Here is a 72,089-nt window from a genome sequence, read left to right on the forward strand (position 1 = left end):
AATACTCTATTCAATCTTACAAAATGAGAGCCAAGCACCTCCTTATATAGGATTGGAGGGCTAACATTTGAAGAACCAAATACAAATGAAATGTAATCTAAATGACATGCAAATGAAAAAGCACATGGAGGCACATGGAGCACATGGCACATGGGAGCACATGGCCTCCTAACCTTCACATGGCTACACTAGATTAGCGGTATGTTCTAGAAAACCGTGACTAATCTAGGTTAACCCTTTCTTAATCCTAATTTGCAGAAATTAAACAAAGGTTCATAAGGCTATGCTATTTACACCACAATTAAGACTAAGCTACACTTGATGGGCTCCTTGGGCATGTTTCCTTTTATTTGTAACACCCTTGCTCTTGGCCTAGACGCTCCTTTGTGGTTGCGCTTCATGCAAGGTTGTCCTAGATGCTCCTTTGTGGTTGCCTTCATGCAATGGTTGTCCTAGACGCTCCTTTTGGGTTGCCTTCATGCAATGGTTGTCCTAGACCCTCTTGTGGGTGCCCTTTATGACATGTGGTGCTGGGGCCTCTTCCATCATCCCCTCCCTCTTGAAAAAGGATTTGTCCTCAAATCCATTTCTTTTTCTTTAACTAGGGGGATGAAAGTGGCTGGATGGTGTCCATCATCTCCTCCCTCTTGAGAAGATCTATCCTCAAATCTACAGATTTGATCTCGGATAACAGCCTCTTGCTTCGTCAAGGCTTTTCCTCCTGGGTCAAACGTCTATCTATGGGAATCTTGAAACAAAGCAAAGGAGTTAGTGTGAGCAATTGGAGAAAACTTAATTGTATGAAGTTGCCATTTTTGTTTTTCTTTTGTTTTTGGTAACTTTTCACAATATTTCCCTTTTGATGGTTGTATGTGTCCTCTAATCCTCTTATGTTTTGTAAAATTTCCAATAGTAGTTACTTTTCCCTTAGGCATAATTCCTTTAGGAGGTGGTAACAACTTTAAAAGGGAAAGAGGACTATGTTCACATACAACTTCAAATGTAGAAATATGAGTAATCTTGTGGACTACTCCATTGTATGCATGCTCAATAGGAAAAGGATACTCATCCCAAGAATTGTGGTTGTCTCTCATGATTTCTCGAGGCATAGTAGAAAGAGCTAGGTTTTCAATTTTATTTTGACCATTCTTTTGAGGATGATAAGCATTTGAAAAGAACAAATTAGTTTTAAGTTTTTCCAAGAGAATCCTCAAATGATGGTTTTCAAATTTTGGAGCTCTATCCAACACTATGTTTGAAGATAAATCATGAAGATTTGTCACTTCTCTAAGGAAGAGTTTATCCATATCCATGAAAATGGAATCGAAACCTTTTGTTGTCCTAGGAAGCTCTAATATGAAATTTGTGTCTTCCCAATGATCATTTGCAAAAGGTGAAGGAGTATAGAGTTCATGAGACATTGCCTTAGGTGTAGTTTTAAAACAAGATATGTATCTAGGGTAATGTCTTTGAACATCTTTTCTCATGGGGGACAAAATTTTTCCTTTTAAAAGCTCTAGAGTTTTATCAACTCTAATTTGGCCCATGAGTTCTCCTTCATGAAGAATTTTTCTCTTATGTGTAAAGATAGTCTCGTTGTTACAACCAATGTTTATGAGAATTTGTACACTTTGCAATAGTTGTCTCAATAAGACATGACAAGTTTCTTTAGGCACTACCTGATGAGAATCAAATAAAGGAGGCTTTTATTAATGGAGGAAGAGGACATCCACCCTCACATTTTAAGTTCTTCCTTCTAGTCTTCTCAAAATTAAAAGAAGACATAAAATAAAGATGAGGCCCAAGCCCAAAGCCCAAGCCCAAGCCCAAGAAGGCCAAAGCCCAAAGAGCCCAAGTCCATCCCATGAGGGGCAAGGCCAAGCTTTGAAATACTCTTGTATAGTTTTAGGAGGTTTGGTTATTAAATAAAGGAGTGTGAAAATGTAAAATAAAGTCACATTGTCCATGTGACTTAGGAGAGTGGTGTAGGTGTAGTTTTTAGGAGGTGTCATAGTAGAAAAAGGTCACACCTCCCATGTGACTTGTTTTTGGTGGGAATTTCAAATGAGTTTATTTGAATTTTCCCACCTATTTTTCAGCACCTCTAGGCTATAAATAAAGGTGCTTAGCTTGTACAATTCAGATTTGAATTTTGATTAGAGAAACTATACTCAATTTTTGAGAGAGCATTGGAGAGCTTTGTGCCTTCTTCACTAGTCTTATCTTGATGGTTCCATGGTTACCTCAAGTGGCGGCTTGCACACTTATCTTGGAGTCTCCATCCTCCTAGTGGCGTGATCATCCAACCATTCTTCCATCTTCATGAGCTTTCTCTTCTCCTTCCTTCCTTCTCTTTTGATATTCATGTCTTAGCTTGTGTTCTTGTCTTTTGGTTCGGTTATTACACTTTTCAGCAAGTTGTTCTTCTTTGTTTTGTGTTTTGGTTCGGTGCTTTTTCATTTCCAACACTTCTTTTCAGTATTCTTGCCTTTTATTTCATTTTGATCGGTTCATTTCAGTTCTATGTCAATTCTATTCGGTGCAATTGCTTTTCCTCTCATTTTAATCGGTTCAATTTGACAATAATTGGAACTTCCACATGAGTTTGTGTTTTGGCACTAGTTTTGGTGAGTTCTTTTTCATAGAACCTTGATCCAATTCTATGATAAAGTGTCTATCTCATAACCAACTCAAGATGATTCCTAAGAATGTCAAGAATCATTCTAATTGGGCTAGTGGAATCACATCACTACCTCACATAAAATTTTTTTTTTTTAGATGCTTATAGATAACTTGACATTCACATATGAGAAATAATCCACTACATCTTTATCTATGCAAGCCTCTTTTAAGGATTCTTTTTTGACTATGCTTGTAAAGAAGGTTGTAAGATATTCCTTATTCTTTCTAGATTCACACAACCCCTCACTTGGCTTTTCTATTTCTATCATCACCTTTTCTCTCTTTTCTTTCTCTTCCTCTTTTGATCTTTTCTCTTGCATCTTTCTTTCCTTTCTTACTTTATGGGAAGCAAACAATTGTTCTACCCTCATTTCCCAATCTAGGCAAGCTTCTATATTTTCTTTTCCATGGAAGTGGGGTAGGTCTACCCTAACCTCTCTTGGGCTCTCTTGTTCCCTTTTATCTCTTCTATGTCTCCTAGGGGGTGTTTGATAATAATCATTTATCCTAAGGCTTCCCTCCCCAAAAGAATGATGATCTTTAGAGATAGATGCATGAGAATGTTTTTTTTTTTTTTTTTAGATTTCTCTTCCTTTGCTTTAGTCAATTCATTAATTTTGGCCTCATTATCCAATTGTCTATTTGAAATTAATTGAAGGTCCTTGGAAAATTTTTTTAAAAGAGATTTTAAGGACTTCATATCACTTCCAATAGATTTAGAGGAGTGGGAAGACATGACTAAAGCTTTGTGTATAGAAATGTTTTACTTTAGGAAAGATGAGGGAAGTTAATGAAGGTAGTTTTCCAGGTAAGAGAGGTGAGTCACAATGGACTACTTAAATACCAAGTATTTGCCTTAGCCAAAAACTATCCCTCAAGATCTTCACACAAACCTTTCTTTAGGTAAATCACTTAAAACACAATGAGGAGTGAGAAATCAAATTTTTAATGCAAGAAACTATGCAAGCTATCTAACAACCCAAGCAAAATTATCACAGCTTTAAACAAGTCAAAAGAAACAATTAAGCATAGCTAACTAAAGGCAATTGGCGTAAATAAAACAAATTAACAAATGCTAAGCTTGAAAGTTTAAGCTAGTCGGCCCTAGGTGAGGCTTCTTGGACACTTGGAGCCCTTGAAGACACACTCACCGTCTAATTGCGTGATTAACAAGAAATTAACAAGAGTTAAATTGCAAAGAAATTAAATGGCACTCCCTTTGTTGTTTTTTTTTTTCAAATGCACTCCCTTTGTTGTTTCTTCTTTGTTGGGCCTTCCAAGGTGTGCGGTGTATTTAGTATGTGTTTGTTGCTGCCCCTTGCCTTTGATCCTGTTGGAATTAGGTAATTAAATTCTTCAATCCAGCACCTATTAAGCAAAGCTAGACTTCCCTCAAGCCAATTCCCACTCAACAAGTAGCAATTGATATTTAATCCACCACAAAGCTTAGAGGTCAAAGAAAGAAAGCAAGAAACAAATTAATTTAAAAACACAGTACTACACAAATGGAATTAAATGTGACACAACTAGAAGGAGTTCAAATGAAATTAGACAAGCAAATAAAAAGGCACTCAAAAAAATGGATGGCACACAAAAGGAACCTAAGGAATAGCACTAGATTTTATTTAAAAACCAAAAACAGCACCACTGAAAAATGTTGTGGTCTAGAATGCGTTACTTTTAGAGATTTATGCTGAGCTGGCTCTTTTGTATTTGCTTCTGAAATTTGATACACAAACAAATCAAGATCTTAACAAACTTCTGGCGTTGGTTTCACTCCAAACGCATGTACCAATTAATTTTGATAATATTTTTAAAATCAGTGGTCAAGACCGTCAGATGTAGCGTCAGGATTGCACACTTTTTTTGTAAGATTTATCTTTTTTTTATATTTCTTTTTTTCAACTGATTCTTTTTTTGTTCTTTTGCTAACACCTCAATCTAGTGAAATCCAGAGGCTCAGAATTTTCTTATGTTGTATTTAATTTTCATAAGCAAAATCAGCCAAAACAGAATGGTGGAAAACAGAGGATTCTGAAATCTAAAATCAAAACAGAAAGATATACTTTAAAAACATAATGGAATTTGTGTAATGGAATTTGTGTGGATCTAGCACACAAATAAGAACTCAAACTAAAAATAAAAAAGCACCAAAGGATCAAAACTCAGCAGATTTCAGATCAAGCGTTCAAACCAAAAACAAGAAACAATTAAATCAAGAAGAGTACTACTAGGATTTGTTGACAAATATGGAAACACATGACTTAGACAAAACTTATGGATTCATAAAATGAAAAGACTCAAGAACATCATATGACCCAAATGAAATTTCAAGCAAGACTCAAATACCTAAAAATAAAAACAGAAACACAAAGATATCAAGAATCCTACACAAAATTGAAAATAGATGTTCAAGCACAATTTTGAACAAAACTCACCGATTGAAATGAATAAACAAGCATTCAAATCATATTAAAACACAAAAACAGCAAGACAACTTGCAATAAAGATGAACAACTTGGAGAAAGAAGAACTCAAAAAGAAAAATGCAAAGAGATACTCATCTTTGAAGAACCTTAGCTCTAGATACCAAAAGATGGCATTCCTTTGAGCTCTTCTTTGCGATTTGGTTATGAACTTGCGGAAGCTTGTGGAGGAGATGAAGCAAGGCCTTCCTAGGAAGTATGGGTGCCTTGAAAGTGCATGAGAGTGGGGAATTGGGGAGGTTAGGCCAGCCCCTTTGAAGGTGATGAAGTGAAGATTAAAACCCATATGCTAGGCAAAGAGTAGTGTATGGCACAAATTGGGTAGCATAACAATAATCTATTCAATCTTACAAAATGAGAGCCAAACACCTCCTTATATAGGATTGGAGGGCTGGAATTTGAAGAGCCAAATACAAATGAAATGTAATCTAAATGACATGCAAATGAAAGAGCACATGGAGGCACATCGAGGCACATCGAGCACATGGCACATGGGAGCACATGGCCTCCTAACCTTCACATGGCTACACTAGATTAGTGGTAGGTTCTAGAAAACCGTGACTAATCTAGGTTAACCCTTTCTTAATCCTAATTTGCAGAAATTAAACAAAGGTTCATAAGGCTATGCTATTTACACCACAATTAAGACTAAGCTACACTTGATGGGCTCCTTGGGCATGTTTCCCTTTTATTCGTAACGCCCTTGCTCTTGGCCTAGACGCTCCTTTGTGGTTGCCCTTCATGCAAGGTTGTCCTAGATGCTCCTTTGTGGTTGCCTTCATGCAATGGTTGTCCTAGACGCTCTTTTGTGGTCCTAGACGCTCCTTTTGGGTTGCCTTCATGCAATGGTTGTCCTAGACCCTCTTGTGGGTGCCCTTTATGAAAGGTGGTGCTGGGGCCTCTTCCATCACCCACACTCGAAGGAAACGCTCCCCACCACTTCCTTGCGAGGTGTCTAAATGTCGGACACCGGGGCTAGCTGTTCTTACCTGGGGAGGGGGCGTCCTGAAGGAATCCGTTAACCCCTGCCCAGGGACTAAATGCCCAGATTTTGAAGTTTACTATACGTACCTTCCTAACGTGTCGCCCATATCTGGAGAGTGCGCCCCTCCCCTCCCTTTGGGGTGTCTACACGTCCAAGCTGGCTCGTTCGCTTGGCGTCCACGCCCACACTTGGCGTCGCCCACACCTGGCGACGCCCGCACCTGGCGACGCCCATGCCTAGCGACACCTACACCTGGCGACGCCTTCCCTCTAGCGTTTCCTTACATTACAAGAAAAAAGAGTAGAGGGAGATGAGATAAAGTATTCTTTAACTACTTTTTTACTTGGGTGACCTCATTAAAAAAACCCCCGAAAGGGAAAAAGAGTGTCCCCTTTTAAACTGTGTACTACATAGTGTTTTTAACTGAAATAAACCTTTAAATTGGCCGCGTTCCAACTGCGTGGGATGGGGCCTCCTTCCAGAGTCTCAAGCTTGTACGAACTATTCCCCTTGGCTTCGGTTACTCTGAAGGGTCCGGTCCACTTGGGAGACAACTTATTCTCCAACTCATAGGAATGAGCCTTCCGCATAACCAGGACAGCAACTTGGAACTGCCGCGGCTTCACCTTGGAGCTGTACTGATACTCCACTCTTCTCTTTACGGCTTCAGCCTTTATCCTTGCCTCTTCTCTGGCCTCGTCCAACAGGTCTAGATTCACCCTTCTTTCCTTATTGGACTCCTCTGCCACAAAGCTTTGGAAACAAGGGGAACTCTCGTGAATCTCTTCCGGGATCATGGCGTTTGACCCATATACTAGGCTGAACGGCGCCTCCATGGTGGAGGATTGAGGCATGGTGTGGTAAGCCCACACAATCCTTGGTACCTCTTCTTCCCACGCCCCTTTAGCTTTCTCAAGTCTTCGCTTCAACCCCCTCAACAAAATTCTATTCGCGGACTCCACCTGTCTGTTCGTCTGGGGGTGTTCGACAGACGCGGACACCTGCTTGATGCCTACTTCTGCACACAACTTGCTCATTTGCAGGCTGGCAAACTGAGTGCCATTATTTGAGATGAGACGCCTCGGCACACCAAAACGACATACAATATTCTTCCATACAAAATGTTGTAGCTTATGTGCAGTGATCTGTGCCACTGGTTCTGCCTCTATCCACTTCGTGAAGTACTCGATGGCGACTATTAAGTACTTCATCTGCCTTATCGCCAAAGGGAAAGGCCCCAGAATGTCGATTCCCCATGTGTGAAAGGGCCACGGGCTATAAATCGACCTCAGCTTCTCTGGAGGCGCCTTGTGCCAATCAGCGTGCATCTGACACTGCTTGCATCACTGGGCGTATCTCACACAATCTTCCCTCACCGATGGCCAATAAAACCCTGCGCGAATCACCTTGGAAGCTAATGATCTTCCCCCTACATGGCTTCCACAAATCCTCTCGTGGAGCTCTGACATGATCCTCGTACACTCGTCACCACTCACACATGTCAGAATTGGGTGCGTGAACCCATGCCTGAATAGCACTCCATCAACAAGAGTGTACCTTGTGGAGTTCTTCTTTATCCTCTTTCCCTCTCCAGGCTCCGCTTGGAGAATCCCATCTGCAAAGTATCGCCTATAAGGCGTCATCCACGTGTCCCCTTCTTCCAAGGCCCACACCTGCACACACTTCTCTTCTTCGGGCGAGGCCGCATAAGCGTTGACACGGGGTGCCCTCGTCGTATCTTGAATTAACGACCGATGACTCCTCGACTTTCCTCTCGTCGTGCTGATATGAAGAACATCCACCCTATTATCTGCCACAAACTTTCGCGGCGTTTTGAGCGTTTCCTGGATGACTGTCCTCTGCCTTCCCCCCTTGCCTGAGCTGGCCAGCTTGGCGAGCAGGTCAGCTCTGGCATTTTGTTCTCTTGGGACATGCACCAGCTCAAACGTAGTGAAAGCTCCCTTCAACGCTTGGACATACTTCAGATATGCTGCCATCTGCGGTTCTTTTGCCTGATACTCCCTCGTCACCTGCCCCGTGACCAACTGTGAGTCACTTTTCGCCAAGAGGCTTTGCGCGCCCATCTCCTTGGCCAAAAGCATTCCAGCAATCAAAGCTTCATACTCAGCTTGGTTGTTGCTTGCCTTGAAGGCGAAACGTAGGGCTTGCTCGATCAACACCCCTTTAGGCCTCTCAAAGACTATCCCCACACCACTTCCCTGTTGATTGGAGGATCCATCTACTGAAAGCATCGACTGTGAACCCAAATCCACTTCCTAGGGGACGCCTCCCGGTGTGAGTTCTGCGACGAAGTCTGCATAGACTTTCCCTTTTATGGATCCTTTGGGCTCGTACTGAATATCGAACTCTGACAGCTCCACTGCCCAGCGAACCATCCTCCCAGCGACATCTGGCTTCTGCAGTACATTCTGAATGGGGAGGTCCGTCATCACCACCATTGTAAACCTATGAAAATAGTGACGGAGCCTCTGGGCTGAGAACACCACTGCCAGCGCCGCCTTTTCCAACGACTGGTATCTCGTCTCTGGGCCTTGCAAGGCCTTGCTCACGAAGTAAATGGGCCTCTACACTTGATCTTGCTCTTGGACCAACACAAAGCTGATGGCCCACTCCGTTACTACAAAGTACAAACGGAGGGGCTCGCCTCCCCGTGGCTTGCACAGCACGGGAGGCGTTGCCAAGTACTCTTTCAGCTTGAGGAAAGCTGTTTCGCATTCTTCCATCCACACGAAACGGCTGTTCCTCCTCAAGCACTGAAAGTATGGGTGGCCTTTATCTCCACCAGCTGATACAAACCTTGATAAAGCCGTCATGCGCCCCGTCAACTGCTGCACTTCCTTTACCGAGGCTGGGCTCCGTATGGCGATGATAGCTGCACACTTGTCGGGGTTCACCTCTATTCCCCTCTCAGTGAGCATGAAACCCAAGAACTTCCCCGCCTCGACCCCAAAAACACACTTCTCCGGGTTCAGCTTGAGGCGGTACTTGGCTATTGTGGCGAATAGCTCCTCCAGGTCAGCTGTGTGTCACCCTCTTTCCTGGGAGGTCACCACCATATCGTCGACATAGGCCTGCACATTTCTTCCCAGCATAGGTGCGAGGACCCTATCCATCAGTCTTTGGTAGGTGGCGCCTGCGTTCTTCAGCCCGAACGACATGACCTTGTAGCAGTAGCTACACGTCTCAGTCATGAACGCCGTTTTGCTTTCATCTCGTGGATGCATCTTTATCTAATTGTACCCCGAAAATGCGTCTAAGAAACTCAGCATCTTGCATCCTGAAGCGCTATCCACCAATGCGTTGATGCTAGGTAAGGGGTACGAATCTTTAGGGCACGCCTTATTCAAATCCGTAAAGTCGACGCACATTCTCCACTTTCCATTCGCCTTCTTCACTAAGACAACATTGGCCAGCCACTCAGGGTATTGGATCTCCCTGATGTGCCCAACACTTAGCAATTGCTTCGTCTCCTCCTGCACGACGAGGCGCCTCTCCTTGTTGAACTTCCTCCTCCTCTGTCGTACCGGGCGGACCTTGGGATCCATGGTGAGGTAGTGGCTTAGGAAGTCTGGGTCGATACCTGGCATGTCTGAGGCGGACCATGCGAATGCGTCTAGGTGGCGCGAGATCACCGCCGCCACTTCATCCTGCTCTTCTTGGCTCCGCAAGCGTCCCAACTTGAAAACCTTGCCACCAATCTGCCTCTCAACCACGTTGTCTACTGGTTGGGGTCGCCTGTCTCGCACACTCTCTGCACGAGACTCGCTTCTGCAGCCTTCTCTTATATGCGTCGCCCCATCGGGTGCTTCAGGCGAGGTCTCCTCTGATACTTCCTCCATGGGCGAGACACCCTCGGATGCTTCTTCCATGGGCGAGGCCTCCCCATGTGTTTCTTCTAAGCGCAGTCTTTCCTAGGCGTCCCCTCCGCGGGCGTCGCCTCTTCCAAGGGCTCTACCTCCATCGGTGTATCTGAAACGGGCGGGCGTTCCATCACCATGACCACGCCCCTCTTCGTTTTTAAGCTATTCTCATAGCATTTTCGGGCCTCCTCCTGATCGGACTTGATCACGATCACCCGACCACTAAGGTCTGGCAGCTTCATCTTCATGTGGCGCGTGGAGGCCACTGCTCTTAGCCTATTCAGTGCAGGCCTACCCAACAGAATGTTATAAGCTGAATTGGCATTCACTACCAAGTATCGAATGCTTTCGGTACGGAACGTCGTTCCATCGGTAAACGTCGTACTCAGCTCCAGGTAGCCACGTACCTCCACTTGGTCCCCTGCGAACCCATACAAGCATCCAGTGTAGGGCCTCAGCAGGTCAGGGGACAACTGCAGCTTGTTGAAGGTCGACCAGAACATGACATCTGCAGAACTGCCCTGGTCGACGAGGACTCGGTGCACCTTTCTTCCAGCTGTGACAACCGAAATGACCACGGGGTCATTGTCATGTGGGACGACATCTCGTAGGTCAGCCTTTGTGAACAAGGTCTGACTCCCATGGGTCATCCAAACCTTCCTCAGCAACTGAATTTACTGACCTCACATACCTCTTGCGCTGAGAGGTAGTGGGCCCTCCACCTGAGAAGCCATCAGAGATGGTGTGGACTTCCCCATGGATCGACATCTCGTGTGCCTGATCCTCCTCTTGTACCGCCAGAGCTGCGACCGTAGAAGACCCAGCCAAATAATCCTTCAAAAAGCCGTTCTTCACCAGCTCATCCAACTGATGACCCAGTGCCAAGCAGTTGTTGATGTGGTGCCCAAACGCCTCGTGGAACTCGCACCACGAGTCTTTGTGAGGTCTCAACACTTTATTTGTCTTCAGTGGTGGCCTCAGCCTGTTAGCTATGTTAAGCACAACAATAAGATCTTTAAGCTCCACCACGAAATTGTGCCTTAGCGGCCTATTTCCTTCCCTCGCCGGCCTATTTCCCTCTGCTCGACCCCTAGTCTGAGGCCTTCTCGCCTCGTATGGGCGCCTCCTCTCCTGATTCTTCCTTCCTGTCGTGGCCTCGTTGACCCTGGCGGGTTGTGCACGCGACGGTGCTCTTGGGCGTGTGGGTGCAACACTTGTGCGCTTCTCGCATACCTCGCCCTCAGTGGCGATGTGTTCCACAGTGCGACGCCTTATCTCAGCAAAAGTTCGGGGGCGGTTGCGGATGATTGACTCACAGAAAGGCCCAGGACACACCCCCTTCCTGAACGCGTAGACGATCATGGGTTCCTCTATGGTGCCAACCTTCACCACCTGGGCCCCAAAGCGATTGATGTATTCTTTCAAGGTCTCGCCTTGATACTGCTTCACGTCGAACAAATCATACGATACTGGTGGTGGAGCCCTGTTTGCTAGGTACTGCTCCCTGAACAGCTGTGAAAGCTGTGTGAAGGAGGTGATAAGGCCATCCAGAAGGCTGATGAACCAGTCCATGGCCATCCCAGTCAACGTGCTCATAAAGAGCTTGCATCTTACAGCGTCGGAGCCGCCTACCAGCATCATCTGCGTGTGGAACGCCGTGAGATGCGCCTCGGAATCTTCCATTCCCGCGAAAGTCACTTTAGGGCCTACAAACGTGTTGGGGATCACCGCCTCCAGGATCGACTCTGAGAACGGCGTAGAGAACTCCCTTGGTGGAGTGAAACATTCGTGCTCATCTGCATCACGCAGCCGTGAGTTGTTGCGCAGCTCGCGGCGCAACTCCTCATTCGTGCGGCATATCTCTTCATTTCTCGCCTGAGACGCCGCGAGATCCGCCTGCATGCGCTCCTGCTCAACCTTCGATGCCGCCATTTCTTCTTGCAAGCCTTGCATCATATCCATGACCTGCTGCATGGTCTTGTCTCCACTCTCAATGCGCGTCGAACTCGGCCTGGTGGTCCTCATTTTCTTGCAGTTCTTGGAAATCTTGAAGCTGTTATGGTGGTTCCTAACAACTTTTCCGGTAAAGACAAACGGAAATACGAACGAACGACAGAAACTTCCCAAAATCTAAGAACTAACAACTGAAACTGGTCAAGACTGAAGAGGAACGGTAAAAACATGGCAAACCACGAACAAACCACCAACAGAGGTGGTTCTTCAGCAAACTTCAAAGGAACTACGAACAAACGGTGGAAACTGAGCGAACTTCCACGATGAACGGCGAAAACTCGAATTGAACCGAAAGCGATCGGTGAAACTACGTACTCTTGACGATGAACGGTGGATCTTGGACAATTCTTGAAAAACTAACACGAAAACTGCGACTGAACCATTGAACACGTGCGGTGGGACTGAGGTTTTAAATCGGCCCCACGGTGGCTGCCAAATGTTCCTGCCGGTTGATCGAAAGATCTTCGTGCGTTGAACTTGACTCGCGAACAAGGACTCCTTCTCCAACTCAGATCTCCGCCTTACTCCGCCGTGAGTGCCTGAAATGAAGTGAACAAAGGGCGCCCTCGCGGCCGTTTGCACTCCGACGATCAAGTCAGCAAGCAAGAAACATCAAACACCTTCGTATCGGAGCACCGTAACTGAATGCTCTGAAGGTGTGTAACTGAATCGTAACTAACTTTTCTCTCTCTCCAACCACCCGTGCGTACAGTGAATAAGCAAGTGAATGATCAGAAAATGTGTAAACTCTGTGAAAACGTGCAACTGATAAAACGTACCTTACTAAGCTTCCAGAGAAGCTTATATACCTTGGTGTTTCAGTGCTTACTGCCACGTGGCCTTTCTGACTTAAACATCACTTACACGTGGAAGGCCTTACAAGGCTGTAACCCAACTTAGGGAAATCCCGCGTGTAAGTCTTCCTTCCCTGGAGTGCATCTGGCGCAAGGGGTGACTACTTGGGTGCCAACTCATGCGCCCCAGCCTCTAGTCATTCGCCCTGGGAGTGTATCTGCCCTCCTCTCGTATCACGCACATGGTTCACCCCTGGGCGTGGCCCTCTCCTGGGTCGTGTCTGTCCCAGGGATTCTCCAGAGGTGGCGTGGATACTTCACGAGTCAGGTTACTCCCTACTGGTACTGGGGATATGGCCTTGAAGCCACCTTTCTCTTTCCCTTATCACTATACTGGGGTACCGGAGCCCGAGGCCTCCTCGTTCGTACCGTGGCCTCTAAACGTGTCGTTCCCTCCACGGTCTTCCCTACTCGTGGGTATTGGGGGATGACAACATCGACACCTGATTCTAGCGACGCCCATACCTGGCGACGCCCATATCTGACGACGCCCATGCCTGGCGACACCCACACCTGGCGACGCCCAAAGTGGTCAACCTATTGACTTTCTCCCTTGGGGCCCTTGGTGGATCCCACCATGTGTTTGACTTTGACTTTGACTTTGGTCAACGCCTGGGGACGGGTCAGTACAGAGAGATTCAACACATAAGGTTTATACTGGTTCACTCTTAACCTGAGCTACATCCAGTCCCCAGAAACCCTTGAGTATTTCACTAGGCAATCAATCACAGATTACAGAAACACCAACACTAAAGAGGTGATCTTGAACCCTTCAAGAACACTCACCCTCTTTGAAACACAACCACTACAGGTCAGAACACCCTTTGACTGTAGACACCAGTATCTTACAATTTTACAAATATGAATTGAAAAACAACAAAGAATAGGAAGGATCACACCTTATACAAAATGAGTACAGTAGATCCAATTCCACTCTTAACCAATGCAAAGAGCCTTTAACAGTCTTGCAATCTTTGAAAAAAACATTACTTTTTTTTATTTTATCTTTCTCTCTTATTAGAGATTTAAAAACCATTTATATAGCCTCAAAAATAGCTGTTTTAGTCTTTCAATTAGGGACCAAAACAAATTTGAATCAATCAAAAATAGATTTAACCAATTCTATTAAGTTTTTAAAAAATTAACAGATTGAAAGTGAGAATCAATCGATTGAATTGACTTTGACTTTGAGGTCAGCCAATTTCAGTTTTTTTCAAATCGTTTCCAAAACCACCAAGTGTAAAACAACCGATTGGAACGACAAATCAACAGATTGTTTTTCACTTACTTTGGAAAACACTTTTGTTTAAAAGAACTTGATTGATTCAGTTTTGGATTAAGATAAAAGTGGATTGACAAATTCTAATCTACCCAGAATCCATGCCCACAAGCAGTAACCTAGTTTTCAAGCAACCTTCATGGATTTGGAAACATCAAAGCTTCAAGTTCAACACTACCAAGCACAACAAGATAGAACTGTTAGAAATGTAGGCCTTAAACAAGAGGGGGTGAATTGTTTATGAAAGATTTTCACAAATATTGAAGGTAGATTGAAAGACAATGAGGAATCAACCAATTAGAAATCAGTTCAGCCAGTTCAAAATTGATTTTAATGTGATTGCAGAAAATCAACCGAATATTTTTACGAAACAATCGATTGTTTATACCAGTAGTGTTAAAAATAAAGCAAAAAAAAGTTTTAAAAGAGAGAAAGGATAAAGAGATCGACACAGAGAGTTTATACTGGTTCACTCTTTACCAAGAAGCACATCCAATCCTCAACAACCACTGAGAATTCACTAAGCAATCAATAACCTTGATTACACACAACACACCAAAGTGGTGATCTTGAACCCTTCAAGAACACACACCACCTTTGGCAAAAACACCACAAATTTTATAACAACCTCTGAATTTGCACAACAACAATTCTTACAGAAATACAGTAGTCAAGAGAGAAAGGAATGAGTACACTTGGGTGCAATCACAGATTAAAGCAAAATCAATACAACACAATCCTATTCCACTCTTAGAAAACTAATTTGAATAATTTCTCTTGAATTAATTCAAGACCAAGAGTGTAAAACAACTTATTTAAACTCCAATCAGTTGGTCAAAGCATTTAATGCAAGAGCCAAAACAATTTTTGTTAGAATTATAGGGTTAAAACAAGAAGGGGGTGAATTGTTTTTGAAACATTTTCGCAAGTATTGAAGGTATAGAGAAAAGCTATGAAGAATTAATCAATGGAAAATTTTTCCAGCCAAATATAAAATTGTTTTTAAGCTTGATACAGAAAATCAACCTGTTGTTTTTACGAAACAATCGGTTGTTTTTATCAGCAGTTTTTATAAAAACAAAGTTAAAGCAATTTAAAGAGTGTGAGAATAGAGAGATTCACACAGAATTTTTATACTGGTTCACTCTTAACCAAGAGCTACATCCAGTCCTCAGAAACCAGTGAAAATTCACTATGTAATCAACCCTAGATTACAAGCTACACACACCAAGAGTGATGATCTTAAACCCCTCAAGAACACACACCACTCCTTGACTTCTTACACACACAGTCAGAATAACCCTATGACTTTACAATTACACAGATTACAAGTATTCAAACTGAAAAAAAATTACAAAAGAATATGGAATAGATTACACCTGATTATAGGAAATCACAGTTGCTCATAATCCACTTTTTAACCAAAGCACAACCCAAGGCAATCTTGCTTTCTTGAATCCAAACTTTCACAAAATGTTTATGAATCACTTTTCTCTCATTTGAAATAGGAAGGGTAATCCCAACTTTATAGCTCATCAAACTAGCCGTTTTAATCAGTTAAACATGAGCCAAAACAGTTTGTAAATAACAGAAAACAAATATAACAAATTTATGAAAAGTTGTTAAGAAATTCAAAAATCAATTGGTTGAAATGTCGATTTAACCGGTTGAACTGGTTTAACAGTTAAAAAACCCTTCACACAAGTTGAGGGAAAAACAACTGATTAAAACGAAAAATCAACAACTTGTTTTTCACTTAGCTTTGAAAAACATTTTTCTTTTTAAAACCAAATTGATTCAGTTGTGAATTTGATTAAGAGTGGATCTAGCAAATTCTAAACAACCTAGAACTAAACCCTAAACACAACAACAAAGTCTTCAAGTTGTCTTCATGGATTTGGAGGCATCAAAGCTTCATTTTAACATTATCTCCCTATTTGATGAAGACAAATGCCTGGGTTGCTTTGGGAAGTTCTGTTTAGAATTTGGCACAACCTGCAATCACAGAAAGATGCAGGTACAAGAGGTAATCTATTCCAAATATATCAAGTATCACAAAACCAATTTCCACTAGGTGATTTCTAAAGAGGAAGATCAACCAAATTAGTGTGAAAACCAGTTACACACACATACATGCAGCAACATAAAAACAACCTGCTAAAAAACAGGATTAACCGGTTAATCCTCGAGATACTCCTTTAAGATGTCTTCTTTGACCAAACTGGTGATTCATAAACATTTTGTAAAAAACAGGATTACTCGGTTATCCGAGGTATGCCCAAATGCCTTCTGAAACTCGCACTAAGCATTTCTTTTTTTATCGCAAAAATCGATCTGTCTTTTGGGGAAACTTCAGCTTGTTCGCTACCCCCGACATGCTTAAGAGCTCTTTGCATGATACTCAAAATCTTGGCCTGATCGTTGTCTCCTCCCTGACCCTTATCTCAGACTCCTTCTTTATAGCAACGTAGGGGATATACCTTAGATCCGTTCTCTTCCCAATGGAGGCTTCATTGCTCCTGTTGGAACGGTCTCGACTATTTTCATTGTGCCTGGGCTGTTTCGAGCGCAAGCCGCCCTTTTTCCTGAGCACGACCTCCTTAGTTTCAATAGGCGGTAGCTCGCTGGCATACCTCGGATAGTGTCTCCGCCGGGTTCCTGATTAGTGAGTCACTGAACGGGCTCGCTAAGATACCTTTTTCAAAAGCGGTGACCACCATCTTCTCATCCTGTGTTTGAAGTCTTACCGAGACTGCACAGAATCTATTCAAGTATGCCTTAAGCGACTCTCCTTCGCTCTGTCTAACATTGAACAGGTCACACAGTCATGGTGGATTGACCTTATTCGCCGAGAACTGCTCTTTAAAAATTCTAGAGAGCTAAGGGAAAGAGGTGATATGTGTTAGAATTAATGGCCTAAACAATAGGGGGTGAATTGTTTAACAAAAGATTTTTGCAAAAATTGGCTAAGAATGAAGTTTTATCAAAAATCATAGAAGGAGCAATCAGGGAAGCCAAACAATCAAAGCAATTAAATATGTTTGCAGAAAAACAATCAGTTGAAATTTCGTTTTAACCGGTTGTTTATAGCAGTAGAGACAAAAATCAAATCAAATAGTTTATAATGAGTGTGTGTGTGTGTGTGTGAGAGAGAGAGAGAGAGAGATTACACAATCAATTTATACTGTTTCACTCAACCCCTGAGCTACATCCAGTCCCATAACAACCACTGGGTATTCCACTAGCAATCAATCACATATTACAAACACTCAACACCACAAAGAGGTGATCTTGACCACACAAGAATACTCACCCTCTTTGCTTTTCACACAACCACAATCAGAACACCCTCTGACCTTATAGGTTCACAAACTTTACAAGTATAGAAAAGAAACAATTACAAGAATAAAAAAGGAACAAATTACACCTGGTATTTCAGGAATCACAAAGCTCCTAAGATCAGTTCTTGAACCAATGCACAACCTTTAGGCAATCTTGCAAAACTTTAAATCAAATCTTTTCTAAAAAATGTTTTCAATCTCACTTTCTGTGTATTTTTTAATACAAAGAGAAACCATATTTATACCTCTTAAATCTAGTCGTTTTAAGCAGTTAATCATGAGCCAAATCAGTTTTAATTTAATTGAAAACAAATGTAACAGGTTTTTGAAAAGTTGTTAAGAAATGTGACCATCAACCGGTTGAAATGTCGTTTTAACCGGTTGAATTGGTTTTGACAGTTAGTCAACCAAGTCAAAAATAGTTTTGAAAACCTTCAAACAAGCTGAGTGTAAAACAACCGATTATATCGTGAATTCAACCGGTTGTTTTTCTCTTTGCTTAGAAAAACATTTTTCTCTTTTAAAACAGATTGATTTAGCTTATGCATAAGATTAAGAATGAACTTTACACAAATTCTAAATACCCTAGAACTAAGCTTCAATCAAAGCAGCAAAGCATCAAGCTCTCATCATAGACTTGGTTTCATCAAAGCTTCCATGTTCTACAATATGACCATCTGGAATCCCACTAAACCATTGCAGGGCTATCCTTGTGAATGTACTCATGAACACCTTACATCGAATTGTGTCAGACCCCCCGGAAAGGATCATTTGAGTTTTGAACGCCTTTAAGTGATTTTCAGGATCCTCTACACTAGTGAACAAGGTGATCTTGGATGTTATGTAATGGGGTGGCACAAGCTCGTCCATGATTTTTTGAGAGAACAACTTGGGGTTGTCCCTTGATGACAAATCTAGGGAACGTTCTTGAGCAGGACGTCAACCCTGTTGGCGCAAGCTTCTCCGCAGCTCCTCGTTGGTCCTGCACAACTCCTCATTGACATGTGCATGCTCCTCCATTGTCGTTCGAGAGGCCACGATCTCGGCCATAAGGCGTGCCTGAAGATGTTCTTGGTCATCTCAGGCCTCCGCTCATAGCCGCTCTTGCTCTTCCTTGGCCTCTTCTCGAATTTGCTCCTGCTCTCTTTGATATTCTTCGTTTGCCTCTTTGAGAGCCCTTATGGCCTCCATGATTTGTTGCAAGGTCGGGGCCTCACTTCCTTTTGATCCCAACGATACTTGCCTCGTTTTTCTCATTATGCAGAATGCTCATTTGCGAATATGGGTGGGATCAAGTTTTATCGAGCCCCACAGTGAGTGCCAAATGTTCTCGCCGGCTGACTTCGGTCGGTCTTCGAGTTGAGCTCCGCTTTGACTAGTCTCCACTTGGTGCTCCACTTGGAAAAAGGGAGCTCTACTTGTTTGATCACACTCTGACGATCAAGTTAGGGAGATCATTCAAACTATAAAATTGCTTCAGACTAGAGTAATTAGAGAAGCGTACCTTTACTCGGGGTCTGAAACCCCTTTTATAGACATTCCTTCAACAATTTTCATCAATGAGAATATAATCTCAACATCCAGAATATAATATTCAACAACAATAATATCATTTAACAATAATTTGTTCACCGTGTACCTATTACTTTCGGGTACAAACATTCTTAACCACTTTTACTTGCATTTAATAATATACTTCAACCAATTCAGTTATTCCTGTATTTAATAATATACCTCAACCAATTCCATTATTTCTTCTATTATTTTATTTATCTTTTCCACCTAAACTTACCAGAAAACCTGGGTTGACCTCGTAACACACTTTTGGGCTCATTCCCGACCCAAGTCGAGCTATGCCTAACTCGCACAACTGAGTTGACCATGCCTAAACGCTTGGACCGAGGTCCCGAGCATCCCTGGCCAACACACTTTGAAAGGGAGAAAGTTTTATCTAAGACAAAAATTGAAAAAGGAAAAAATGATTTTTTTTTTAGAAAAATGGGAGAAACAAGGGAGGATTGCAATGAAAAGATACAACAACCCTTACCAGGGAAGGTTGATGCAATGTTGTTCTTGATTTTTGGAAAGGAGTAATAGAGGCAACAAAATCTTTGGAAAGGAGTAATAGAGGCAACAAAATCTTTGAGAAAGGAGTAATAGAGGCAACAAAATATTTGGAAAGGATGGAGGAATGCACAAAATGGATTTGGGAGAAAAGAAGAGGACTGAGCGGTTTTAGGTGCAAGGGCAAGGAAGAGGTTAGGCCAACTTCCTTAAGTTTCTACTATGCTTAAGAGCATATTTGATGTGATTCCAATAGCCACATAGAACAAGATTCTTGACACTTTGAGGAATCACCTTGAGCTGGAAAATGTAGAGGCACTTTCTTAGAAGTTGGATCATAGTTCTAAGATCAAGAACTCACCAAAACAAGTACCAAATCCCAAACTCATTTGGATGAACCAAATATTGTCAAATTGAATCAACAAAGGAGAAGGAAAAGAACAAACCGAACAGAATTGAACTTCAAAACAAAAGAACCGAACAGAATTTAAAAACTAAACAGAAAATAGGTGCTGGAAAATTAAAGGAACCGAAACAAAAACAACTCAAAACTCAAGGCAATAAGAACAAATTGAAGAAGAAGAAAGGAAGGAGAAGAGAATGCTCATGAAGATGGAGGAATGGTTGGATGATCACGCCACTAGAAGAATGGATGCTCCTAGATGAGTGTGGAAGCCGCCACTTGAGGAAACCATGGTCCTTCAAGATAAGACTAGAGAAGAAGCTCAAAGCTCTCCAAATGCTCACTCCAATTTTGAGTATAGTTTCTTTAGATAAAATTCAAATCTGAATTTTACAAAGAGAGCACCTCTATTTATAGCCTAAGGTGCTGAAATGTAAGCTACACAAATTCAAAAAAACTCCCTCCCAAAAAGCTTCTAGAATTTGCGCCTAAAACGAGGCATGAGGAAGGTGTGATCCTTTCTCTCACTTTGGCACCTCCTTATTTACTCCTACACCTATCTACTAATACACCCCCCCTAAGACTCTTAACTAAAGACTAAAAGATGCTTTAACAATAGAGGTTTCTAATGTTTCCCTCTAAGCACCTTTCTAAACAATATTTATTTAAAACTTGGCCTTGCCCTTCATGGGATGGTCTTTGGGCTTTTGTGGGCTTTGGCCTTCTTGGGCTTGGGCTTGGGCTTGGGCTTGGGCTTTATCTTTTGCAAAGATTAACAAGAAAAACTTTAAATGTGAAGGCGAATGATCTTGTTCTTCATTATAAAAAGCCACCTTTAGTTGATTCTCATCAATATTAGAAGAAGAGAATTGGAAAGAGTTTTATTGAAAATTTATAAAACAACTTCATTCATCCAAGTTTAAAGATTATATGAGGGAAGTCTCTTATTTATAGGCTAAAGGAGCTTTTAACCATGCCTTTTGGATGCCTTCACCTTAGTTAAGTGGAACATAACTATGGTGAAGGTTAAAGGCAACCAAAACTGTGTATCTCTTTTAGGTGCTCTAGAAACCTTTTCTTAAAGGTTAAGTGAAGGTTTCTAGCGTGCCTTGGAATTATTTTTAACATATTATAAAATTTGGCTCAGAAATACAAAGCCAAAAAAAAAGACTATTCTACTATTTACATATTTATACAAAATAAGACAAATATTTATTCTGTTTATTTCTATTTTTGATCTCGTGCTCTTAGTCGAGAGTATGGTGGCTTGGAAGTGAAAATGATCATCCATCAAAGGTGAAGGATCTTGGAAGTTTCACAATCCCTGTGACTCTAGGAGACCTTCAAGTACAAAATGCATTACTAGATTTAGGGGCCAGTATCAATCTAATGCCTTTCTCCTTCATAAAGAAACTAAGAAAGATGACCATAACGCCAACTAGCATGACACTAAGAAGGGCTAATGGGAGTATGCAAAAGCCATTTGGAATCATTGAAAATGTGCTAGTAACAGTTGACAAGTTTTCATTTCTTACGATCTTGGTGGTCATGAAAATGGAGGAATGTAAGGAAGTCCCAACAATTTTAGGAAGACCTTTCCTGAAGACAACAAGAATGATTATAGACGTGGACAAATAGGATTCGTAGATAAATTAGGACTTACATACGGGTTTTACCTATGGATTATTATCTATAGGTAAAATCGAGTTACCTACAAATTTTTCTTATGTAACAGTGAAGTAGTTTGACAACAATCTATAGGTAAAATTCATATGTAATTTTGACGGGTTAGAGCAGGAAAATGTTGCCTACGGATATTACCTACTTATCCGTATGTAATATCCACATGTAATAGTTTCCCATAGAATTCACAACAATTATCTACAGATTTTACCTATGGACATTACCTACGGATTTATCAATATGTAATTATATACGAATTTATCCATATGTAATTATATACGAATTTATCCATATGTAATTACTTACGAATTCTTTCTTCTTTTCTTGTAACTTTGCAAGACTTGTATATTTTCCTCAAACTTTCTCAAATAAGAAACAAACCCAACCTGGTAAAAAAAGTATACTAGCAAGCCTAAAACCATTTACCCAATCTATTTAAAACACTGAATTAGGCCAATTTCAAAACATTTTCCTCTAAGAAAACAAAAACTTAGTTCTTGGCCTTCTCATTTACATACCCTAAGTTTCTTATATAACTCAAGTCACCTATACCATTGGATCCCTCACCTAATCTACAACATAACTCGAGTAATTCCTAACCAAATTTAACAAGTTTCAACCAAGATTATACCAAACAAATCATCTAGCTTCTACCATGATAACTTTCTATTTTGTTGTATTTCTTTAGCCTAATTGCCTTCCCGTGGGATTATTTTGATCTTATTTACTATTTTTAGATTAGATTTGTACTTTCTGTGAAATTAAAGAGTTTCTACAAAAGTGACTTCATATAGCTTATATTTTGCTTGAACCGTCTAATGTAATATTTTGACCTTTTGCAGAGTTGATTTGAAGTTTGAGTAGACCTAAGAATCTTGGAAGAAGTTGTTGAAGAAGGAAGAGTTGAACACTAGGAGCTAAAATAATGAAAAAAAGTGTAGAAATAGGCTTTAGATGGTTAACCCTTTGCTGGAATCAGGAAGTAGACAATCAAAAGTAGTAGTAACTGGCTCTGGAGGGTCAACAATGCTTGAAAAGAGAAAGTTGCAAAAGTTAGTTAGGATGAAACTAGGAATTATGGGTCATTAACTCCAAAAGCTGAAACTCCTTGTAGAAACTCTATAAATAGAACTATTTACATTAGATATAGAGAGTTGGAAAATGAAGTAGGTTAGTTTAGTTTTCTGATGTTCATTTTTTGTTTTTGACGTTTCTAGTTTTAAAAAAAAGTTTTTTGTTTTCTTGTACACTTTTCTCTATTGCTTCTTCTTCTTTTGACATTATATGTTTTTGTAATCATTGTTTGAAGTTGAATTCAGTTTTGGAAATGGGTAATAGTAAAATGAAAATCATGTCATATGATGCTATATGTTAGTGTTTTCTTCTTCAAAATATTTTAGGGAATTCTATTTTTCATTTAAAGTAGTTTTTATAAGAACATACAAACTGATTGGTTGTTCTTTCTTCAATAACACAAAGGATTCCAAATTTGGATCTCTTGCGAATTGAAGATGAAGATTATTATATGGTTTTCACTACAAAAAAAACGCGAATTACATACAGATTATTACATACGGATTTCCGTATGTAAATATTGGCACCATAAAATAAAATTAGCAGTGAATGGGTTTTGAAGCCAGGTTCCTTCAGCAACCAATATTAACAATATTAACAATATTAACAATATTAACAATATTAACAATATTAACAATATTAACAATATTAATAACACTAACAATATTAACAACACTAACAATATTAATAACACTAACAATACTAAAAATATTAACATATGAATCACATTTAATTTATCTATAATCTACTTGAATCTAAACATAATTTATTATATTATCTATTAGTATGAATCACATTTAATATATGTCATACTCATAGTCATCATATTACCTATTACATTAAAATCAATTATCATATTAATTATTATTTTACGAACTTAATTAAGTTCATTATAGGTAGTTGATTTTACTTGTGTGTTATAGTAAAGAATATTGTCAACAAACAATATTATCTTTTAACATAGAATGATAACTTTTACATTAACTATTAATTAAATCTCTAATACAAATTACTAGTTAGCATATCATTATAGTTTAAACTATATTAATTATTCCATAAATCTATGTAAAAAGTTGTTACTAAATAACCTTTTCTACTAATATATAAATCATAATGACAAAGTGATTAAATAATTTATAATTTAAAATATTTTAAAAATTATACATTATATCAATTTTAATCTATGTAAGTAAATATTTGAAAATAAGACTTTTTTTATCGACAAAGAATAAAAAAAATTAAAGGAAACATTTTAAGGATATTTCAATCCTTATACAAGAATCTCAAATCAGAAAAGAAGTGTAAGATACAAGCACCTATATAGCCATCTAACAAAAACTTCACAACTACCTATAATAACCTATATTTGAAAATAAGATATCAAATAATTTTATATTTATATATATATATGAAAGTAAATTTAAATTTAACCATGAGTTTTAAAAAATTAATGATTAAATAAAAAAATATATTAATCAATATATATGTATTTATAGTATTAAAGTTATATTAATATTATATAATTTCTTCCTTTTTCTCTCTATCTATCTATATCCGGATAAAAGTAATATTACTCAAGTCAAATAAATTTACTATACACACACAATAAATATCTAAATGTATATTTATATCAAAATTAATATTAATAATATGAATATAATATTGATAATATGAATATAATATTAATAATATGAATATTAATACTAATAATATTAATTATAATATTAATAAATATTAATAATATGAATAATATTAATAAATATTAATAATATGAATATAATGTTAATAATAATATTAATAATAATATTAATAAATATTAATAATATTAATAATATAAATATATTATTAATAATATGAATATAATTTATTTTATTATTATTATTATTAATTATATTAATATGTATAAATTATATTAATATGTATAAATTATATTAATATGTATAAATTATATTAATATGTATAAATTATATTAATATGTATAAATTATATTAATATGTATAAATTATATTAATATGTATAAATTATATTAATATGTATAAATTATATTAATATGTATAAATTATATTAATATGTATAAATTATATTAATATGTATAAATTATATTAATATGTATAAATTATGTTAATATGTATAAGTATAATAAAAATGATAATATGATCAAAGAACTTGTCTGGTCTAGTAGTCAATGCTTCCCCTAAGTCACTGGAAAGATTTGGGTTTGAATCCTGGTTGCTGCTGCTGCTGTTTGCTTCCAATATTACTTGGGTTCTAGTTCTAGGCCTCTAGATTTTGACGGTAGGTAATTCCAATTTTTCTTATAGTGTTTTGTTCCCTATTTTTCGTTCTAAACCTCGAATTTTACTTTTTCGTTTTTAATTCGTTTTAATTTTTGTTCGTTTAAGTTTTTGCACTATATATTTCTTGTTAACAAGTTTTTCTCAATTCAATCACAGTTTAATTCATTGTCATTTATTTTCTATGATGTCTTGTTTTATGTTTCAACAATTTACATTTTTTTACCGTTTACTTTTCCTATACTTTAAGTTCCTGCAATTTACATTTATCGCAATTTACTTTATTGCAATTAAATTTCTCACAATTTAAGTTTGAAGTCATTTACTTTCTTCACAATTTTAGATTCTGCCATTTATATTCTTCGTCATTTCCATTTTCGTTTCTTTTTCCCTTTTCTTTCATTTCTTCATTACCCATTAGACAATCTAGTAAGTGATTACTTACTAAAATGTTTAATCGTTGTGTGAAGAATCTTTTGTTGTAATTCATTTAATTTTTTGTACATCAACCCTCAAATGGTCTAGCAAGCAATGCTACACTAAATGGTCTGACATGTGTTTTACTAAATTTGGTTTCATTTATTTTGTAAAAAATTAAGGTTTTGTTTGGATTAGAGGGTGTGGGAGAGTGGAAAGTTGAGGGTGTGGAGAAGTGGAAGTGTGAAGATTTGAAAAGAAAGTGTGAAGAAAGTTGAGGTTGTTTGGATTGGGATATGTTAGAGTGCATGTGTGAGGAAAGTTTATTGAAATACATGAGTGATATGATAGTTGTAAATTGTAAGATTACAAATTTATCCTTGTATATAAGAAAAGAATAAATAATTATTAATTTTGTGCATATTTTAGTTAATTAAAATAATTTAAAGTTTCATTTATAAAAAAAATATAAAATTCAAAGAAATAATTAAATATAATTTTAAATGTAAGTATAATTTTATTATTTTCCACTTTATTAATTTAAATTATTTTTGTTACTTAAGTTAATTTATTTAGATAATTTTAATATTATTTATGATTTTTTAAATTATGTTATATATATACAAAATTATTATTAAAAATGATTTTCATTATTATTATTAACAAAATTAGTATATTTTAAAAAGTAAATGGATATTTAGAACATATTAAGTAGTTAAATATATAATATAAAACCTATTTATTTTTAAATTAAAAAGGTGATATAAAATATAAAAGGGTACGGGAAGAAACAAAGTAATGTAATTGTTTTTTGAAAAGTTGAATCACATAGTGCAAAAAAGGAAGCCCAAGTTAAAATGAAAACCCAAATTTGAAGGAGAAGAGACCAAGAGAAGAGAAGTCGCAGCAGAGGAAGAAGAAAAAACATGGGGCGCGTGAGGACAAAGACGATGAAGAAAAGTAAGGGTACGATGGTATTTCATTATATCCTACGTGGCTTCCCTCTCTAACCACTCTCCTTTTTCTTCATATTTGAGAGGAACCGAAAACCACCCATGTTTCCACTCAATCTCACCCTCATCATTTCCCTCTCACAGAATCAAGCGGGGTGACACCCTCAAATTCGTCTGCGTTACAGTGTCACCCCCTAATCCAAACACATGCTAAAAGTGGAAGAACATAGGTTATTTAGTAGCATAAAATTGTAAAAAAGCATTTATAAATTAACTTTTCTTTAGTTTCAATAAATAGAAAAATATATGCTTTATTCTTTTTTATAACAATTGTCCACATATCTTTTATATAAATATTTTGTCAAAATTAATACTTTAAACGGAAAATAAACATACTATAAGATGTGAAAGAAATTATATAATCCCATCCACCAACTTTTTACAAATTGAAGGGAATATTCCCCAAACCCAACTAATTCTACCGTTCATGAAAATAATTTTATGGTTTTACAAATTGATCCCCAAAGGGCCAATAGGAAAAATAAAATAGGGTAACAATTAGTTTGAAAACCGGCGCAGGTTAACTGAAAGAGCATCATAGACTCACCCTTTACCCATTTCAAATGTTCTTCTCCAATTGGCATCTAAACTAATCCAACCCTCATTTTCTATTAGCTATTGTTGTTGCTGGGCACGGAATCGGAGATGAAAGTGAAGATCTTGCGTATCCTTTTCAAAATCCCACTTTAAGTCATTTCCCCATTTATCATTTTATTGATGTTTGCGTCTTTGTTTTGGTATTGTATGCTTTTCAATTTTTCTTTGCAGAAAACAAATTAAATAATAAAAATGAAGTTTTTCTTAACTACGGTCTCTGTTTGGGTACCTGCTGATTTTCTAAACAGAGTAAGTTCTCTTTTTTATCTTCAACATAACCTAACATGCAGATGAATTTGTTTTGCTTAGTTTATCTTTCAAATATTTCATGGCTGATGGTTTGGCCTATGTGCAGATTACAATGTTTGAATAGTTAAGGTTAGAGAAGAAGATGAAATAAGGAGGGAGTGAAAATAATTTTTAGGAGGACAAAATTTGTTGTACTGGTGTGAAATTGAGTTCCATTGCCTTTTCACTTGCTCCAAATTTCTATTAAACATGGAGAATTTAATTTAACCCTGTTTTTGTTTTGAATTGACAGTCTCCTTAATTATTTCTTCTAGTCTTTTGTAAATAAATAATCGCTTCCTAAATTTTTGGTTCCCTTTTGGTAAATGTAGATGGCACGGTGTTGCTTCTTGGACTTGGGATGCTCAGGATGAAACATGTGGGATCTGTAGAATGGCCTTTGATGGATGTTGTCCTGACTGTAAACTTCCAGGGGATGACTGTCCACTGAGTAAGCTACTGAGAATTTTATGTTGTGGACTGCGTTGTTGTTATGTTTGAACCGACTTGTCCTAGTTAAATTTCTGGATTAATAATTGTGCTTTGGGTGTCTAGGTTAGTTATATAGTCTTAAACAGAACTACACATTGTGTAATTGTTTGTGATTTTATTTGTTAAGAGTCTCACACTGAGTAGAATGAGCCTTGAGACTCTCCTACTTAATGGACTACATTTTTAGTCTGGAATCTCTTTTTGTATTTGAGTCGTAACGATTGTTGCTTTTACTGATTTATATTACGGGAAAAAGGCTACTTGTAAGCTAGATTGTGGTGCAAATCAAAGAGAAAAGAGCTACCATCTGCTCAGTGTCAAAGGTGTGAAACCAGTATAGACATCAGGCCTTAAAGGGGTAACAATGTTAAGAGTGTCACATTGAAGTAGGATAAGCTGTGAGCTCTCTTACATAATGGACTAATCTTTTGGGTTGGACTCTCCTCTTGTGCTTAAATTTTAATATATTTGTTCTGTTATTTGAATTTGTGTGGGCAGTGGTCCTATTGTGACTTCTGAAGGAGGCCTCAGAAAAATGTTTTAGCTGTAATATCACTGCTTGGGCCTTCTTTAACTAACCATCAACATCCTGTAAATAAATCGACGAAGCTTCCAAGTTTTGCTTATAAGTTTGTAGGATTATGAAAAAAGGGTTCTTATATTTGGTTTTTTCTTTTCTCCCTCCACACATAGTACATTGAATCACTGTGTCCAAATTTTGTTAATTTTCTAATTATCTAAAAAATTACATCGTTTGTAGTCCAAATTTATGATGAAGATGTATGTAAAATTCAAACTTCTGTCCGCCTATTTGAATGTGTTGAACTGCTGCAAAGATAGTTGTTGCTCACGTACGTGACATGAGATTCATGCGAAATATTTACTCTTAGCAATGTATGTTACATTCTTTCTAACATACTCTACTATTAGGTGAAATTCACGAGAATTTAGACTCACACAAATTCACTCAACAGTAGTGTTAGTGTTACTGTTATTTTTGGTTTATGCCGATGCAGTTTCACAGGATTGAGAACTTTTTAAGAAATCCGTAAGGTGACAATATTTTATTATGGGCTATAAATTCGTGCTTGACTCCCCTTGAAAAAATGTTGTATTAACGAATGAATAATGTCTTTTTCTCGGTATCAGGATTTGGTTATCAAATTGCAGTGTTATGTAATTCTTTTGACAGAAATGAGTAAAACTTATTCTTTCTTTTTCTTGCAGTTTGGGGTGTATGCAATCATGCGTTTCATTTGCACTGTATCCTGAAATGGGTGAATTCTCAGACATCACAAGCGCATTGCCCCATGTGCCGTCGTGAATGGCAGTTTAAAGGATAAGAGCATTGGTTTTTCCTCTCAGGGTTGGCTACTGAACATTGTAAATGTGGTCTTCTTAATTTGAAGACACTTCTTCCTCAATTTATTTTACCATGCATATAAATGTACTGGTTTGTGATTAGATATTGAAGAGTTTAGTGTTAAATTATGCCTCTTATTTGAAGGGTTATTGTTTAAATTTAGTTGTTTTTTTATAATGATTATGCCAAAATTAGGGGTGTCAGGCTTGACCTCTTATAATTTATTTTGTGAATTAGACTATTTTTCTCAGTACAGATGTATGAATAGGGTCCTTTAATAATTTAAGTTTATTTATTCATTATTTAAAGTTTACATTATCAGAATCCTCATGTTACTTATTCTAAATGTTTGACATTATATATATAGGAAAGTATATTTTGAAAGTTTGGTACATTAATATGTTGTTGAATAGACATTTCCCATTCCAGTGGTAACAATGAAATTAAAGTTTCATTAGCTGAGTACATTATTTTTGGTAGCATTGGAGGAACTTTTCATATTTTCCTATTATATTGTATGAGCGATTGTAATTATTGAAATTAAATTCCTAACTACATTTCTAATATGTAAAATATTTTGTTAGTTTTCTATTATTAACGATATTATTTTTCGTTTTTTCAACAAGGCTCCTGAGTTGTGACAGTAGTGGCCCGGAAACAAAGAAAATCTAATCACAAACAGAGTATGTTGCGATGAAACACTGATCTACAAAATTGTTAAAAGTAACATCATCTCGTTGGACATTATAAACATTATATATATATATATATATATATATATACTAGTACTTTACCCGTTCAATGTACGGGATTTATTAAAAAAAATGTTTAAAGTACAATATTAACAAAAAATAAATAAAATAACGAAACATAATACCATTCTTGCAATTAATACAAAAATTCTGTAATTATAAAAAATAAAAGTAGAAATTAGATGTATGAATAATAATTAGAATTAATAGATATAACTATCAAATTTTAAGTGTTGGTTATATGAAACTATAAAGTCAAAACATTTGAAATAACACAATCCATAACATTTAAACAATTTAAACAATAAAATTGTAAAAGCAAACTCAAAAACAAAAACATAAAACCATATTTGTAGAAATGTAAGTGTCAAAATATACACGTGTAGATGAAACAATATTACTTTTGAGCACATTGAATCAATAAATTTGAAATAAGACATATTAAAGGATACAGAGACCAGAGTGACAGAAGGATCATAATATTAATTGGGAGTCTTTTCTAATTATCAGTTGTTTCTCTTTATAGAGAAGAATAATTAGGTGTCTTTTGTAATTATCAGTTGCTTCTCTTTCTAGAAAAGAATAATTGAGTGTCTTTTCTAATTATCAATTATTTCTCTTTATAGAAGGGAATAACCTTTATTTTATCTTTGTGTGTTATGATTCTAGTATTTAATATTGATTATTTCCTTCTTTAGTTAAACCCTATAATGAGTGTACTACTTGTATATATTCAGACCATTTGTTTTGATTTGAATAATAAGAAAGAAGAGATATTCATTCTCATATCTTTTGTCTTCAGTTTACTCTTTTGTTCATCTCTGTTCCCTTTTGTTCATCTCTGTTCTATTTTGTAATATGGTATCAGAGCTCTGATGATCAGAGCTCTGCTTGCTACATTTATTCATGGATGAAGTTGATGATCCCTCACAAGATCTTAGTTCACCTTACCATGTTAGTTCATCAGATAATCCTTCCTTTCTTATTGTCCTTATTATTCTTGAGGGACCAAATTATCATTATTGGTCTCGTTCGTTTCAAATTAGCCTAATTTCAAAGAACAAAATAGGTTTCATTGATGGAACTATAGAAGCTCCCAATCGTACCAAATCATTGTTTCCAACATGGCAGAGAACCAATATGTTGGTTGTTTCGTGGATTCTCAAGGCTGTTTCTCAATCCATCGCGTAGAGCATCATCTGTATGGACAATGCCTTTGACATATGGAATGATTTAAAGGAAAGGTTCTCACAAGGAGACATGATTCGTATTTCTGATATCCAGGAGATGATTTCTTCTTTTAAATAAGGTGAGTTGACTGTTACAAACTATTTCACTCAGTTAAACATTCTTTGGGATGAACTTGATCTTTTCTGCCCACTATCCGCTTCTTCATGTGCCTCTAAATGCAATACTCTTGTGAATGTTTCTAAATATAAAACACAAGACCAGATTATGAAATTTCTAAGGGGGCTAAATGATAATTATTCGACTGTGAGAACTCAAATTTTATTGATGGACCCTTTGCCATCCTTGAATAAAGTTTGCTCTCTTGTTACACAACAAGAGAGGCAAATATTTGGTGATCAATCCAAGGCAGTGATTGCTACTAGCAAAGGAGGTTATAAAAACAATGCTACAACCTATGGCATAGGTGCTGGATATACTTCCAAAATTTGTAGTCATTGTGGAAGGACAGGGCATACCATTGATACATGTTATAAAAAGCATGGCTTTCCACCTCATTTCAAGTTCAAAAATCAGAATCATGATCAGAGTCATACTAATGCAGTTTTTCAGAATACAAATTTCAATAATAATGAGTAGAATCATGAAGGTTCAAAGTTAGAAGTGAAGTCTCAACAAATTGGTTTTACTCCTGAGCAGTATCAAACATTGTTAGCTCTTTTACAACAGACCAAATCCAGTGGCAATGCTTCTAATCAAGTCTCTATTATTCCCTCCAATCCCTCCAATCAAACAGGTAATAATTTTATTTCTTCTTTTAGTTCTTGGATTATTGATAGTGGTGTTACTGATCACATTTGTTCATCTTTAACTTATTTCACTTCATATCATCAAATTGATCCTATTTATGTCAAATTACCAAATGGAAATCAAGTCATTGCCAATTATTCTGGAAGTGTTTTTCTCAATCAAAATCATGTCATAGACAATGTTTTGTACATTCCTTGCTTCAATTTTAATCTTCTTTCCGTAGCAAAATTGATTGATAAACTATCTTGTGTTCTTACCTTTGACTCTAATGGTTGTCACATTCATGACAAAATAACAATGAAGATGATTGGAATCGCTAAGACGCAAGATAGACTTTATATATCAGGATCCCATCTTACTAGAAATTTCAAATTAAACCCCTTGAATGTACACACACCATCAATACTGTTAATGTCAGTGCTAGTGATCTAGAAACCCTTTGGCATTTTCGATTAGGTCATATTTCAAATAAATGTATTGATGTTATCAAGAATAAATTTCCTTTTGTTAAATATAAGAAATCTTTTGTTTGTGATGTTTGTCATTTTGCAAAGCAAAAAAGACTTTCTTTTCCTATTAGTACATCTAAATCAAAAAAAATGTTTTGATTTGATTCAAGTAGATGTTTGAGGACCATACTCAATACCATCAATTCATGGTCATAAATATTTTTTGACCATAGTTGATGACTATTCGAGGTACGCATGGATTTTTCTTTTGAAACAAAAATCTGAAGTTGTTAAGGTTTTGGAAAATTTTGTTATTTTTGTTCAAACACAGTTTGAGACAACAATAAAAATAATAAGAAGTGATAATGGAACTGAATTTTTCATGACTAATTTTTTTGTTAGTAAAGGAATAATACATCAAACATCATGTGTCAATACTCCACAACAAAATAGTATAGTTGAAAGGAAACATGGTCATTTATTAGATGTAGCAAGAGCTCTTATGATACAATCTCATTTACCCAAAATTTATTGGTCATATTCTGTGATACATGCTGCGCATATTATAAACATGCTTCCCACACCTGTTTTAAACTATTCTTCTCCTCATGAAATGCTTTTCAAAACTGATGCAAATTTTAATGGATTAAAGGTGTTTGGTTCTTTATGTTATGCTAGCACCTTGTCAACAAATAGAAGAAAATTTGATCCAAGAGCATCAAAATGTGTTTTTATTGATTTTCAACGGGGGACAAAAGGATATATTTTGTTGAATATTCAATCAAGAGAAATTTTTGTGTCTAGGGATGTTGTATTTTATGAACATGTTTTTCCATACCAAAGGGTTCAAGATACTAGCAATGAAACTAACAATCCTGACGTTAATGATCAAATTTTGTTTGCTGAAGATCAATTTGGCTTAAGTCAGCCATCACAAGCCATTCTTGCACCTTGTGATAATGTTGAAAATAGCAGTGATAATAATTGTGAGTCACAAATTGAGGTTTCAGAAGAAGATTGTGCCCATATAGACCAAAACCTCAATGAAAATCATGATATAGAACAAAGTTCTGAATCAGATCCATCTGTCCGAATGAGCACAAGAATAAAAAAATCACCTGAGTATTTAAAGGATTATCATTGTAATTTTAATGTTTCCAGTACATCTTCAAGCGTTAAATATCCTTTGAATTCTGTTTTGTCTTATAGCAATTTATCACCTTCTTACAAATATTTTGTTATGTCTCTTTCTTCACATGTTGAGCCAAACACTTATTCTGAAGCTGTGAAACATGACTGTTGGAGAAAAGCTATACAATGTGAGATATCTGCTTTAGAGTCAAATCAAACTTGGGAGACTGCTCTTCTGCCTCAGAACAAAGCTGCCATAGGTTGCAAATGGGTATTCAAAATAAAATATAAGGCTGATGGAACAATTGAAAGGTATAAAGCAAGGTTAGTGGCAAAGGGATATACACAAACAGAAGGCATTGACTACCTCGATACTTTCTCTCCAGTAGCAAAGATGACCACCATAAGGTTGTTTCTTTCTTTAGCTTCTATTTATAATTGGGAATTGAAACAATTAGACATAAACAATGCCTTTTTACATGGAGATTTGAAAGAAGATGTATACATGGTTGCTCCTCCTGGATTGACTTCTATTCCACCAGGAAAAGTTTGTAAACTAAAAAAGGCTTTATATGGCCTTAAACAAGCCAGCAGAGAATGGTTTGCCAAACTGTCATCATTTTTGCTTTCTATGGGATATTACTCAATCTATGAATGATCATTCCTTGTTCATTAATTCTTCTGAAGGATCTTTTACAGCATTATTGGTATATGTGGATGATATAATATTGGCAGAAAATGATAAAGAAGAGATTGTTCGAATCAAACAAGCCTTGAATCAGACATTCAAGATTAAAGATCTTGGGAATTTAAGATACTTTCTTGGTCTAGAAGTAGCAAGAAGTAAGACAGGAATAATGGTAAATCAAAGGAAATATGCATTGGAATTATTAACCGATGCAGGTCTTTTAGCCTGTAAACCTGCACCCACTCCTATTGATAATCAAGAGAAATTCTCTTTTACTGGAAGTATTCCTTTCACAGATATTCAAGCCTACAGAAGATTGATTGGAAGGCTTATGTATCTCACTAATACCCGACCTGACATAACATTTTTTGTGCAACAACTTTCTCAATTTCTTGCTAAGCCTACAATTGTTCACTATCATGCAGCGATTAGAATTCTCAGATATATCAAAGGGACTCCAAGTCTTGGTCTCTTTTTCTCTTCCACTACTTCTGTTCATCTCAAAGCCTTTTGTGATAGTGATTGGGGCATCTGAAGTGATTCAAGACAATCAGTGACTGGTTTTAGTGTGTATCTTGGGAATTCTCTCTTATCTTGGAAATCAAAGAAGCAAGGAACAATATCAAAGAGTTCTTGTGAAGCTGAATACAGGGCAATGGGCACTGTTACATGTGAAATTCAATGACTAACTTTTCTTCTTCACGATTTCAAAGTTCCTTTTGAGCAACCATCTCTTTTATACTGTGACAATGACTCAGCAAGATACATTGCAGCAAATCCAGTATTTCACGAGCGTACAAAACATATAGAAATAGATTGTCACGTGGTCAGAGAAAAATTAAAGAAGGGTCTCATCCATTTGCCTCCCATTTCCACCACAAAGCAACTGGCTGATATTTATACCAAAGCTTTAAGTCCTCAATCTTTTAAGAATATTTGTTCCAAGCTGGGTCTCATCAATATTTGCTCTCCAGCTTGTGGCGGGGTATTAAAGGATACGAATACCAGAGTTACAGAATGATCATAATATTAATTGGGAGTCTTTTCTAATTATCAGTTGTTTCTCTTTATAGAGAAGAATAATTAGGTGTCTTTTCTAATTATCAGTTGCTTCAGAGTCTTTTCTAATTATCAGTTGTTTCTCTTTATAGAGAAGAATAATTAGGTGTCTTTTCTAATTATCAGTTGCTTATCTTTATAGAAAAGAATAATTGGGTGTCTTTTCTAATTATAAGTTATTTCTCTTTATAGAAGGGAATAACCTTTATTTTATCTTTGTGTGTTATGATTCTAGTATTTAATATTGATTATTTCCTTCTTTAGTTAAACCCTATAATGAGTGTACTACTTGTATATATTCAGACCATTTGTTTTGATTTGAATAATAAGAAAGAAGAGATATTCATTCTCATATCCTTTGTCTTCAGTTTACTCTTTTGTTCATCTCTGTTCCCTTTTGTTCATCTCTATTCTATTTTGTAATAAGACAACATATGATTAATGACAACAAAGCAATGATCAACAAATTTATGGTCTAATAGATAACGATATTTACAAAAACTTGCAATAAGTTGCAAAATATAAGAACAAAAATCAATGTAAGTGATAAAACATAACAAAACCAACAAACTAGCAAATGAAATAGATAGGTGTTTTTCTTTAGCTGTCATAACTTGAGTGTTGAGCAATATGAGATTATAATGTCAACACATTTCAATTATCACCAGATGACTTAAATGTAAAATTGGGGAGAAAAAGAAATAAACCTACAAATCAAAGTAACCCCAAATAACATAATTTACATAGAGTATAATATATGAAATATAGGAGACTAATTTTGTACTTGTTATATTATAGTGTTATCACTTAGAAAAGAAAAATTAGTAAGCAAAGTATTGTTTATTCCAAAAGCAAAAACATGTTAATAGAGAGCAATATGCAATAGAAGATTTTTATAAGACATTATATTTATTTAATTCTTTGAAGTGCAAATGCACAACTATGATTACAAAACACTATACGAGCCTGCAAATTAAGATAAGAAATAGTTAGTAAAAAATAAAATAGAAAATTTGAATGCTCGTGTACACATTGGCCAAAAACATAACATAAATTAGAAAATGAAGTGAAGATTTGTACCTGTGATTATTTAAGTGTTATTTTCATGTAACAAGTCAACAAATTATGAGTTAAAAAATAGAAATGAGAATGATAACTATTTGTTGGTTCAAAAGCACATTTGTCATTAGAAAATAGTATGGAAGGACATTATTAGCTTATTTAATAAGAAACTAATGTTCATACATTGTATTTATAATGTAATTTTCTCGTATGACTAGATGTCATGTATGATTGAATGTCATGTAGGTTGTGTTTGAAAACAAAGATGTCATACCAAAGAGCATAGAATGAAAATATCATTCCATTCAAATAACTAAATAAATAATTATATCTATATATAATTAAAAAAAATTGATACACTGGTGCATAAAGGTTTAAAGAGGACGACTATTTTCACTGTAAAACGACAGCTTTCTAGTCGTCTTTGATGTATCTTATGTCCAACCAAGAAGAAGGCGGCTAAATAGCCACCTTCTTAAATTCATATTTATAAGGGCGACTATGGTAAATAGTTGCCTTCTTATATGTAGAACAAAGATTTATAATAAATATGCCCTCTTTGAATGCGTACAAATTATAATAAATAAAAAATAAACAAATTAATAACATTAAAAGAATTTAAAACACCACCAACCTTGTGCGTGGAGGAAACAGTGGCGGTAACGGTGCGACAACGACAACGGCAACAACGATGGAGCAAATAGGGCACAATGAAAACCAAACACCAGCGTGACAATGGAACAATGGTGACCTTGGAGCAATGGCAGAAAAGAAACAAATAAGAGAAACGAAAAAAAATACAAAAACCAATGGTGAAGAAGTAGAGAGTTTGAAACGAACTTGTTAGAAATGATGGCTTAAACAAGAGGGGGGGCGGGGGAGGGGGGGGGGGGGTGAATTGTTTTATCAAAGATTTTCGCAAATACTTGCTTTAAAATGAATTCTTAACAAACAACTCAGATAAGCACTTAAGAAAGGCAATCAAACAATCTATCAAAAACAGAGATCATAATTTCAACCGGTTAAAGTTACGATTTAATCAGTTGTTTATAACAGCGAAATATCAAACAATTAGAGAGTTTGAGGGAAATAGATATTTACACACAGGAGTTATACCGGTTCACTCAATCACTGAGCTACTTCCAGTCCTCAGTCAAACCACTGAGTATTCCACTATGTAACCAATCACAGATTACAAAAACCACGCCACAAAGAGGTGACTTTGAATCCCACAAAGCCTACTCACTCCATTTGCACACACCACACCTATAGACAAAACACCCTCTGTCTTTACAGGTTTTCAAATACAAATAGTATGTAATATGAACAAATACAAGACACTAAACATGATAGAAAACACCTGGATTTACAGAACCAGAGATCCTATGATCAACACTTGTTACCACACAAAAAAACTTGACATCAATCTTGCTTTTTAAAATCCTTTCTTAAAATCAAATCTTTTTCTCAAATCTGAATCAATACTCGTTGTATTTCTCGTGTCTTTTGATTTGAAAACAAAGCTATATTTACACCCTTTGGAAAGCTACCGTTTAAGGCATATTTGAACAATTGAATCAGTTTAAAACAAGTTTTCAAAATACTGTTATGAAAACACACATTTAACTAGTTGAAACCACGATTCAATCGGTTGAATGAGTCAAACATTTACACAACTAATTCAAAAAGCAGTTTAACAACTTCCAGTCAGCTAGGTGACAAACAACCGGTTATTTCGATAAATCAATCTGTTGTTTTCCCTTTGCTTGGAAAAACACTTAGTTTCTTAAAAAAAAAATTAATCAAGCTTTGTGTAGGCTTCAAGAACTGATCTTACAAAGATTCTAAACACCCTATTCTTAAACCCAAACCTAAAAAGCAGCACAACTCCAGGATTCATGTGGATTTGATACATCAAAGCTCTCATCTTCAACAATCTCCCCCTATTTGATGGAGACAAATCCTTGTGATGCTTTTAGGAATGTTCTTTGTTTAGAATCTGTTGAATCCTGCATTCATTGGACAACACACAGGGTAATCTAATCCAAAACAGATATATACCATACACCAGTTTTCACTAGGTGATTTCTAGAAGGAACATCAACCACAATCAAATGAGAAACCAACAATCATACAAGAAATGTATAAGAACAGTAGTCGATTATTTCGCAGAGATAACCGGTTAAAATTCTGTAAACCAGAGTTTTCAGCAATTTAAAACTTCAAATTTAAACCAGTTAAACAGTTCATCACAACAATGTTCAAAAGCAGTAAAAACACAATTAAGAACATTACAAATCCCAACAATATTTCTCCCCCTATTTGTCTCATCAAAAAGAAAAATGGTAGGATTAAAAACAACATAAGGAAAAGAAAAATTTAAAAGCAATTAAGCTAGAATGAAGGGCTATCCTCCCTTAGAAATTGCAGTTCCAAAATCTGTCTTTGGACTTCCTCAATTTGCTCATCCAGTGTTGAAAAGCGTGTATCCATGTTGTTGAACCTTGACTCACACATATCGTAAAGGTTCCTTTGATTGTCTGCAAAGGTGTCCATACGATTGATCATCAATCTTTCCAAAGATGACATGGTAGGCATTCTTTCACCCATATTGATATCATTGCGATCATCTTCTTGAGTTTCAGCAGCAGGTACATCTTGCATTGTTGCCTCCTCAGGTTCATCACCTTCATTTGTTCCACCAGGACCAACTTTATCACCATCCTTGCTCACCCATCTTCCACCAATCTTAGTAAATCCCATCTTACTAAGGGATCCACTGTTGATTTCACTTGAGGACTTGATTACCTTAGCTAGTTCTCCTTTCAAAATAATGAAGAAACTTAGAAATCAAAATGGCATAGGGATAATGAAAGTCACATAACCTCATGGCTTTTTGCTTGTGCTCTTTGATTGTGTGAATCCAATTGATCTTTACTTTGTTCATGATATAGTAGATCAAAAGGAGATCTTCTTTAGATAGGGTTGAATGGTTGCTTCCCCTAGGTGTGAGAATCCATGAAACTATGAAAGTCACAAGGCTTCCATCAAGCTTTAGTCCACCAACTGAAAAATGTTAGAATATATGGCCTTAAACGAGAAGGGGGGGGGGGGTGAATTGTTTAAGAGAGGTTTTTTAAATCTTTTTCAATTTTAACAAAATTCTTTGTATGAATCTAGAACAAAAATCAGGTTAGCCAAGAACAAGAGCAATAAGACAACGAAGCAGCAGAAAAACAATTGGTTGTTTCTGCGAAACAATCAATTGTTTATACCAGTAAAACTAAAAACTGAATTTAAATGAGTTTAAGGGTAAGAGAAAGATACACCAACATTTTATAATGGTTCACTCTTAAACCAAAAACTACATCCAGTCCCCAGAAAACCACTGGGTAATCCACTAAGTAATCAAACCCGATTACAACACACAATCCACCAAAACAGTGACCTTGAACCCTTCAAGAAACACACTCACTTTGGCAAATCACACATCAAGAGTATTGATCTTGACCACCTCAAGAGCACACAACACTCCTTGGCAACACAACACCAGAAATACAGAAGGTTGAGAAGAGATTACACTTGTTTACAAAACAATATGAAATCAATACAAATGCAATCCTATTCCACTCTCTTTAGAAAACCAAAAACTTTGATGTGAATGTTCAAATCTTGAATCAACTCTTTCACAACTGAAAAACTCAAATCTGTTTCTTCTCTTTTTATGTTTGAAAACATAAACAAACTATTTATATTTTCCAAAGATTGGTCAAAGCATTTAATGAAGGAGCGTATTCAGTTGGAAATCATTTAAAGCACATTCAACCACCAAAACAGAATTCTGTTAGGATTTTCAAAAAAACAATCGGTTGAAACCACAAAACAACCGATTGTTTGGTTTGACAGTTAAGTCAACCAAACTTAAACAGTTTTCAACCTTTTCAAAAACTCCTAAGAGTAAAACAACTGGTTGATTCGACAAAACAACTGGTTGTTTTTCACTTAGTTGAAAAAACACTTTATTTCAAAAAGGATTTAAAACACATTAGCTTTAGATTCAACAAAGGAGTGAATTACAAATAAAACTACCCAGATCCCTCCCAAAACATAGCAGCAACACAGCCTTGCATCAAGCACATAGGATTTGGTTTCTTCAAAGCACAATTTGAATTCTTGAAAGCACTTGATCACTCTTGATCAACAATTTCCCCCTATTTGATGAAGACAAATCCCTGGTTGTTTGTGTTGGTCTTTGTTTGAATCTGAAGCAGCACCTGCAAAGCAAAACTTATGCAAACCAGAGCATCTTTAACAACAACAGGTTAGAATAGTATATTAACTAGTTTTCTGCATAAACCTTAGAGCAGAAAAACCAGCCAAAAAAACAAGTTAAAAACAACAGCAGTAGCCATTTTGAAAGTTGAAATAAAAAATTAGTTTAGGGTTGCTAGGTTGAACTCTTTTCTCCTTTTATATAGAATATTATTTTATAGTAACTTTCACATAAATCTCTATACTTCATCAAGTTTAGACATCATATTCATGATTATGATTAGGAGTATAACAAACAATCTTCTCAATTGATTTGCATAAACAAGGTACAACATTATGTAATTTCATTGTACTTTAAGAATGACATTGGTTATTGAGGACAAATATTGCAGAAGACGTGTTTACAGTTGTGTCTTTGATTTAGTAATTTTCGGATTTTCAAGCAACTTTTTTTTTTAATCTTTTATCTAGGATTACATTACATTTCCAATTTTTAATATATAGGTTAATTAATTCATAATCATGATGTGCAGAATTTTAGACACTTCAGTAATAAAAAGATCTCAATGTTCCTTTGTTATATCATTAGATGTTTTAAATGATTCTTGCTTTTTGGTGATTAAATTTTTACTTTGTGGTATGTATCGATTTATAGTTAGATTATGTATTATTTGATTAAGGACAACTCAAATGATAAATTCAATTTCAAAATTTAATTGCGTATGCCAGAATATTATAAATGAGACATTAAAAAATTGTAAAGATTGATGAGTAATAATTATAATAATAATAATAATTAAAAAATATAATATAATAAAATAATTAAAATTTATAAAAAGATAATTGATGCAAAATATTTAAAAATAATATTTTATTTTTTAAATTTAAATAATGGACAAAATCTCTATGATTGGAAGGGAGTAAACAATAGACGCTCCTATATAGTAGACGTTCATTAGTAGATGCTTGCAAGTTGCAAGTAGTATAGACGTAGGGTTTATGCTTTAGACGTTAGAAATTGGGTTATACACAGCTCTAGTGTAGACACTCCTTATAGGTGGTGGTTGTAGGAGAAGGAGAAGAAGAATATAATTTTACTATATAATAAAATCATTTAATAATATTATTAATAAAAATAAACAATACAAGTTAAAAGAAATAATTTAGGATTTTTATTTATTTAGAATTTTAAATAACTTAAGAATTTTATTAGTTTAATATTTTTATTCAAACAGTACATTAAATTATTTTTTATTTATTGTATTTATTTATGATTTGGAATAATTTAGAAATTTTATTTACTCCAATTTTTATGTAAGTACGACATTAAATAATTTAAGATTTGTATTTACTTAATTTTTTTTTATAATTTAAAATTTTAATTTAAGCGACATTATATAAATTAGAATTTGTATTTATTTAGAATTTTTAATAATTTAAAAATTTTATTTATCTCAGATTTTTATTTAAGTAGAACATTAAATAATTTATAAATTTTATTTATATTTTTATTGAAATAATACCTTAAGTAATTTGGGATTTGAATTTAGATTTAATGACCATGTTGGTCCCAATATTTTTTTAGAAAAATACAATTTTGTTCATACCGTTTTAGAAAGTTTAGTATGATCTCAAAGTTTTTTTAAAAACTATAGTGCAATATCCCTTGTGTCAGATTGTCATCATTATAACATAACCACCTCAACCCTTACTGTCACTCCATATTGAATTACATGCGACCAAATTGAGTTTCTTTTAAAAAAGTAGATAATTTTTTTACCAAAATAGTCATTAAATCTTGTAATTATTTAGGATTTTGAATCATTTAGGAATTTTGATTTTTATTGAGAAATGACACTAAATAATTTAGTATATATATTTATTTAGAATTTTGAATAATATAAAAATTTTATTTATTTTATATTTTTATTGAAATAATACATTAAGTAATTTGTAATTTTTATTTAGGTTTAATGACCATTTTGGTCCAATGGTTTTTTGAAAAGTGCAATTTTGTTCTTACCATTTTAGAAAATTCAATATGATCTTAGACTTTTTTAAAAATTAAAGTGCAATATCCCCTTGTGTAAGATTTTCATCATTATAACATAACCACCTCAATGTTTGTTATCATTCCATATCGAATTATATTTGTTGTGACCAAATATAATTTAAGAATTTTATTTCTTTCACATTTATATTGAACATTAAATAATTTAATACATGTATTTATTTAAAATTTTAAATAATCTATAAATTTTATTTATTTCAGATTTAAGTAGAACAATAAATAATTTAAGATTTGTATTTATTTAAGATTTTGAAAATTTTAAGAGTTTTATTTATTTCATATTTTATTTATGTAGGACAAAAAATAATTTAAGATTTGTATTTATTTTAGAATTTGAATAATTTAGGAATTTAATTTATTTCAGATTTTATTTAAGTATATTATTAAATAATTTAAGATTTGTATTGGATTTTGAAAACTTTAAAATTTTATTCTTTTTAGATTTTTATTTAAGTAGAAAACAAAATTATTTATATTTATTTAGGATTTTGGAAAACTTAGAACTTTTATTTCTTTTAGATTTTTATTTGACTAGTACATAAAATAATTTTGGATTCGTGTTTATTTAAGATTTTTGAATAATATAGAAATTTTATTTATTTTCGATTTTTATTTAAGTAGGAGATTAAATAATTTAGAATTTGTATTATTAAGATTTTGAATAATTTAAGAATTTTATTTATTTCATATATTTTATTTAAATAGGAAATTAAATAATTTAGAATTCTGATTAATTTAGAATTTTTATTTAATTAAGACATTAAATAATTTAGGATTTATATTTATTTAAAAATTTAATTAAATTTAGGAATTTTATTTATTTCAGTTCTTTATTTAATATGGACATTACATTTTTATTTAATTTAGGACTAAATTGATTTTTTAAAGACGTTGGGATGAAATTACATTTTTCAAAACATTTTGAAATCAAAATTGTCATTAAATCTTGTATTTATTTAGGATTTTAAATAATTTAAAAAAATTATTTATTTCAGATATTATTTAAGTAGAATATTAACTAATTTAAGATTTGTATTTATTTAAGATTTTGAAAATTTTATGAATTTCATTTATTTCATATTTTTATTTAAGTAGGATTTTAAATAATTTAAAATTTGTATTTATTTAACAATTTGAAAATTTTAAGAATTTCATTTATTTCATATTTTCATTTAAGTGAGAAATTAAATAATTTAGGATTTATATTTATTTAGGATTTTGAATAATTTTTTTAAAAAAATATTTTTAATTTTTATTTATGTAGAACATTAAATAATTTAGGATTTGTATTTGTTTAGATTTTTTAAAATATTCTAATTTTTATTTATTTTAGATTTTTATTTAAATAGGAAATAAAATAATTTAGGGTTTTTATTTATTTATGATTTTTAAAAGCTTTAAAATGTTATTTATTTTATATTTTTATTTGAGTAACACATGAAATAATTTAGGATTTGTTTTTATTTAAGATTTTAAATAATTTAATTTTTTTATTTATTCTGAATGTCATTTAAGTAGGAAATGAAATAATTTAGAATTTATATTTATAAAGATTTTGAATAACTTAGGAATTTTATTTATTTTAGCTACAAAAGAAGGAAATAAAAAAATTATCATTCCTATATTTCTTTCCAAATCCCGTTCCTGCACATGTACAAATATCTGATCACGTACAAAGTACAACCACCACAGTTTATAAATAAACAAACACATGTAAGGGTAAGCTATCGAAATAAAGTTCTGACATACGGAAATAAAAGTAAAAGAACTAATTTGATTAGTGTAGTGGACAGAGTGCTCAGTGCTTAATGGTCGGAGTTTGGTGCGCGGTGTGGGTAAGTCAGCTCGACTGTTGGGCTTATAAAGTGGGTCATGAGTTTGGCCCAATTATGTTAGTGAGCCCGTTGGAGAATAATTGAAATAATATTTTTGTACGTTAATATAAGGTTATTAGTAAAATATATTTCTTAACCTAAGAGTGCATGTTAGTGCACATAGTGGTTAAGTCACGTAAATATATTTTAACCTAAATGTGTGTTTAGGGCACGTAGTGGTTACGTTGCATGCATAGTGAAAGATAACGTTGCATCATGAGTAAGGGTGTTCACGTAAAAATAATATTTTCCTGTAGTTAGCACCTGAAGATAAGTGGTGTCCCGTTAGCAGGTGATTTTTCTGTTGTTATTTTATGCTCTCATTAGAGATAAGATTATTTTCTGTTGTAGCACCCTGAGTGAAGGTGCCCATAAACAAAATGTCTTCTATTACGTATGCTTTCGGTTGAGATTAGATTTTCATGAGAGAAAACTATTACAAGAGATAAGCTATAAAAGGGGCTTGAGACCCTAGGTGATGGAAGAGGGCCAAGCACAACCTTCCATGAAAGGCAAGGACAAGAGCGTCTAGGACCAAGGCAAGAGCGTCTAGGACCAAGGCAAGAGTGTCTAGGAGAAGGGCAAGAGCGTCTAGGTCCAATCACAAGGTCCATGTCCAAGAGAGTGGAAGGAGACTTGGATCAAGCTACGGATGAAAGGGAGACATATTTATATATGTTCCAAGAAGGCCCATCAAGTGTAGCCTAGTTTTAATTGTGGTGCAAATAGCATAGCTTTGTGAACCTTTGTTTAAATTCTGCAAATTAGGATTAGGAAAGGGTTAACCTAGATTAGCTACGGTTTTCTAGAACCTACCACTAATCTACGACCGGCCATGTGAAGGTTAGGAGGCCATGTGCTCCCATGTGCCATGTGCCTCCATGTGCTTCTCATTTGCATGTCATTTAGGTTACATTTGCTTCTCATTTACATGGCCATTTACGGTCCTCCTTAGGCTATAAAAGGAGGAGCCTACCTCTTGTAAATTCAAGATTAATTTGAGTATTGTTATGCTGCCAAACTTGAGCCATACATACTCCCTTTGCCTAAATCTCTCTAGATTAGGTCATTGATCTTCAACCCATTCACCTACCAAAGAGGGTTGGCCGAACCTCCCTCATTTCCCTACTATTCCTGCACCTACAAGGCCACCACACCTCATAGGAGGGCCTTGCTCCACCACCAATCCGTCCAAGCTTCCGCCACCACCTAAAAATCACAAAAAGGAAGAGCTCAATGCCATCACTAGGTAAAGGGACGTTGTTTCTGAGACTGAAACTGAATACTTCTTGATTTTAGTAAGCTCTTACTGACTTGATCGTTGGAGTGTGATCAACAGGTAGGGCCCCCTCTGTTTCAACGGAGCCACATTCCAATGCAATAAGACGTAAAACATATTTCTAAAAAGATAGACCGAAGCTAGAACTTGTCACCAGAGTCAACCGACGAGAACAATTAGCAATTCATAATTAATTTAGTTTCATGTTTACTCAAACACATTCATACAAAATCCAACTATCAATCATAATAATTCAATTTCATTTGAATTCACAGTACTTTGATTTCATTTTGTACCTATCGGATTCGTATGACACCTTAGAGGCCTAACACCTGATCAGGACCGACCGACATGACTAAAATTATTACGTTTAAACAGAAGATTAAAAAGACTAATCAGTGGTCAAATACTAGGTAATATACTCTTAGTCGTGATCCAAAACCCTAATCCGGCCCAACAGAATAAATAGGCACAGATTCTAAGAATCAGGTACGTCATCATCCAATACTAATATCATCGAATTCCGAACACCGATATCTCACTTGAGCGTCAGAGTACCTTTTGTAGGTACCATCCGAGCTTGGAGTTCGCAGAGACGAGGAGTAGAGCAGTGAAAGGAGAGCATGAAGGCTATTTCAGGAAGAGAGAGGGAGAGTTAGACCGACCGATTGAAAAAGAAGTCAATAGTTCTCTTGGTTCCAATCCAGTTTGAGAATAATTGGCGCCCACCGCGGGGTCGAGAGAATTTGAAGGAGGAAGGAAGCAAATGGTATCGACTAGAAGCATGGTGAACGAGAGGATGTCGGAAGCTGAGCAGATGGCGTTGTTGATGTCTCTGCAGAGGGAGATGGTTAAGATGAAGAAGTAGAATAAAGAGGAGATTCTCTCTCTTCGAAAGGAAAATGAAGAGATGAAGAGAAAGCTGGCAGTGGGGGGTCCATCTAGCGGATCGAGCAATCTCGCGGGGAAGTCCCTTATGATTCCCATCGGCACTAAGACTGTTTAGGAACCAAAAATCCACTCATACGTAGGAAGTCGAGGGTGAGTCATACCTAAACAAGTCATTTCCCACGTCTGACACCCTAGATGTATCCCAAAGACACCCATTCACTGACTACGTGATGGGAGCTCAACTACCACTGATAAGTGCCAATGTATAGTTTTTATGATTGAGAAAATTGAACACTTTGGAACTTAATTGTTGCTTTATGTAAGAAAATTACCATAATCTGAGAATTATTGAATTCGATTATATATTTTGAACCAGAAAACAAATGAAGAAATTTAATCCCAATTCTTGTGTAAATTTTAAATGAATATGAAGCATTAAAAGAAAGAAAGCAAAGATTTAATTGGATCACAAGAAGGAGTAAAGAAGGAAAATATAAAAGGAAGCATCTAGCTCAAACTAGAAGATTTAGCTAAGGCTAAAATTATCTAGATTAAATTAAGGATGCAATACTAATCTAGCTCAGGCTAGAATTACTCGCCCAAGTTAAAACAACACTGAATGATCTAGCCTAAGCTAGATTGGCTCGCTTGAGCTAAACTTTATTAAATAAATTCTGGAACAAAGTTAAAACAGGGGCGATGGAAAAGAAGTGAGGATTTTAGAGAGAAGTTAGTGAGAGGAAGAGAAGAAGATTTTGTTATGAGGAGAAGAATCTGCTCAGATCAACCCTTCTTATGCAAATCAGATCAAGAATTAAGATTGGAAGAGCTATCATGAGTGGTTAAGTGCTTTATAACTTGGGATTGAATGTAATTTATTATGATAAAATGTATTCTTGGTGATATATATAATATTTTCTTTTCAACTTGTTCTTGGTATTTTCGTTTCATGCTTATTCCTTGATTCTATCTGATCAATGGAGTCTTGATTTTGATCCTTAAATTTGACTGGAAATTATTTTTTAAGGATTTGAAATAGACGAAAATACTTGATAACTAGTAATGCTAGCAATAGATTTCAAGTTATTAATTGCAGTATAATTTTGTTCATAAAGTTGGATGATTTGTTAGATATCTAAGGAATCAGTGTTTGAGAAATCATCTTATGAATTTCATGTGTGAGGAATCAAGGTGAATTACTTTAAATTAAGCATAAAGAATAAGTAGTTTTGAGTATTATATACTATATTATTCCAAAATATGGATGATTAAGATAGACGCAATTCAATCCCAAGTATTTTTTGTTGAAGCTGGAGGAAGCTTCTTCCCTACCAAGGCTTGATGTGTGTTTGATGAAGAAAATGGCTTGAGTGCTTTGAAGATTGTAATAGGTTTTTAGATTCATTTGTAATTAGGCTTGTAAGTGTGTATGATTGCCTTTTGCTGTGTAACCTATCCTAGATGCCTAACCAAGTCTAGATCAAGCACATGATGTGGTTAAATGGTTTTTGAAAAGTTTTTTAAAATGGTTTTAACAGTTTTAAAACAGTACACAAATAAATCTGTTTTATGGAGAAAGAATCTGTTTATTTCTTCTCTGTTAAAAGGCTTTTCTAAAATTTCTGTTAAGGCACCAAGGGAAAGCTCAGTTCGTTATTTCAGTTAAGCTGAGCTGGCCTGTGTGTGATACTTTAATCTGTTTTACTGTGAAAGAACAGGTTTATTCTTTGGTCTGCTGAAAGGTTTTTCACAAGTTAGTTAGGACACCAAAGGTACCACTCAGACAGTTATTTCTGTTAAGCTGAGTTGGCAGTTTTCACAAAATAAATCTGTTAAGTTCAAAAATGAATCTGTTGTTTTCTTAACTGCTTTTCAACTGTTTTTGAAAAGAGGTTAGAAACTGTTTTCTATATAAAGAAAAGTCTCTCTCACATGAATTAGTGCTGAGGAATTACGCTTTTGACAGAGATCAAACAATTTCCATGTGAGAAGAAGGATTGAAAGAGTTTTTGAAAGGTTTTCCAAAGAGATTTTCAAGTGTGCTTGTTCTAGGAAACCTTGAATCTTGGTGAAGGTGCTGGTGCAGTTCTGCAGCAAATTGAACTACTGGTTTTGAGTTCTTGCATCTTCTTTTCAGGTGTAATCTTTCCTTTATTCTGTTTTGTAAAGGTGTAAGTGTTAGTCACTCCTTGATAGGGTTTCTTGGAGTGCAAGGTGTGCTGAAATAGGGTTTTTCAGCATTGTGTGTGTTGTTCTTGTAGTGTTCAAGAACTGCTGGTTTTGTATGTGATTGGTACTGTTTTTAGTGAATTCCACCTTGGGGTAAGGTGAGACTGGATGTAGCTCTGTATGAGTGAACCAGTATAAAAACGTGTGTATCTTGTATTCTCATCCCTGCACTCTTTTCTGGTTTTTGCTTAATTCTGTCAAGAACTAAATCTGTTCTTTTTAAATTGAATCTGTTAATTCTGGGTTAAGTGAAAACTGTTCTTCCTGATTTGTTGAAGTTTTCTGATCATAAACAAGGTTGCTGCATATAATGGTTTAAGTGAATTGTGAACAAACTGATCATTCATTAAAACCTGAGAAAGGATCATACTTCTTGAAATCTTGTGTTGTGTAACTTTTGATTGATTTCTAAGCATAGCTGTATCTTTCATCCTCACAATATTAAGTTGATCTAGTTCTATTATAATTCTTTGTTGAACACAATTTTACATTGAACAAAATTCAAATTGTGCCAAGACTGCTCTGAAGAATCAATCTGTTTCATGTAAAAACATTATGTTCTTTTTGCCTCTGGAATACTGAAAAATTGTGTATTCTTGCGAAAATTTTATAAGCTCAATTCACCCCTCCCCTATTGAACTTAGACACTAATAGACCCAACAATTGGTATCAAGAGCTAGGGCTTGTATTTTGCTCAAGTGTGTGTATGATGTCTGAGTTTAAAATGCCTTTTGTTGAAGGTGCGTCTATTAATCGACCTCCTATGTTTGGTGGTGTTAACTATGCTTTCTGGAAAATCAGGATGAAGATCTTTATGGAATCTATTGACATGGGAATCTGGGATGCAGTGGTCAGTGGACCTTTTATACCTATGCAGGTTGTCAAAGATGAAACAATAAAGAAGCCTTGGTCTGAATGGAGTGAAACTGAGAAGAAGAAGACCCAATATGATTCTTTAGCCAAGAATATCATCACCTCTGCACTAAACATGGATGAGTTCTTTAGAGTCTCTCAATGTAACTCAGCAAAGGAGATGTGGGATGTACTAGAGGTGACTCATGAAGGAACTGATGATGTGAAACGGGCAAGGAAGCACTCACTAATTCAGGAGTATGAGCTGTTCAGAATGCAATCTGAAGAAAGTATTGCAGATGTGCAGAAACGATTTACACACATTGTAAATCACCTCACTGGCCTTGGTAAAGTCTTTGACAAGGAAGAGCTTAACATTAAGGTATTAAAATGTCTTGATAGGAGCTGGCAGCCTAAGGTAACAACAATCTCAGAATCCAGAGATTTATCCAAGATGTCCACTGCTGCACTTTTTGGAAAGCTGATAGAACATGAAATTGAGCTGAAAAGATTGAAAGAACAAGAAACAGTGGAAAAGAAGGCCAAAGGAATTGCTCTGAAAACTACCATAGAACTTGATACAAGTGAGGAAGAAGGTGATCCAGAACATGATGAGACTGTGAGTCTGCTCACCAGGAAATTTAGCAGATTTCTTAGAAAGAAAAACCGTGACAGAACTCAGCAGAGAAAGAGGTATTCCAAACAACCTATTGATTCAAATTCTTCCAATTACACGTGCTTTGGATGTGGCAAACCAGGTCATATAAAAGCTGACTGTCCAAACAATCAAAGTAAAGAAAAATCAGCAAGCAAGAGGAGTGACAAAGGGAAAGGTAGAGGAGCATATATCTCATGGGAAGAAAATGATGTATCCTCATCTAGTAATTCTTCAACTGAAAGTGAAGAAGCAAATCTTTGCTTCATGGTGAATGATGAGGGATCCAACTCTGACTTAGTAAGTAATTTCTCCACTGATTCTGAAAACTATGATCAACTGCTATTAGCCTTTAAGGAAACACATGATGAAGTAAACAGGTTGGCTATAATGTGCAACAGATTGAATAGAGTAAATAGGGTACTTGAACCAAAGGTTAAAACTCTTGAAGAAGAACTGCACAAAGCTAAAACTGAATTAATCAGTCTTGAATTGACATGTTTGCATGCATCAATTAAAACTTGTGAGAATTGCAAAAAGCTGGAAAAACAGGTTGAGTATTTGTTAAAAACACTTTCAAATTTCACTAAGGGAAGAGAAAATCTTGAAACCTTATTAGGTTCACAGAATGCTGTTTTCAATAAAAATGGTTTAGGATATAATTCTGGAATGAAAGGTAATGTAAAAAAGCTGTCCAGTTTCTTTGTTCCTTCCAAAACAGGTTTTTCCTCTTTTAGTAATTCAAAAACAATGCATACTGCAACATGTTTTTATTGTATGAAATCTGGTCATGTATCTAGAACATGTAAGGCTAGGAGATATCTTGTTCCTAAAGGATTGACCAAATGGCTTCCTAAGGAAAGGTGTTAATCATGCTGGACCCTAGACTAAAGGGGTACCATATGTGCTAAATCTGTTTTGTTGCAGAAAAACAGCAGGAGAAACCAGTGGTACCTAGACAGTGGCTGCTCAAAGCACATGACTGGTGATGTGACTCAGTTCATAAATCTGAAACTCAAAGCTGAAGGGCATGTCACATATAGAGATAACAATAGAGGAAAAATTCTTGGAAGAGGAGATGTTGGTACTAAAGACTCAACTACTATTGAGAATGTCCTATATGTTGAAGGGCTAAAACATAGTCTTCTAAGCATTAGCCAGCTGTGTGACAAGGGATACAAGGTCAATTTCGAAGCCAATACTTGTACAATTTCAAATGAAATTTCTGGTAAGGTGTTGTTCACTGGAAAAAGGGGAAACAACATTTATCTCCTAGACATTATAAAGAGTTGTTCTGAAAATGAGTGTTTGCTATCTAAAAATGATGAGTCATGGTTGTGGCATAGAAGACTAGCTCACATTCACACAAATCACTTGAATAAGCTAAAATCTAAGGAACTTGTTTCTGGTTTACCAAACATAAAGTTTCAAAATAACAGATTGTGTGATGCCTGTGTAAAGGGAAAACAGATTAGAACTTCTTTTAAATCAAAAGATATGGTTTCTTCAAATAAAGCTTTGGATGTTTTGCATATGGACTTGTTTGGACCATCTAGGACTGCTAGCTTAGCTGGAAATTACTATGCTTTGGTGATTGTTGATGACTTTTCAAGATATACATGGACTTTGTTTCTTGCTTCTAAAAATGATGCATATAAAGCCTTTAAGAAACTTGCTAAGGTTCTGCATAATGAGAATGAAAATAGGATAAAACAGATTCGTAGTGATCATGGGGGAGAATTTCAAAATGCAAAGTTTGATAAATATTGTGAAAAACATGGGATCATACATAGTTATTCTGCTCCTAGGACACCCCAACAAAATGGTGTTGTTGAAAGAAAGAATAGATCACTAGAAGAGTTAGCTAGGACTATGCTAAATGAATCTGGTTTACCTAAATATTTTTGGGCTGATGCTGTATATACTGCTTCTTATGTGCTTAACAGAACATTGATTAGACCAATTCTTAAGAAAACTCCCTATGAATTGTATAAAGGTAGGAAGCCTAGCATTAGTCATCTTAGGGTGTTTGGCTGCAAATGCTTTGTTTTAAATAATGGTAAAGATAATTTGGGAAAGTTTGATCCTAAATTAGATGAAGGAATACATATTGGTTATGCTATAAATGGTCATGCCTATAGAGTATATAACAAAAGATTGCTTGCTGTTGAAGAATCTATACATGTTGTGTTTGATTAAACAGATTTTTCTGTGCCCAAATCTGTTATGGATGAACCTGGTATGGATGATTTAAGAACAATTATACAACAGAATCAATCTAGTGAGCTTGATGCTACTAATCCAAATTCTGTCAAAGAATCTACTGTGAATGCAGGACTGCCTAAAGAATGGAAAACTTCAAGAGATCTCACTCTTGACAATGTAATTGGTAAAATTGAGAAAGGAGTCTCAACAAGGAATTCACTCAACAACTTCTGCAGAACAGTAGCTTTTGTGTCACAGATTGAGCCTAAAAGCCTGGAAGAAGCACTGCAAGACAGCAATTGGATAACAGCAATGCAGGAAGAGCTGAACCAGTTTGAATACAATGAAGTGTGGACTTTGGTTCCAAGGAAGCATGAGATGAACATCATAGGAACCAAGTGGGTGTACAGGAACAAGATGGATGAACATGGAGCTATCACTAGAAATAAAGCAAGACTGGTTGCTAAAGGGTATAACCAAGAAGAAGGTATTGATTTTGGTGAAACCTATGCACCAGTAGCACGTCTTGAAGCTGCCAGACTTCTTCTAGCATTTTCCAGCATACAAGGTTTCAAGCTGTTTCAAATGGATGTCAAGAGTGCATTTCTAAATGGCTACATCAATGAAGAGGTGTTTGTATCTCAGCCTCCAGGGTTTGAAGATCACAAAAATTCAGAACATGTGTTCATGCTTAAGAAAGCCTTATATGGATTAAAGAAAACACCTAGGCAATGGTATGAAAGGTTAAGTGAATTTCTGCTGTCTCAAGGTTATAGTCGTGGCAATTCAGATAAAACTCTCTTTCTAAAGAAGAAAAGTGAAGATATCATACTTGTGCAAGTCTATGTAGATGATATTATCTTTGGATCCACAAATGAAGAGATGAGTGAAGACTTTGTGAAAACCATGAAAAGTGAGTTTGAGATGTCAATGTTAGGGGAAATGAATTTCTTCCTTGGTCTACAAGTTAAGCAACTCAAGGATGGGATTTTCATAAGTCAAGAAAAATACTGCAAGGAACTGCTCAAGAAGTTTGATATGAATCAATGCAAAGCAATCAGCACTCCTATTTCAACAAGTTGTCAGCTGGATCAAAATTCTGCAGGAAAATCAGTGGATCAAACGAAATATAGGGGTTTAATTGGTTCCTTATTATATCTAACTGCCAGCAGGCCTGATATTATGTTTGTTGTATGTCTATGTGCTAGATATCAATCTGATCCAAAGGAATCACACTACAATGCAGCAAAGAGAATTCTGAAATATTTGCAAGGATCTAAGGATGTTGGACTGTGGTATCCTAACAAGGTATCTTTGAATTTGATTGGTTTTTCAGATTCTGATTTTGCAGGCTGCAAAGTTGATAGGAAGAGCACAAGTGGGACTTGTCACATGCTTGGATCAAGTCTAATCTCTTGGCATTGCAAGAAGCAAGCTTGTGTTGCTCTCTCCACAGCAGAAGCAGAATACATAGTTGCTGGAAGTTGTTGTGTTCAAACCTTATGGCTAAGGCAGCAGCTAAGTGATTTTGGTATTCTGTTAAATAACATACCTATAAATTGTGATAATACAAGTGCCATAAATCTGTCTAAGAATCCTGTCATGCACTCAAGGACTAAGCACATTGAAATTAGACATCACTTTCTAAGAGAACATATAGCTAATGGAACATGTGATATACAATTCATTGGTACTGAATTTCAACTAGCTGACCTATTCACTAAACCACTTGCTAAAGACAGGTTTCACTTTCTTTTAAATGAATTGGGTATTATTAGCTTGAATTGTCCTCTGCAGTGAAAATTCCAATCTGTTGTTTTATGTTTTAACATGTTTCGTTCCCTGTTTTAGAAATCACAACTGTGACTAGGAAAGAGAAAGATTTATTTTTCTCTCTCTCACTTTATTGTTGACTGCTTTTACGGTTATTGACCAGCAGATCCATGCAAAACAATGTGTGGGTATCCTAACTAATTGGATTCTGTGTAGATGCAACATATTTGATGTACCAAAATCAGGTTCCAAGATATTCCTACGTGAATCCACACCTGAACCTGCTGCACCATTGGAATAAAATCTGCAGCATATCTGTGGGATTTTGATTTTTCTTCAAAATTCATTATTTCCAAAATCTGATTACATTGCCCTGAATTAAAATTTGTGCTTTTCAATTTTGGTTTAATAATTCTATATAAACCTAGCACAATTTAGCTCGTCCCTCACACCATCTCACTTGCACTATAAGCTGTCCAGGTGCACATTGCTTCACCACAGGTTTTGTTTCTGCTTTTGAATGATAATCTGTAATGTCTTTCTTCTAGAATTGTATGGTAATATACTGATGCAGGGAAAAACAGATTAAGCATGGCATCCTCCTCACATAGAAAGAAGAAATCCAAGGAGCAATCTCAAAGCAGCCAAGGTATCCTGGAAAACTGGTTTGCTGGAGATTCAGAGGCAATGACAAGGTTCATACATGAGACTGGCAGGAAGCAAATCAATGTACCCAAGCTGCTTGAATTCTCATGGCTGAGAGAGGAGAATTTGATAGAAGCCAAAGACCTACTCAAGCATCAAAAGCTGAAAGGATTTCTGGAGATGAATGGAAATGTTTATCCAGATCTTGTGAAGGTGTTTTACTGCAACCTTGAACAAGATGGTAAAAATCTGGTTTCCCATGTAAAAGGAGTGAAGCTGAAGATCACTAGGGAAATCTGGAGCAGTGTGGGTGGAATCAAATATTCAGGACTGAAAGTGAGCAAAGGAAACACTGCTGGAATTCAAGGATTCAACAAATTGCAATTTTATAGAAGCTGTGTGAGGAATCCCACTGAACCAGTAGCTAGGTATCATGCAGGTAGCCTAACTCTAATTCCTAGACTCTTAGCTCATATAATTGCTTGGCAGCTTACCCCTAGAGGAAGTAATCATGCTGTACTTCATGAGGAAGACTTGATACTGCTGTATTGCATCATGAACCAGCTTAAGGTAAATTGGGTAAGTACTATGGTTGAACATATGCTGAAATCTGCAAGACTACCTGATTATCGTCTTCCCTATGCAATATTTGTGTCAAAACTAATTGATCACTTTAAAGTGGACACTACCAATGAAAGGAATGACTCCATTAAGGCTGCAAGTGAAATAGATAACTCCACACTCATGAAAATGGGATTCTATAAGGATGAGGATGGCTGGGTTTTTAGAAGAAATGCTGGACAAAGGGCTGAGCAAGAAGCTGCTCCTCAAGGAAATGAAGAAGAAGAAAATGCTGATGGTGTGCAACACATGGATGAATCACCAGTACATTCTGCTGAACATGAAGATGTTGCTGCCACTAGTCAGAATGCAATAGTTGCATATGAGGCACCTGAGTACAGGGGTGAACCTCTGTCTATGTTTGAAAGACAGGTGCTAAGCAGGCTGGACATACTCACAGATGAGCAGAAGACACACTATGAGATGACTTACGCTAGGTTTCAACACTTGGATGAACAACTTGAAGGTGTTCAAGTGCAGCTAGCTGAGCTCTATTACAACAACAAGTGATCCTATCTCTAAGTCTTTATCTTTTATATGTTGTTGAACAATTTGGGATTAATCTGTATTGTTTTTTTTCCTGCACTGGTTTTAGTTGTTTTATGGTTTGTAATGAATCTCTATGTTGGTTTTATTTGAACTGTTATGTATGGCTATTATTTTTCTGTGGTATTTTGTGCTCCCATTCTGTTTGATGAATCCAAAGGGGGAGAAGAATAGCCTGGTACAGAATAGCCTAAGAATAGCCTGGTACAGAATAGCCTGGTACAGAATAGCCTGGTACAGGTTCTGCAGATGATACTCACAGTGGCTGCTGATATGATTCAGATGTTAAAATCTGCAGGTATATCATTTCTAAATCTGTTTGTTCTGTTTTAACACCTGTTTTCTGTGTATATAGTTCTGTACAGTTTTGGTCATGATCTTTCTTCAAAGCTGTGCAAAGCAAAGGGAATTTGTCTCCATCAAACAGGGGGAGATTGTTGAAGCTGGAGGAAGCTTCTTCCCTACCAAGGCTTGATGTGTGTTTGATGAAGAAAATGGCTTGAGTGCTTTGAAGATTGTAATAGGTTTTTAGATTCATTTGTAATTAGGCTTGTAAGTGTGTATGATTGCCTTTTGCTGTGTAACCTATCCTAGATGCCTAACCAAGTCTAGATCAAGCACATGATGTGGTTAAATGGTTTTTGAAAAGTTTTTTAAAATGGTTTTAACAGTTTTAAAACAGTACACAAATAAATCTGTTTTATGGAGAAAGAATTTGTTTATTTCTTCTCTGTTAAAAGGCTTTTCTAAAATTTCTGTTAAGGCACCAAGGGAAAGCTCAGTTCGTTATTTCAGTTAAGCTGAGCTGGCCTGTGTGTGATACTTTAATCTGTTTTACTGTGAAAGAACAGGTTTATTCTTTGGTCTGCTGAAAGGTTTTTCACAAGTTAGTTAGGGCACCAAAGGTTCACTCAGACAGTTATTTCTGTTAAACTGAGTTGGCAGTTTTCACAAAATAAATCTGTTAAGTTCAAAAATGAATCTGTTGTTTTCTTAACTGCTTTTCAACTGTTTTTGAAAAAAGGTTAGAAACTGTTTTCTATATAAAGAAAAGTCTCTCTCACATGAATTAGTGCTGAGGAATTACGCTTTTGACAAAGATCAAACAATTTCCATGTGAGAAGAAGGATTGAAAGAGTTTTTGAAAGGTTTTCCAAAGAGATTTTCAAGTGTGCTTGTTCTAGGAAACCTTGAATCTTGGTGAAGGTGCTGCTGCAGTTCTGCAGCAAATTGAACTACTGGTTTTGAGTTCTTGCATCTTCTTTTCAGGTGTAATCTTTCCTTTATTCTGTTTTGTAAAGGTGTAAGTGTTAGTCACTCCTTGATAGGGTTTCTTGGAGTGCAAGGTGTGCTGAAATAGGGTTTTTCAGCATTGTGTGTGTTGTTCTTGTAGTGTTCAAGAACTGCTGGTTTTGTAAGTGATTGGTACTGTTTTTAGTGAATTCCACCTTGGGGTAAGGTGAGACTGGATGTAGCTCTGTATGAGTGAACCAGTATAAAAACGTGTGTATCTTGTATTCTCATCCCTGCACTCTTTTCTGGTTTTTGCTTAATTCTGTCAAGAACTAAATCTGTTCTTTTTAAATTGAATATGTTAATTCTGGGTTAAGTGAAAACTGTTCTTCCTGATTTGTTGAAGTTTTCTGATCATAAACAAGGTTGCTGCATATAATGGTTTAAGTGAATTGTGAACAAACTGATCATTGATTAAAACCTGAGAAAGGATCATACTTCTTGAAATCTTGTGTTGTGTAACTTTTGATTGATTTCTAAGCATAGCTGTATCTTTCATCCTCACAATATTAAGTTGATCTGGTTCTATTATAATTCTTTGTTGAACACAATTTTACATTGAACAAAATTCAAATTGTGCCAAGACTGCTCTGAAGAATCAATCTGTTTCATGTAAAAACAATCTGTTCTTTTTGCCTCTGGAATACTGAAAAATTGTGTATTCTTGCGAAAATTTTATAAGCTCAATTCACCCCTCCCCTCTTGAACTTAGACACTAATAGACCCAACATTTTTATCTATATTTGATAAGTTAGTTTCATTACTTGTTGAATCACATCTTAAACTTTGAGTTATGTATGGTAAAAGTGTTAATTTGGTTATGAAAAAGTTCTCAAAGTTATTTTCTATACTTGATGAGTTTTATAACAGAACTTTTTTAATTAGAATTGTTCCCTGTGGGTTCGACATTCATACTTTAAATAGTACTATACTATAGTTATTTCGGTATACTTGTCGGGAAAAATCAACAACCACTCATGTGGAAGGGTTTGAACATAGACCACTGCGACGGGACGACTGATCCTGATGAGTACATGGACGTATACACTACTCACATGAGTTTGTATACCTCGAACAACGCAGTCCAGTGCTGAGTGTTCCCTACCTCGCTGAAGGGAGGAGCTTTGAGCTGGTTTACGAGACTCCCCCTGTATTCCATTGATTGCTTCGAGACCCTGGTGCCCAAGTTTGGGATACAATTCACCACAAGCTGACCACACCACCTATCTTCCATAGCCCTGGTTAGCATTCGACAGGAGAAAGGGGAATCGCTTAGGCTGTTCATGGAAAGTGATGGAAGAGGCCCCAACACCAATCCATTGAGAGGCCACCAAAATGTCACATTGAGGCAACCACTAGAGTTATGGGCAAAGTGGGGTCAAGAGGACACATTTTACATGTCTTAAACTCTAGTGTAGAATAGCTTTTAAAAGTAGCATAGTTTAATTTCTTTTTGTAATTGTGTTGAAACATGCAAAGAGGCACCTAAAAGGCTAAACCTAAGTTTAATTAGGATTTCCTAATTAAACTAAGGTCCAACCCACACCTAGACATCATGGAGCGTAAGTTCTAGGCCATTTCACACATGGAAGGATTTTAGAACCTACCTTCACATGAGCTGAAATTTAGGCGCCACTTACACATGTGCCAACCTTTTGAATTTCCCTCACTTTTCTCTTTGCAAGTCCGGCCTCCAAGTCCTATATAAGGAGTGCCTTGGCTACTGGTTTTACAAGATTAATACATGAGTGAATTGCTGCCAAAATTGTGCCAATTTCACTCTTTGCCCAAAACCTCCTAGGTTAGGCTCTTAATCTTCACAAACTTCCCTTTCCAAGTAGAGTTGGCCTCACCACTCTCAAATCCTACCTATCATGCACCTTCAAGGTCACCACCACTCTTAGGAGGACCTTGTTCCATCTTCAAACCGTGAAGCTTCCGTAACTCATCAACAAATCCATCATTTGGTATCATGAGCTATGATTCTACAAGAGCTAAGTGTCTTCTTACAATTATATGTTTGTGTTCTTCTTATTTCCGCGTTGTTCTTCACTTCTTCATGTTGTCTTGCTGTTTTTGGCTTTTTAATTTGATTTAGGTGCTGTTTGAAGCAATTCAATCGGTGCAAAATGTTCAAATTGTTCTTGAGCTTCTTATTTTCATATTTTGTGTAGGAATCTATATAAAATTGTGTTGCTGTTTTGATTTTAGGTTGTTTGAGTCTTGTTTGAAATTTTATTCGGTTCATATGATGTGTCTTGAGTCATTTTAATTTCTGAATCCTATTATGTTTTGTCTAAGTCATGTTTCTCCTAATTTGTCATCAAATCTTTGTAGTGCTGAATTTGTTGATAATTTTGGTTTCTTGATTTAATTTGAGTCCAGATTTATATTTCTGTGTTTGTTGATCCTTTGGTGCATTTTTCTTTTATTTTGAGTTCATATTTGTATGCTAGTTCCGTACAAATTCATATACATCTACTCCATTGTGTTTTTGAAGTTTCTTATTCTGTTTTAAAATTCCAGAATTAGGACTCCTCTGTTTTTCAAATTATGCACTGGCTGTTTTTTTGTTATGAATTTTAAATACGTTTAAGAAAAATTCTGAAAATCTGGATTAATACAGTTTGATGTGTTAGAAAATCAAGAAAAAAAGAATCAGATGAAAAGACAAAATAGAGAAAAAATGATAAATAAAATAAAAAAAGAGTGCATCCTGGTGCCAAAATATACGGTAGTTGGACAGTGATTTTGAAACAATTATCACAATTATTTGGTGCTTGTTTTTGGTGTGATTCCAGCGCCAAAAGTTTGCTAAGACATTGAATCGTTTGTGGTTAAATTTTCAGAAGCAAATTCAAAATAGCCAGCTCAGCATAAATATTTTAAGTCACGCTTTCTGAACCTGAATTTTCCAGTAGTGCTGTTTTGGTTTTTCAAATCAATTCTAGTGTCTTTCTTTAGGTTTCTTTTGTGTGTCATCCTTTATTGAGTGCCTATTTTTATTTGCTTGTCCAATTTCATTCAAAACTCTTTCTAAGTTGTGTCATATAATTCAAATCCATTTGCTGTGGTCCTCCTGTTTTTAAAATTTAGTTTGTTTCTTGCTTTCATTTCTTGACCTCTAAATTGTTGGTTGATAAAATTCAATTGGTGCTTGATAAGTGGAATTGACTTTGTGGTGAGTCTATCTCTACTTAGTAGGTACTGTTTTGGATATTTTAATTGTCTAATCATAAGAGGTTAAGGCAAGGAGCAGCAACAAACACAAATACAAATACAAACACATACACTTTGGAGAACACAACAAAGAAGAGCAATTACAAGCCAAAGAGTGCATAGTATAGAAATCTGAATTTTAATTTGTGTAATTCAATTTCTTTGTATTTCTTTGAGTTGTAATTACATTCAACCTTTTGTTTAATTAGTGGATTAATCACGTGTAGACGGTGAGTGTTTCTTCAAAGGCTCCAAGTGTCTAGAAGCCTCACCTTAGGATTCGCCTAGTTTAAAGCTTTGTAGATTAGCAATCTTTAGTTGTGCTTAGCTAGTTTGCTTTACGTTAATTACTTGTATAACATTGCTTATTTGTTTTGTTTGTTAATTGCTTTGCATTGTTTTCCTTTGCATAAAATTTGACTTTTCATTCCTCATTGCGATCTAAGTAATTTACTTAGAAAAAGAATTGTGGGAAGTTTTTGAGGGATAGGTTTTGGCAAGGAAAGACTTGGTACTTAAGAAGTCCTAGTGACTCACCTCTCTTTCCTGGAAAGCTACCTTCACTACTTTCCTCTTCTTGAAGTAAAATACTTTTAAACACAAATCTTTAGTCATGTCAACTCACTCTTCTAAATCTAATGAAAGTGATATAAAGTCCATCAAATCTCTTATAAAACAATTAGCCAAGGACTTTCAATCACTCTCATATAGACAATTAGAGCATGAGGCCCAAATCAAGGAGTTGAGAATGACTAAAGAAAAGGATGAAAATTCTCAAAAATAAAAAAAAACGTTCTCATGCATCTAGTTCTCAAAATCATGATTCTCTTGGGGAGGAAAGCCTTAGGATAAATGAGTATTATCAACCACCCCCTAGGAGAACTAGAAGAGATAGAAGAGAACAAGAGAGCCCAAGAGAGGTTAGGGTAGACCTACCCCATTTCCATGGAAAAGAAAACGTAGAAGTCTATTTAGATTGGGAAATGAAGGTAGAACAATTATTTGCTTGCCATAGAGTGAGTGAAGAAAGAAAAGTACCCCTAGCCACTCTTAGTTTCCAAGGGAACGCTATGTATTGGTGGACGGCTTTAGAAAGAGATAGGCGTCTTCATAGGGAGCCTCCCATAGAGTATTGGAATGACCTTAGGGGAGCCCTAAGGCGCCGTCATATACCCTCTTATTACAATAGGGAGTTGATGGACAAGCTCCAAAGACTCCAACAAAGAACAATGAGTGTAGAGGAGTATAGGCAAAAGATGGAGCTATACATGATGAGAGCCTCCATTAGGGAGAATGAGTCCACCACCATAGCTAGATTCTTAAGTGGGTTAAATCTTGAGATAAGAGATAGAGTTGAACTTCTACCTTATCAAGACTTGAATGACTTGGTTCAACTATGTATCAAAGTTGAACAACAAAATTTTAGGAAAACTTCAAGTCATAAGGAAGATTCATACTCCAACTCCTATCCAAAAAGAGAAATTAAAAGGGAGGAGAGTACATCTAAGGAAACACCAAAAGAGACTCCCACAAATATAAGTCAAGATATGCTCACTCCACCCATTCTCCCTAGGGATGTTAAATGTTTTAAATGCTTTGGAAGAGGACATGTGCAAGCACAATGTCCAAAACAAAGAACCTTGTTTTTAAATGGAATAGATGAGTACACTAGTTGTGAAGAAGAACCTAGTGAGAAAGAAAAAGGGGGAGATGATGAAAGAGTGTATCCTTTAGAGGGGGAATTATTGATGATTAAAAGAACCCCCAACAACCAAACTAGTGCAACCATGGAAACACAAAGAGAGAACATCTTTCACACAAGATGCAAATATTTAGAAAACATATGTTCTCTCATTGTGGATAGTGGCTCATGCTGCAACTGTTGTAGCACTAGGATGGTTGAAAAGTTAAATCTACAAGTAGTCCCTCATCCTAGACCTTACAAGCTTCAATGGATAAATGAAGATGAGGAACTAGCTGTAGATAAACAAGTGAAAGTCAAGTTTTCTATAGGAAACTACAAAGACAATGTTTTATGTGATGTAGTTCCTATGGAAGCTTGCCACATCTTATTAGGTAGACCATGACAATTTGACAAGAAAACCATGCACAATGGTCTAACTAATGAGATTACCTTCACCCACAAAGAAAAGAAGTTTGTACTTAATCCTTTACCACATTCCCAAGTGGTAAGAGATCAAATACAAATGAAACAAAAGAGGGATGAAGAGAAAAGAAAAATCAAAATAGAAAAAGAGAGAACCCATAGGGAACAAAAGGCGTGGGAGAAGAGTGTTCCTTCCCACAAGGTCATTCAACAAGAAAATCCATCTAAAAATACCTTTGAAAATATGTTTCTTGTTGAACAACCTCAAAGCCTCACCTTTTGTAGAGGAACACATGCAAGATTATTAGTAGATTATTTTGATTATGTGCTAAGATATCTCCAAGTGAAGGTCAAGTTATCTATAGGCATCTACAAAGATAAATTTTTATGTGAGCTAGTGCATAAAGAAACTTGTCATGTCTTATTGAGACAACCATTGCAAAATGTTAAAATTTCCATGATCAATGGTCGTATCAACAAGACTACCTTCACACATAAAAGAGAAATTCTTCATGAAGGAGAACTCATGGGCCAAATTAGAGTTGATAAAACTCTAGTGCTTTTAAAAGAAAAACTCTTTTGGTCACCCTTGAGAAAAGATTTTCAAAGACATTACCCTAGATGCATTTCTTGTTTTAAAACTACATCTAAGGCAATGTCTCATGAACTCTATACTCCTTTACCTTTTGCAAATGATCCATGGGAAGACATAAGCCTAGATTTTATATTAGAGCTTCCTAGGACAACAAAAGGTTTTGATTCCATTTTTATGGATATGGATAAGCTCTTCTCTAGAGAAGTGATAAGACTTCATGGTTTATCTCCAAGCATAGTGTTGGATGGAGCTCCAAATTTTGAAAACCATTTTTTGAGGATTCTTTTGGAAAAACTTGGAACTAAGTTGTACTCTTCAAATTTTTATCATATTCAAACAAATGGTCAAAATGAAATTGAAAACATAGCTCTTTCTACTATGCCTAGATTAATCATGAGAGGCAAACACAACTCTAGAGATGAGAATGTATACAATAAAGTAGTTTACAAGACTACGAATATTTCTACATTTGAGGTTGTATGTGGGCTTCATCCTTTTTCCTCTTTTGATTTGTTACCATTTCCTAATCCACAAGGATTTGTGCCTAAGGAAAGAGTAACAAAAATTGAATATGTTAAAATGCATAAGAGGATTAAAGAACAAATACAATAACCAAAAGAGAAATATTGTAAAAAGTTGCCAAAAACAATAGAAAAACAAAAAGAATGGCAACCTCATAAAGTTGATTTTTATACAACTGCTTCAACTAACTCCTTTGTTTTGTTTGATGATTCCCATAGATGGACGTTTGATCCAGGAGGACGAACATAGTTGTCAAAGCAAGAGGCTACTATCCGAGATCGACCCTATGGATCTGAGGATAGATTTTCTCAAGAAGGAGGAGATGATGGACACCATCCAGCCACATACATCCCCCTACTAATGACGAGGACAAAGCCTTGGATTTGAGGACAAATCCTTTTCAAGAGGGAGGGGATGATGGAAGAGGCCCCAATACTAATCCATTGAGAGGCCACCAAAATGTCACATTGAGGCAACAACTAGAGTTATGGTCAAAGAGGGGTCAAGCGGACACATTTTACATGTCTTAAACTCTAGTGTAGAATAAATTTTAAAAGTAGCATAATTTAATTTCTTTTTTTAATTGTGTTGAAACATGCAAAGAGGCACCTAGAAGGCTAAACCTAAGTTTAATTAGGATTTCCTAATTAAACTAAGGTCCAACCCACACCTAGACATCATGGAGCGTAAGTTCTAGGCCATTTCACACATGGAAGGATTTTAGAACCTACCTTCACATGAGCTGAAATTTAGGCGCCACTTACACATGTGCCAACCTTTTGAATTTCCCTCACTTTTCTCTTTGCAAGTCCGGCCTCCAAGTCCTATATAAGGAGTGCCTTGGCTACTGTTTTTACAAGATTAATACATGAGTGAATTGTTGCCAAAATTGTGCCAATTTTACTCTTTGCCCAAAACCTCCTAGGTTAGGCTCTTAATCTTCACAAACTTCCCTTTCCAAGTAGAGTTGGCCTCACCACTCTCAAATCCTACCTATCATGCACCTTCAAGGTTACCACCACTCTTAGGAGGACCTTGTTCCATCTTCAAACCGTGAAGCTTCCGCAACTCATCAACAAATCCAAAAATATGAAGGCACAAATCCATCAGAAAGGTTCAGCAAGGTGACCTTGAACATTCAGAATCTATGTCCGGATGTGGCCATGCACCATATGGTTGCTGCCCTTCGGCCAGATCTGTTTGCCAATAAATTATGCAAGAAGCTGCTAGCGAACCTGGACGAGCTCAAGTAGAGAGTGGCCAAGTACATGCAGCTCGAGGAGCTAAGAGAGTACAAAAGTCAGGCAAGGGTCGAGGCAGGCAGAGAGAAGGGGAAGGAGAAAGAGAATGAGCGCCAAGTACAAAGAGAACCAGGGTCCCCGATTTACAAGGTACACCCCTTTGAATGCCGATAGGGGAAGAATCCTAGACGAGGCCTTAAGTGCCGAACTTATCCCCACACCAAGAAGAGCCATGAGTCTCGATAGTGCTGATCGCACACGCAAGTGAAAGTATCACCAGAATAGTGGACACAAGACCAAGGAATGTTAAACACTAAAGAATAAGATCGAGGAACTTATCCAAGTCAGACACCTCTGTCAGTAGGTACACGGGAGTAGCAGAAATATGAAGCGTTTTCCCTCGAGAAGAGAAAAAGCGGTCGGACAAAGAGATTGCAACCCTCGTTGTTCCAACGAGGAAGACCGTCGACTAGAGCGTCAGTCAAGAAGGGAGGTGATGAGAGATGGAGGTGGAGAAAGAAGTGGTTGAGAGGTCATCAATACAATAGTCGGGGGCTTTTCAAGAGGAGGCGACTCTAACTCAGAAAGGAAGAAACATCTGAGAGCAGGGCAATAGGTTAACACCATCTCCTTCCAATCGAGGATGCCCCCTTTCACCTTTACCGATGAAGAATTTAAGGGCATCGACCCCATGGTCATAACGATCGACATCGATAACTTCTCCATCATGAAGACACTGGTGGACCAGGGAAGTTTGATGGACATCCTCCACTGGAAAATGTTTAAGAAGATGAGGATTCCCGAGAAAGAGTAGGCACCCGAGGCTACATCGAACTCTACACCACGTTTGGTGAAGGAAAGACAAGCAAGACCATCAAGATCCAATACTTGGTGATAGATGCCAACACCTCCTACAACATTCTACTAGGACGACCGTCTATCAATCGGATGAGGGCGATCATGTCTACCCCCCATCTAGCCATAAAGTCCCCTTCGATTTCGAAAGACATTCTCACACTGCACGTGGACCAGAAGGTTGCACGAGAATGTTACAGAATGAGTCTAGGGTGGAACCCCTCAGACAAGACTTTGACCGAGCAAGTGGAGATTGTTCCTCAGAAGGAAGCTCTCGCGAAGGCGGAGATCCCCTCACGGAGCAGCTAAACTGGATCGTCGGAAGCATACCGTTGCTCTGGTTGATCTAGATCCCCGAACAACCGAGCCGAGAATGAAAGAAGGGGAGGAACTAAGGCAGGTCCCTCTGCTAGACGAGGACCATACCACCAGTTAAGGAACATCGCTGGCAGTGGCCGAGGCCGAGATCATTCACTAGGCGTTAAAGAAGAATGTAAACCTTTTTACCTAGACAATATTCGATATGCCGAGAGTAAGCTTGGATATCATAACCCACAAACTGTCAGTATACAAAGAGGTTCGACCAATAACTCAGAAGAAGTGTAAGCTTGGGGAAGACGAGGCTTGGCCATACAACATTCTTTTGGCATTTCCAACTCTAGTTTGCTACATTGGCAGAGGTCAATTTGGAAATTTTCCATTGCCAACACATGCGTCTCACTTTATGAATATTACTTTCGCATTTCTCTGCAACTTCTAGCTATTGTAGTGCTTGTAAATTCCTATTTCAGTCTTAGTTTTCCATTGGATATGTCCAAAGCAGTTTTTGTTTTATGTAGTTATCATTTCAAAGCAGCCACGTCGAGGAACAATGACATATTATTAAAAGAGAAAAAGATAGAGTAATTATAAACTAATTTAGCATCCAAGCATAAAATTTAGAAAAAGAAAGATGCTCTCAAATGTCTCCATCTATTGGTAAGGGATGAAAACATAATTCTCTATTCTCCTACAATTTTTTTCAACAAATCTTTACCATTTTGTCACGCTTTTCAATCTCTACCTTTCCGACTTCAACTTCTAACTCAAAAGCTTCCTTTCATCTACCAACTTCTTCTTCCGCTGCTTTCATTTCCATAAAAAACTCCTATGCCTTTTGGCAAAATAGACAAAAAGTAGTTGTTATAGGGAAATGTTATTCCGTATATTGATGAAACATGTGATTACATTTTGAGCCAAAATTCTCTCTATATCTTCTAACTCTTTAGTGTAGAGTTTATTTTCTACAATTTTCTTGACTTGTTTTTCTGTGAGATTCTGGAGGCGTTCTGTGTTTGACTTGACATCAGGTTTATGATAAATAATCTAAAAGAGAGAAAAAATAATTCAAATAGCCTAATTAATATATAAGCCAAAAGAGAAAAAAATGATTGTTTTTTTATAAGATCGGTAAAAAAAAAACATCAAAAAAAGGCTTTGCATAAAACTTTAATTTCACTATTTTTTTTCTTGCAAATCATGCCGTATTAGTAGAAACGACATATCAGTATAACAAAAAAAATTATGATTTCAATCGTACCGACACAAAAGGCACGAGGCCATACGCTATCAACAAATACACATTTTTTACCCTTGGGTCCGATTCCCAATCGTCAAGATAACTTTATACTTTACTTCCATATCTGCACTACAAAACGTTTCAAATCAAAAATTTTAAAAACTAAAAAATAATTCCTCATAGTTAATTCAACTGAAAATTTAAACCAAAAAAATATAAAAACAGATCCAGACCTAGTTTTTCTCATTCTATGTCGAACAATCAATACCCAGAATCTGTTGATTTTGGTTAAATCCCAAGTCCCACATCGGTGGGTTCATTGTTTGGGAAGGAGGTTTGAGGGTTATAAATTAAACTCTTCTCCTTCACTGTTATATATCCCAATTTGTAATATCTTCTCCCATAATAATAAAAGTGAGTTGGTTTTGCTGTGCTCGGAGATTAGGCTAAACAGGCCGAACTCCGTTAACAATTTTCGGGTGTGTTTTTTCTCTTTATCTATTTTATTATTCCGTTTTATTTATTCAATATTATTTGTCGGGTAGCTCTGTTAGGGTTTTGTTTTAGTGGGGAAATTACTCGTTTTTTCCAACAAGTGGTATCAAGAGCCGAAGGTTCGCCTTGGGTTGTTTGAAATTATTTGTAATATTGAATATTATATTTTGAGTTTGTAATGGCAAGAGGTCGTCAGCAAAGCCAGACAAATGGGAGAAGAGGGAGGTCTAAGTCTAAAGGTCGAGCCGTTGCCAAAGATGAGTGTGTTTTATGTCATGAGAAAGGACACTGGAAGAAAGACCGTCCAAAACTGCAGAAGAAAGGGAAGGCTCCACAAGATGCAAATGTTGCAGAATGCAAAAGTGATGTGGAATCAGATATCTCTTTAATTGTCTCGCTTTCAGCATCATCGTATCCAGATGAGTGGATATTGGATTCAAGTTGTACCTATCATATGTGTCCCATTCGGGATTGGTTCTTTGAATTTCAAGAACTTGATGGCGGGGTTGTTTACATGGGTAATGATAATCCATGTAAGACAGCTGGGATAGGTTCAATCAAGCTGCGGAATCATGATGGATCCACCAGAATTTTGCGGGATGTACGGTACGTGCCAAAGTTGAAGAAGAATCTCATCTCATTGGGGGCTTTAGAATCTAAAGGCCTAGTTGTGACGATGTGAGATGGAATTCTTAAAGCAACTTCAGGAGCATTGGTGATGTTGAAAGGCGTGAGGAAGAACAATTTGTATTACTACCAAGGTAGTACAGTGGTGGGGACAGTAGCGGAAACAACTTCTAGCTCTAAGAAGGATGCTGAGGCAACGAAGTTGTGGCATATGAGGTTGGGACATGCTGGAGAGAAATCCTTGCAAATTCTTACCAAGCAGGGATTGTTGAAAGGTACGAAGGCTTGCAAACTTGAATTTTGTGAGCATTGTGTTCTGGGAAAACAACGAAGAGTGAAGTTTGGCACTGCAATTCACAATACCAAGGGTATTCTGGATTATGTGCATTCAGATGTGTGGGGACCTGCCAAGACTCCGTCAATCGGAGGTAGGCATTATTTTGTCACTTTTGTGGATGATTTTTCCAGGAGAGTTTGGGTGTTTACTATGAAGAACAAAAATGATGTGCTTGAAATTTTCCTTAAGTGGAAAGCTCAAGTTGAAAACCAGACAGGAAGGAAGATTAAGGTTCTCCGAACAGACAATGGAAGAGAATACAAGAGTGATCCGTTCCTGAAGGTATGCCAAGATTGTGGCATAGTTCGACACTTCACTCTTAGAAAAACACCACAGCAGAATGGGGTGTCAGAGTGTATGAACAAGACACTTGTGGAGAAAGTTCGTTGTATGTTGTCTAATGCTGAGTTAGGCAGAGAGTTTTGGGCTGAGGCTGTGACATACGCTCAACATCTCGTCAATCGATTGCCATCATCTGCTCTAGATGGAAAAAACCCGTTAGAGGTATGGTCTGGAAAACCTGCAACTGATTATGATTCTTTGCATGTTTTTGGTTCTATTGCATATTATCATGTGATTGAATCAAAGTTGGATCCACGGGCAAAGAAGGCTCTTTTCATGGGCTTTAGTCATGGAGTGAAGGGATACCGTTTATGGTGTCTAGAGGCAAAGAAGACGATTATCAGCAGGGATGTTACCTTTGATGAATCTGCCATGTTAAAGAAGGTAAATCCAGAAGGAGCTGATAGTACTCCGCAACAGGTGGAGTATGCCCGGAAGCAGGTGGAGTTTGAGCCGACAGTGGTGATCCCAACACGAAATACCACAAGTGACTCTCCTATGGCAGAAGAAGAGTCAGATGAGGAAGAGGTTCCTACCCAAGAATCTCAACAACAATCTGCGCCAATTGCAGTTAGAAGACAGAGACGAGATATTCAGAAGCCTGCTCATTTCATGGATATGGTTGCCTATGCACTTCCAGTTGTTGATGACATTCCATCCACTTACCCAGAAGCCATTATGAGTTCAGAGAGTGGTAATTGGGCAGGTGCGATGGAAGAGGAGATGTAGTCTTTGAAGAAGAACAAGGCGTGGAAGCTGGCACAATTACCAAAAGGTAAGAAGGCAATTGGGTGCAAATGGGTATTTGCAAAGAAAGAAGGATTTCCTAATAAAGAAGATGTTCGCTAAAAGGCAAGGTTGGTTACTAAAGGCTTTGCTCAGAGGGAGGGAATTGATTATAATGAGGTATTTTCTCCAGTTGTTAAACATTCCTCCATTCGAATTTTGTTGGCCTTGGTAGCACAGTTGAATTTGGAGTTTGCTCAACTTGATGTAAAGACCGCGTTCCTACACGGTGATTTGAAGGAGGAAATCTATATGACTCAACCAGAAGGATACAAGGTTGATGGTAAAGAAGATTGGGTTTGTAAACTTAGCAAATCGTTGTACGGACTGAAACAATCTCCGAGACAGTGGTACAAACGATTTGATAAGTTCATGAAGGATCAGAAGTACAAGAGAAGCAAATATGATCACTGTGTGTATTTGCGCAGACTTGAAGATGGTTCCTACATTTACTTACTCTTATATGTTGATGATATGCTGATTGCAGCAAAGAGCCAAGTTGAGATTGACAGGTTAAAGGCTCAGTTGAGTAAAGAGTTCGAGATGAAGGATTTGGGGGAAGCCAAGAAGATTCTCGGCATGGAGATAAACAGGGACAGGGAGAGGGGGAAACTTTGGTTGTCACAGAAGCAGTATTTGCAGAAGGTACTACAACGTTTTGGTATACACGAAGATACAAAACCTGTAAGTACCCCACTTGCTCCTCATTTGAAATTGAGTAGCCGTTTATCTCCGACGACTGATGAAGAAAGAAAATACATGGCGAAAGTCCCATATGCAAATGCAGTTGGAAGCTTGATGTATGCAATGGTGTGTACAAGACCAGATATTTCACAGGCTGTGAGTGTTGTTAGCAGGTACATGTATGATCCGGGCAAGGGTCATTGGCAAGCTGTGAGATGGATTCTACGGTACCTCCAAAATACCTTAGATGTTGGATTGGCATTTGAGCAAGATGAATCACTTGGTCAATGCATAGTTGGATATTGTGATTCTGATTATGCAGGTGATTTGGATAAGCGACGGTCTACAACTGGCTATTTGTTTACTTTAGCAAAAGCGCCAGTTAGTTGGAAATCTACCTTGCAGTCTACGGTGGCTTTGTCTACGACAGAGGCAGAGTATATGGCGATTATAGAGGCTGTGAAGGAAGCAATTTGGCTTCATGGGTTGCTTAAAGACTTGGGAGTTGGTCAGAAACAACTTGAGTTATATTCTGACAGTCAGAGTGCTATTCATTTAGCAAAGAATCAAGTCTTTCATGCACGGACGAAGCACATTGATGTTCGTTATCACTTTGTGCGTGAGATTCTCGAAGAAGAAGAGATTGTTCTCCAGAAGATTCACACTACAAAGAATCTTGTAGATATGCTCACCAAGGTGGTTACAAGGACCAAGTTTGAACACTGTTTAGACTTGGTTAATATCTTGCACATTTGAAGTTGGCGCCCGGAGGCGCAAATTTGAAGCACTGCAAAGTTTGTTTTTGTTATGTTTTGAGAAGATTTGTTTTAGGTGGAACTTGAAATTAAGCCAAGGTGGAAATTTGTTGATTTTGGTTTAATCCCAAGTCCCACATCGGTGGGTTCATTGTTTGGGAAGGAGGTTTGAGGGTTATAAATTAAACTCTTCTCCTTCACTGTTATATATCCCAATTTGTAATATCTTCTCCCATAATAATAAAAGTGAGTTGTTTTTGCTGTGCTCGGAGATTAGGCTAAACAGGCCGAACTCCGTTAACAATTTTCGGGTGTGTTTTTTCTCTTTATCTATTTTATTATTCCGCTTTATTTATTCAATATTATTTGTCGGGTAGCTCTGTTAGGGTTCTGTTTTAGTGGGAAAATTACC

At 36.2% G+C, this 72,089-nt stretch overlaps 2 protein-coding genes across 2 annotated transcripts; both read left to right on the plus strand.

The window, feature by feature from the left end:
* Nucleotides 1-27,062: 27,062 nt before the first annotated feature.
* On the plus strand, nucleotides 27,063-29,367 carry LOC150027511 (anaphase-promoting complex subunit 11; the record flags this gene model as incomplete). The annotated part of the gene is made up of 3 exons (XM_090302881.1): nucleotides 27,063-27,133; nucleotides 27,687-27,805; nucleotides 29,074-29,367. Coding segments are annotated over 3 exons (306 nt in total), but the record flags the coding sequence as incomplete, so codon positions are not given.
* A 32,170-nt stretch (nucleotides 29,368-61,537) lies between these two features.
* LOC150027512 (uncharacterized) lies at nucleotides 61,538-62,860 on the plus strand. Its single transcript, XM_090302882.1, has one exon. The coding sequence runs from the start codon at nucleotides 61,538-61,540 to the stop codon at nucleotides 62,858-62,860; it is 1,323 nt and encodes a 440-aa protein (XP_090159008.1).
* The last annotated feature ends 9,229 nt before the right edge of the window (nucleotides 62,861-72,089 follow it).

This window comes from Phaseolus vulgaris, chromosome 5, assembly GCF_051622355.1.
Source record: "Phaseolus vulgaris cultivar YP4 chromosome 5, ASM5162235v1, whole genome shotgun sequence".
Lineage (NCBI taxonomy): Eukaryota > Viridiplantae > Streptophyta > Magnoliopsida > Fabales > Fabaceae > Phaseolus > Phaseolus vulgaris.

Coding starts and splice junctions, on each gene's coding strand:
- LOC150027512 (XM_090302882.1), top strand. CDS start 61,538: ATGAAAATTCTCAAAAATAAAAAAAAACGTTCTCATGCATCTAGTTCT.